The sequence below is a fragment of the Mustelus asterias genome, chromosome 12 (genome assembly GCF_964213995.1).
Source record: "Mustelus asterias chromosome 12, sMusAst1.hap1.1, whole genome shotgun sequence".
In the NCBI taxonomy this organism is placed as follows: domain Eukaryota; kingdom Metazoa; phylum Chordata; class Chondrichthyes; order Carcharhiniformes; family Triakidae; genus Mustelus; species Mustelus asterias.
Genome location: NC_135812.1, coordinates 109,838,292 through 109,910,380, shown reverse-complemented (window position 1 = coordinate 109,910,380; position 72,089 = coordinate 109,838,292). Strand labels below are relative to the sequence as shown.

Below are 72,089 nucleotides of genomic sequence, written 5' to 3'. Positions count from 1 at the left end.
GGGGATCCTATTGAAACTTACAGGATACTGCGAGGCCTGGAGAGAATGGACGTGGAGAGGATGTTCCCACTAGTAGGAAAAACTAGAACTAGAAGGCACAACCTCAGGCTAAAGGGGCGATTCTTTAAAACAGAGATGAGGAGGAATTTCTTCAGCCAGAGAGTGGTGAATCTGTGGAACTCTTTGCCGCAGAAGGCTGTGGAGGCCGGGTCATTGAGTGTATTTAAGACAGAGATAAATAGGTTCTTGATTAATAAGGAGATCAGGGGTTATGGGGAAAAAGCAAGAGAATGGGGATGAGAATATCAGCCATGATTGAATGGCGGAGCAAAACTGATGGGCCGAATGGCCTAATTCTGCTCCTATGTCTTATGGTCTTATGGCTAAATTACCTATTTCTGTTTCTATATTCACCTGACTTCTCAATGAAAACAAAAATAGTGAATATTAATCAAGATCTGCTGTCAGTCAGCACAGAAGGAATCAGCACAAGAACCTATCTGCTGTGTCTTTACCACCAGGATTTGCACCGTCTCTTTTCAAAGGCTTATTTCATAAGACACAGAACTCAAAGCAAAGCCAGAAACAGATGGATTATAACGCACTGACCACCGCTCTTTATAAACGATCGGTAAAAGGAAATAAAAGCAGCCTTCATTCAGGAAACATCTGTTTGATGCTCTCGTTTTCAAACAGGTCATTGGGTTGATTACAAGTCAATTAGTCAACAAAACAAAGTGTGGGAATATTTGGAGGGGGCAGAATGTAGAGCTATCAAACGGCGCTGAGCAACACCAAGCTCTGAGCTAACCTCCTCATATTCCCCAGCTCCCGGGGGAGACCAGGCTGCAGCAACTGGCCCACATTTCATTGTCTTGAGTGGAAATTTGAAGTCATTTCCAATCCTTAAACAGAGAAATGAAAGTGTCACTTTGAAAGAGGAAAGTAGCTGTACGTTCAGTGACTGGAAGGCTGAACATTCGGTTTTATTTCAGGGAAGAATGAAGATTGCGGCAGAGTTTTTCTGCTCTCATAAAAGGCAGAAGATGGACAAACATTTGTATTTCGCCAAATTCTCTTTGAGGACAGTTTGTAAATGACCAGGAAAGTTCCATCATTAATTTGTGCTGAGTTAGAGTTTCTGCTCAGTCAAAGTTACACTGGTCTCTACAATTAGTCCTAACAATACCTGGGTATGGAAGGATTAAAGCACCGCTGACCTGAGCCCTGATACTGTGCCTGCAGATAGTGGACAACAGTGCAGAGGTTTGGACTCAGCTGTGATCGTTCCCCTCTCCAGAATCCTGCCAAATTTCACCATCCAGTCTCTCAGATTAGGAACAGCTACCTTGATGTGTTAGCTGAAGGTAAACGGTGCCTTCAACTGTTGAGAGCGACATGTGACACAATGAAGCAAACTGGTTAAAAATGAGTGAGAGCCAAGTGCAAAGCTCCATGATATATTGAAGTAAATCCATCAGAATGTGGAAACGTGTAGGTGTGACTGCTGATGGTTTTAAAACTACTGAAATAATTCGACTGAGTACCTGAGTACGCCACAATAAATGAGAATTTATAAAGTGACTTCAGGTTACAGGAATTGATTTAGCTCCTCCTCCTTTTGGCTCCGTTTTAAATAAAGTTCTGACCTTCTCTCCCTCATTCTATTTTTTTCCTGTTCCTCTCTCTCTCTGTTTCATCTATTTTTAATTCTGATCATCTGCCTGGCTGGAGTTCCAATCTGGGGCTGGGCGTGTGGTGCAGGGACTGGAGGATAGAGAGCGAAGCTTTGGTACTTCCTCCAGGGAGGAAGGGAAGGAGCAAAGGGAAGATCTGAATTATTGCCCCTTTGACTTTCTCTTTCTCTCATACTCCACCGTTTCCGGACTGCGCACAATAATCATCTCGAACAGGAAACAGCTTCCATTTATATTCTGTCTTACATATCAAAGAAATTTTAAAATGTTAATAAAGCCTTGCATTTCTATAGCGCCATTTGTGACCTCAGCAAAGTGTCTCTCCGCCCAACGATTCAAATTGAAGTGTAGTCACTTTAGTAATATTGGAAATATGCGCAGAGCAAGATCACCCAAACAGCAATGTGATAATGACCAATCTGTTTGGTTGAGGGATAACGATTGATTAGGGGATAACTCCCCTACTAGTCTTTGAGAAATGTTGTAGGATCTTGTAGCCCTGACTGAGGGCAGATGGTAAACTCCTGCTCTTTCAGCCCCATCGGCATGTGTGTCGGTGTTTTGGTGTCGGTGTTATTTACCTATTGCCAAGCCAAGAGTGCCATCCCACCACCCCTAACTCCATAGTTAGCCATTGGGGGCCTGTGATTGGTAAAGTATCCAATTGTGTCTGAAACATATTATCAGATGTTACATATAATAAATCCCCACTTTAGGTTGCTCCACTTTAAATCATTTCACTCTAAAGTCACAAAGAACAAAGAACAGTACAGCACAGGAAACAGGCCCTTCGGCCCTCCAAGCCTGTGCCGCTCCTTGGTCCAACTAGACCAATCGTTTGTATCCCTCCATTCCCAGGCTGCTCATGTGACTATCCAGGTAAGTCTTAAACGATGTCAGCGTGCCTGCCTCCACCACCCTACTTGGCAGCGCATTCCAGGCCCCCACCACCCTCTGTGTAAAAAACATCCCTCTGATATCTGAGTTATACTTCGCCCCTCTCACCTTGAGCCCGTGACCCCTCGTGAACGTCACTTCTGATCTGGGAAAAAGCTTCCCACTGTTCACCCTATCTATCCCCTTCATAATCTTGTACACCTCTATTAGATCTCCCCTCATTCTCCGTCTTTCCAGGGAGAACAACCCCAGTTTACCAATCTCTCCTCATAGCTAAGACCCTCCATACCAGGCAACATCCTGGTAAACCTTCTCTGTACTCTCTCTAACGCCTCCACGTCCTTCTGGTAGTGCGGCGACCAGAACTGGATGCAGTACTCCAAATGTGGCCTAACCAGCGTTCTATACAGCTGCATCATCAGACTCCAGCTTTTATACTCTATACCCCGTCCTATAAAGGCAAGCATACCATATGCCTTCTTCACCACCTTCTCCACCTGTGTTGCCGCCTTCAGGGATTTGTGGACTTGCACACCTAGGTCCCTCTGTGTTTCTATACTCCTGATGACTCTGCCATTTATTGTATAACTCCTCCCTACATTATTTCTTCCAAAATGCATCACTTCGCATTTATCCGGATTAAACTCCATCTGCCACCTCTCCGCCCAATTTTCCAGCCTATCTATATCCTGCTGTATTGCCCGACAATGCTCTTCGCTATCCGCAAGTCCAGCCATCTTCGTGTCATCCGCAAACTTGCTGATTACACCAGTTACACCTTCTTCCAAATCATTTATATATATCACAAATAGCAGAGGTCCCAGTACAGAGCCCTGCGGAACACCACTGGTCACAGACCTCCAGCCGGAAAAAGACCCTTCACGCAGTGTTTAGGGTCGGTAGTCCTGCTTTGTATCTTCAATTTCAATTTAACACAATTTCACCTCGTTGCATGTCAGCTTACTTCGTTTTGTGCCCTTTCGCGCCAATGTGACGTTGGGTCTCTTAACCCAATGGGTACAATTCCAAAGCAAGTGTGATCTCAGGCATCCATTTGCAACCAAGGGAATCACAATTCCTTTTTTAAAATCTCTGAAGCAATGTTCTCAATGAAGAATATCCAAAACAACAGGAAGAAGTTGAAGCCTGGTCTTCTCATTTCTCTGTTGGAATCTATGAGCTGTTTTAGCTTTGGAGTTTTCATCTGTTGTGGAGCTTTACACCAGATGAAAGAGAGAGGTTATATTAAAGCTGAGTGAGAAGTCTCACAACATCAGGTTAAAGTCCAACAGGTTTATTTGGTATCACGAGCTTTCGCAGCGCTGCTCCTTCATCAGGTGAGTGTCATCACGCACGCCTTCAGACTCACCTGGTTAAGGAGCAGCGCTCTGAAAGCTCATGATACCAAATAAACCTGTTGGACTTTAACCTGGTGGTGTGAGACTTCTTACTGTGCTTACCCCAGTCCAACGCCGGCATCTCCACATCATATTAAAGCTGATGAGAGAGGCATTTGTTGAAGGTGGCTAACCAACATGAGCAGCATCGAGGAGTTAATGACTCACTTGGAATACTTTAGGGGTGTCCCTGGAGAGGCCGACATCACCACTGGCCCATAGTGACTGACCAAAGTGGGAGAAGGTTCATTCAGGAAGGCACCAAGCACCGAGAGATTTCATTGGGAAAAGGCAGAGGCAGCAACAAACTGGCAGCAAGATTGAAAAAGCTTCCCAACACATCTAACCAACCCTCCAAGCAGCACATATCCTACATATGACAGAGACTGCAGATCACACCTTGGATTTATCAGCCATCAGAACCCATCAAACTGAGTGGAAGCAAGTCATCCCCTAACCTGAGGGACTGCCCAAGAATGAGGGGAGATTGGTGAGTGTTATCTAATTTTATTTATACAATATGGGCGGGAGTTTCCAGCCGAGCTTGCCCCAAATCTGGAAAATCCCACCTCAGATCAACGGACCTTTGCATGGTCCCCCTCCCCGCTATGATTCCTGTGGCGGGCAGGACAGGAAAATTCCCCCCATATCTTTCATATTTAGTGATTTGTTTGATGATGCAAGTTATTTCAGCTGGGAATGCCCAACACTGCACACGTATGCACAGCAGTTCAACTTGTGCATGGATTTTCCAAGAGAGAAATGTCCAAAAGAACTTAATTCCAGCTTTAATATTGATTCCTACAGAAACTCATCATTTACATGCAGTTGTTTCACTTCAAAGTCATGACTTTCGGGGATACAACCACAACTTAAGTAAGGACTCTGTTAGGGACAGGAGCGGGTTAGTTTAAACAGCCCTGGTTTCTCCTCCCACCACCTGTGCGAAGGTGTTATGATTTACTTCCCCCTTTATAAATGGTGGTGTATTTGCCAACCCATCAGTTTTGATGTGACCCAATTTTACATTAATAATTCCACAGCCAGATAGGATGATCTTAGAGGGTTAGTTCATTTGCAAACTCAAGCAGGTTACTCCATAGCCTCTGCACACCTGTCGAGTAAAAAAAGGGACAAAGGCAAGACAGACTTACAGGGCAAAGACCACAGAGAAAAAAAAAATACTGATTCTAGACTCTGGACTCATGTGAAACAAAGTACAATGGTGCATTCCTTCACAGAGCTCAGCAGGGTGAGAACTGATGCTGGATAACTCATTTTCCCAGTGAAGTTGACTTCCACGGTGAGACAGGCTTGCAGAGGGGAGTCATTCTTGTAGCTGATGGTGCAGAAGTTCCATCTGAAACAGGATAGATGCTGCTTGAGGATGGTAAAAATGGCAGAGTACTTTTGCAGCTCCACAGGGCAATATTACTGGCTCCCCCAGCTGGGGTGCACATCACATCACTCCCACCTCTCCAGTCGAGCTTTGACAAAGAATGTGTATCCTTTCTTCTGTGTTGCTGAGATTGTTAATGTTCTAATCATTAAATCTTAAAGAGAGGTTGTGGGGTCCTTTGTCCTAGGAGACAGATTAGCTCTGGTTGGCTAGTTTGTTTTATGAAATTTGATTTGATTTATTATTGCTACATGTATTAGTATACAGTGAAAAGTATTGTTTCTTATGTGCTATACAGACAAAGCATACCGTTCATAGAAAAGGAAAGGGGAGGGTGCAGAATGTAGTGTTACCGTCACAGCTAGGGTGTAGAGAAAGATCAACTTAATGCAAGGTAAGTCCTTTCAAAGGTCTGATGGCAGCAGGGAAGAAGCTGTTCTTGAGTCGGTTGGTACATGACCTCAGACTTTTGTATCTTTTTCCCAATGGAAGAGGGTGGCAGAGAGTATGTCTGGGATGCGTGGGGTCCTTAATTATGCTGGCTACTTTTCCGAGGCAGTGGGAAGTGTAGACAGTGTCAATGATGGGAGGCTGGTTTGCGTGATGTACTGGTCTTCATTCACGACCATTTGTAGTTTCTTGCGGTCTTGAACAGAGAAGGAGCCATAGCAAGCTGTGATACAACCAGAAAGAATGCTTTCTATGGTGCATCTGTAAAAGCTTGTGAGAGTTATGGCAGACATATCAAATTTCCTTAGTTTCCTGAGAAGGTAGAGGCATTGGTGGGCTTTATTAACTATAGTGTCGGCATGAAGGGACCAGGACAGGTTGATGGTGATCTGGACACCTAAAAACCTGAGTATGTCCTGGGTGCTTGGGGTCCTTGATTACGCTAGCTGCTTTTCTGAGGCAGCTGGGAGTGTAGCGGAGTCAATGGATGGGAGGCTGGTTTGTGTGATGGACTGGGCTACATTCACAACCTTTTGTAGTTCCTTGCAGCCTTGGGCAGAGCAGGAGCCATACCAAGCTGTGATACAACCTGAAAGAATGCTTTCTATGGTGCATCTGTAAAAGGTGATGAGAGTCGTAGCTGACATGCCGAATTTTCTTAGTCTTCTGAGAAAGTAGAGGTTTTGTAGTTGGCCTTTGTATAGTTCCCTTTGAATTAGGTCTTTGCAGTCCACAGGGAATCACTGGGGTCTTTTCAGAGATAACAGGATATCAGTTTCTGCGAAATTGCCATATTAGCTAGTATTGTTTGACAGTCATAGACAGACCTAACTTCAACCATTTTAAAAAGAGTCTTTGTCCACTTTTTAAAATTTAAGAAATTAACTCAGAGGATATCCATATACATTTTATAAAAATATAGAGTGAGGTCTTAGCCCCCTGACAACTTACTGTAAAGGGAAAGACCAACATGAATTATAGAGTGGTGATATAGGGGGCCTTTAATTAGCCAAATATCAATTGGAATGATATTAGAATAAAGGATAAGGTGGGGAGGAATTTATGAACTATGTTCAGTAGAACCTCCCTGACCCAGTATGTTCTCATTCCGATGAGGAAGGAAGCATTGCTGAATCTGCTGCTGGGAAACACATTGGGTCAAGTGTCAATGGAGGAACACTCGGGTAATCATGGATTAGAATGGACAAGAGCAAGGACCAATCTTGAAGTAGAACTTCCAAATGGGAAAGGGTTAACTCCAATGGGATGAGAGAGGAATCGAGCCAAGTTAAAGTGAAACCAAAGATTAACAGGAAAACCTGGAACGGAACAATAGATGTTAATGTTTCAAATCTAATCACTTCTTCAGAACTGAAGAAGAGGTGAACAAGATTATGACAGGTTAAGATAAAGTAGAAAAAGAAAAGCTTAAAGTTTATTTATTAGTGTCACAAATAGGCTTACATTAACACTGCAATGAAGTTACTGTGAAAATCCCCTAGTCACCATACTCCGGCGCCTGTTCAGGTACATTAAGGGAGAATTTAGCATGCACCTAACCAGCACGTCTTTTGGACTGTGGGAGGAAACCGGAGCAAACCTACACAGACACGGAGAGAACGTGCAGACTCCACATAGTGACACAAGCTGGGAATCAAACCCAGGTCCCTGGTGCTATGAGGCAGCAATGCTAACCACTGTGCCACCATACAACCCAATCTTGCAGCTGTTCTTATTGGCAGATTATACGAAGGCTGAGGGCTGGCGGAAGCGGGGCGGGGGGGGGGGGGGGGGGGGGAGGCTGCAGATTTAACGTTTTAGGAAAGAAATACAGAGGGATTCTGAGGAGAGATCTTCTAATGCAGTGAATCATGGAATCATACAGCGTAGAAGAGGCCCTTCAGCCCACTGAGTCCACACTTACACATTAGAAACACCTGAACTCCCATTTAATCCCATAGCCTTAAAGGTTATGATGTGCCAAGTGCTCATCCAGGTACTTTTTAAAGGATGTGAGGCATCCCGTCTCCACCACCCTCCCAGGCAGCGCATTCCAGACCCTCACCACTCTCTGGGTAACCTCTCTTCATAACTTAGATGTTCCATCCCAGGCAGCATCCTGGTGAATCTCCTCTGCAACCCCTCCAGTGCAAAGTTTGCAGATGATACCAAGTTGGGTGGGAGGGTGAACTGTGACGAGGATGCAGAGATCCTTCAGAATGATCTGGACAGGTTGGGTGAGTGGGCTAATCAATGGCAGATGCAGTATAATTTGGATAAATGTGAGGTTATTCACTTTGAAAGCAGAAACAAGGTGGCAGATTACTGCCTGAATGGGTGTAAATTGGGAGAGGGGAGTGTGCAGCGGGACCTGGGTGTCCTTGTGCACCAGTCGCTGAAGGTAAGCATGCAGGTGCAGCAGGTGGTAAAGAAGGCAAATGGTATGTTGGTCTTCATTGCGAGAGGTTTCGAGTACAGGAGCAGGGATGTGTTGTTGCAATTATACAGGGCCTTGGTGAGGCCACACCGAGAGTATTGTGTGCAGTTTTAGTCTCCTTTTCTGTGGAAGGATGTTCTTGCTCTAGAGGGAGTGCAGCAAAGGTTTACCAGGCTGATTCCGGGGATGGTGGGACTGATGTATGAGGAGATATTGACTAGGTTAGGATTGTTTTCACTAGAGTTCAGACGAATGAGGGGGGAATCTCATAGAGACTTATAAAATTCCAATAGGTCTAGACAGGGTAGATGCAGGGAGGATGTTCCCGAGGGTGGGGGGAGTCCAGAACCAGGGGTCACAGTCTGAGGATTCAGGGTAGACCATTTAGGATGGAGGTGAGGAGATATTTCTTCACCCAAAGAGTGGTGAGCCTGTGGAATTCATTACCACAGGAAGTAGTTGATGCCAAAACATTGAAAGTATTCAAGAGGCGGCTGGATGTAGCACTTGGGGTGAATGGGAAAAAAGGTTATGGGGAGAAAGCAGGATTAGGCTATTGAGTTGGATGATCAGCCATGATCGTAATGAATGGTGGAGCAGGCTTGAAGGGCCGAATGGCCTCCTCCTGCTCCTATGTTTCTACGTAATCATAAGACCATAAGACCATAAGACATAGGAGCGGAAGTAAGGCCATTCGGCCCATCGAGTCCACTCCACCATTCAATCATGGTTGATTTCAACTCCATTTACCCGCTCTCTCCCCATAGCCCTTAATTCCTCGAGAAATCAAGAATTTATCAATTTCTGTCTTGAAGACGCTCAACGTCTCGGCCTCCACAGCCCTCTGTGGCAATGAATTCCACAGACCCACCACTCTCTGGCTGAAGAAATTTCTCCTCATCTCTGTTCTAAAGTGACTCCCTTTTATTCTAAGGCTGTGCCCCCGCGTCCTAGTCTCCCCTGTTAATGGAAACAACTTCCCTACGTCCATCCTATCTAAGCCGTTCATTATCTTGTAAGTTTCTATCAGATCTCCCCTCAACCTCCTAAACTCCAATGAATATAATCCCACGATCCTCAGACGTTCATCGTATGTCAGGCCTACCATTCCTGGGATCATCCGTGTGAATCTCCGCTGGACCCGCTCCAGTGCCAGTATGTCCTTCCTGAGGTGTGGGGCCCAAAATTGCTCACAGTACTCCAAATGGGGCCTAACCAGTGCTTTATAAAGCCTCAGAAGTACATCCCTGCTTTTGTATTCCAAGCCTCTTGAGATAAATGACAACATTACATTTGCTTTCTTAATTACGGACTCAACCTGCAAGTTTATCATAGAATCATAGAAACTCTACAGTCCAGAAGGAGGCTATTCGGCCCATCGAGTCTGCACTGACCATACTCCCACCCAGGCCCTATCCCCATAACCCCATGCATTTACCCTAGCTAGGCCCCCTGACACTAAGCAGCAACTTAGTATAGCCAATCCACCTAACCCGCACATCTTTGGAGTGTGGGAGAAAACCGGAGCACCCGGAGAAAACTCACGCAGACACGGGAAGAATGTGCAAACTCCACACAGACAGTGACCCAAGCCGGGAACCAAACCTGGGTCTCTGACGCAGTGCCACCGTGCCGCCCATAATCATATCATCCAAACAACCTATCTGCAAGCTTCCATCGATTCCACTCTCAGCTCACATTTAAAATTGCAGGAATATTTCAGAAATATTGGGAGCTGTGCAGATAACCCAGCAGAGGTGGGTTATCTGCACAGGGCCCTGGAGGGCCCTGTGCTCTCCCTCTTTGCGGGCCCCCCCATGACATCATGTCCCCCCTCCACCGCCAGTGGCATGACTGCCCACCCAGCAGTGAGGGTGTCGCTCTCGCCTGTCCAGCCTCCTCAGTGAGGGCGTCGCTCTCGCCTGTCCAGCCTCCTCAGTGAGGGCGTCGCTCTCGCCTGTCCAGCCTCCTCAGTGAGGGTGTCGCTCTCGCCTGTCCAGCCTCCTCAGTGAGGGTCTGGCTCTCGCCTGTCCAGCCTCCTCAGTGAGGGCGTCGCTCTCACCTGTCCAGCCTCCTCAGTGAGGGTGTCGCTCTCGCCTGTCCAGCCTCCTCAGTGAGGGCGTCGCTCTCGCCTGTCCAGCCTCCTCAGTGAGGGCGTCGCTCTCGCCTGTCCAGCCTCCTCAGTGAGGGCGTCGCTCTCGCCTGTCCAGCCTCCTCAGTGAGGGTCTGGCTCTCGCCTGTCCAGCCTCCTCAGCGAGGGTCTGGCTCTCGCCTGTCCAGCCTCCTCAGTGAGAGTCTGGCTCTCGCCTGTCCAGCCTCCTCAGTGAGGGCGTCGCTCTCACCTGTCCAGCCTCCTCAGTGAGGGCGTCGCTCTCACCTGTCCAGCCTCCTCAGCGAGGGTCTGGCTCTCGCCTGTCCAGCCTCCTCAGCGAGGGTCTGGCTCTCGCCTGTCCAGCCTCCTCAGTGAGGGCGTCGCTCTCGCCTGTCCAGCCTCCTCAGTGAGGGTCTGGCTCTCGCCTGTCCAGCCTCCTCAGTGAGGGCGTCGCTCTCGCCTGTCCAGCCTCCTCAGTGAGGGCGTCGCTCTCGCCTGTCCAGCCTCCTCAGTGAGGGCGTCGCTCTCGCCTGTCCAGCCTCTTCAGTGAGGGCCTGGCTCTCGCCTGTCCAGCCTCCTCAGTGAGGGCCTGGCTCTCGCCTGTCCAGCCTCCTCAGTGAGGGTCTGGCTCTCGCCTGTCCAGCCTCCTCAGTGAGGGTGTCGCTCTCGCCTGTCGAGCCTCCTCAGTGAGGGCGTCGCTCTCGCCTGTCCAGCCTCCTCAGTGAGGGCGTCGCTCTCGCCTGTCCAGCCTCTTCAGTGAGGGCCTGGCTCTCGCCTGTCCAGCCTCCTCAGTGAGGGTCTGGCTCTTGCCTGTCCAACCTCCTCAGCGAGGGTCTGGCTCTCGCCTGTCCAGCCTCCTCAGCGAGGGTCTGGCTCTTGCCTGTCCAGCCTCCTCAGCGAGGGTCTGGCTCTCGCCTGTCCAGCCTCCTCAGCGAGGGTCTGGCTCTCGCCTGTCCAGCCTCCTCAGCCTTGGCCTTTGGTCGGGCTGCCCACCGCTCCCCCAAAAACATGCAAATTCAGAGATTCCAGTCTCTGATTGGTGATCTTATAACAACCTCTCAGTATCTCCCCCCGCCCCCTCAATTGACCGGGGCCACACACTACAGAGCTCTGTGTTTCATTGCAAGTCCACCTCGGTAACACGATCCAAACAATTGCCTCTACACTGTCCCCCATCAAACACTCCCAGGACAGGTACAGCACGGGGTTAGATACAGAGTAAAGCTCCCTCTACACTGTCTCCCATCAAACACTCCCAGGACAGGTACAGCACGGGGTTAGATACAGAGTAAAGCTCCCTCTACACTGTCCCCCATCAAACACTCCCAGGACAGGTACAGCACGGGGTTAGATACAGAGTAAAGCTCCCTCTACACTGTCCCCCATCAAACACTCCCAGGACAGGTACAGCACGGGGTTAGATACAGAGTAAAGCTCCCTCTACACTGTCCCCCATCAAACACTCCCAGGACAGGTACAGCACGGGGTTAGATACAGAGTAAAGCTCCCTCTACACTGTCCCCATCAAACACTCCCAGGACAGGTACAGCACGGGGTTATTTAAAGAGTAAAATCTCTACACTGTCCCCCATCAAAGGGACAGCAGGATCAGACACCATAAAGGTAATTTGGACTGGTCTTTAATGAATAATTTTGTCTGTTTTCACAAATGAGAAGAAGTTGTTGGGCTGCAGCAATATCCAGAAACTGGCTTCCAATAACCAGAACCATCTTCCTTTGGAAAGACTCCCCAGTCCCATTTTACAATGGCTCTTTGTTGCAACACTGACTCAAATTTTGCCTTGCTGTCAAGGACAAATATTTGTTTTCAGAATAAAGCTCCCTCTACACCGTTTGCACCATCAGAATCTCCCGGCTTAAGGATACTTTTATATTCTAACTCTTTTACTGAAGGTGCTAATGGAACCCAAACCAACTGACCAATTTTCATCCATAGAATGAAGGTCACTGACCTATTCGATTACAGAAGCATCACCAACAATTCCAACAATTCCCTGCAGAGTTTTAACCAAGGAGGAGAAAGCTAAATGAATGTGATGCAGATTGGAATACGTATAGAAGTTGTCAACATTGGGGAAGTGAGGTTAATGGAACAGTGTGGGGCAAAATGGGGAAGCCAGGTGACTAAGTCTTAATGTAGGATCTACAAAGATTTACATGAATTGAAGTGAATATCAAGAATTATCTTGCAGAACTGGGGGAAAAATTGGGATTAACGAAAGTAGTATTTGTGGAGCTTCTTGGGCTAGAAAGAGCCCCGTGTAACAAATGTAACTCCATTAAACTTCCAAACTTCCTCACCGCTATTCCTCTCATTAACAAGTACTTTCACGTCAGCCTTTTCTAAATACCTCAATCATTTTCTCATTAATTACAAATTCTTGCTTTTCACCCTTGGGATCGCATCTGACTCACAACAATCACATACCTGTAAAATATTTATCAGGTTCTGACAGATTTGCCCACAACCCGTCCTGGTATTTCCTTATGTTGTTCTTCATCTCTTTTTTCTCATTCTACTATTTTTTTGATTCTTATAAACTTCTTTCTTTCACTTTCAATCATCTCTAAGTTTCCTTTCCTAAATTTAAAAAAAACTTAAACACTGACTTTTTAAAAAAACTCCTTCACTGTTGTTCCATAGTCCTGAAAATAAACTCTTTCTTCCAACTCACCTCTGCTGGATTACCTGCCGGTCTCAGGTAAATCCACGACTTTACTGGTAGTTCCTCTTGCTCACTTTATTCGCTCAGATCTTCCTTCAGTTAATGTAACACATTGCACCTTTGTACATTCTGGTCTTGAGTCCTTCCAGGTCTTGCCTCTTCCATCTCTATAACCTTCCCCACCTCTCACAATCCTTTGAGATCGGTACACTCTTTCCAAGCTGGTCCTTACCCATCCCCCAGACCCGAAACGTTGGCTCTGTTCTCTTTCCACAGAGGTTGTCAGACCTGCTGAGATTTTCCAGCATTTTCTGTTTTTGTTTCACATTCCAGCATTCGCAGTAATCTGCTTTGACCCAAATTTCTTTGCTCCCCCATTGGCAGCTGTCTGGGCCCTACTTTCTGGCATTCCATCCCTGTGTGTTCCTTTAAGTTACTCCTCAAAACATGTTAATTTGGTGAATCTTCTAGACACCTTCTTAACATCCGATAAGATGTGTCAAATTTCATAATGCTCATAACCCATGCATTTTGGAACATGTTTACTCTAATGTTGCTATACAGTTGGAACTTATTGTTAAAACAGAAACTTGCATCGTGTTTAAAGCTCCAACTAATTCAAAGGTTACAGTGCCGGATACCAGCTTCCTGGTCTCATCTCATCCAGTTGGCACTCTGCTGTTAACTGCTGAAACTAGGGAGATACCCCTCTTACCGTCCAGCATTAGCTCATTCAGAACAGCACTCAAACCCACAGCAAACAAGGGATACTAAATTTTTATTTAACTATTTCAAGTTTCAGGAATACAAATACAATGCATCGAAACAAATGAACAAACCCAGCACCAAATACCAGCGATGTAAAAGTATCATGAGGAAGTTGGTAATTAATGGAGAAAAGTGCTGGAGACAAGGAAAGGAACTGTCCCTCTTGGCTGGGTGATGAAGGTGTTTAAATGGAAAGAAATTAGGTCAAAGAAATCAACAGGGTCACAGTTTTTTGCCAGGGTTCAAGGTTCACTCTGCCAAAGGAAAGCGCAAGAGGGCTTTACAAAGGCTAAAATCAAGGTGGTGGTGGGGACAGAGGTGGGGACAGAGGTGGGGGGGGGGGGGGGGGCTGGTAGACAGAAGGGTAAGAAAAAGGTGAAGAGGAATGGATGGGATTGCTAAAGCTCAAGGAGGTAGGAGTTGGGATTAAAAAGATGTAGAAAGGTTAGCAAAACATTCTTTTTGCCTTAAAAAAGCTATACCCAATGTGGAATGTGAACTGGGTTCACTGAGGGACAATGACACTCTTCCATTCCTAGCCAAGCAGTCAAGAATACTAACAACCAAGGGTTCGATTATCAATGCATGGCAGTAGAGGGTAATGCACAGCTTTGGTGCATGGTTTTCAACAATCCAGAGAATGCAGGCAACACCTTTTGATCACAGAAGTATCAAAATGTAAACATCTGCCTTCAAAGCCAGTGTTCCACACCCACTTTCAGGAAGAAGCATTCAGGGAGGGCAGAATATTGTGTACAGGCCTTGTACACTGATAAGAGGCCAATCAGAGACGTGCCTATTTCATAGGTGAATACTTAGATCATTCAGATGGACAGCGAGAAACATGGCAAAGATTTACATTCATCATTTCACAAAATAAAATGTGCAATAGTCCATCCAGATATACACAAAGTGCACGGCCGCATTTCCCCATATTCATTCGTAAAGCTAGATGCTGTAGTTTGAAACTAAAGAGGGCATGGCCCAATAGTTAGCACTGCTGCCTCACAGCGCCAGGGACCCGGGTTCAATTCCCGGCTTAGGTCACTGTCTGTGTGGAGTTTGCACGTTCTCCCCGTGTCTGCGTGGGTTTCCTCCAGTTTCCTCCCACAGTCCAAAGATGTGCAGGTTAGATAGATTGGCTATGCTAAATTGCCCCTTAGTGTCAGGAGAACTAGCTAGAATAAATGGGGATAGGGCCTGGATGGGTGCAGACTTGATGGGCCGAATGGCTTCCTTCTGCACTGTAGGATTCTGTCTATGTCTACTACCTCTGATACTTTCCACTGCTCCGGGTGATGAGGGATTCATGGAAGACAAATAAAGAATTGTTGCTGAAGGCATGGGTGCACGTTATCACAACTTGTGGGGAAGTAAAAAAGGTTCTCAGAGTTTAGTGCCATTCCATCGTGTGTGTTAAACTGGGCAGCAGCCGATGCTGCCACGAGTCAGAGCCTGGGATTCTCAATATTAGACTGTTTCCCAGAGAACAGAATCTGCAGAGACAGAACAGAAACCTCATCCGAGGAGCTGATATTTTACAGTCAATCATTGTCTCATTAAGCACAGTTAAAGTTCCTCCAACCAGTGAGCCACTCTTGACCACATTGTCCTTCACAGGTAGGCTTCAAATGTACAATCGGCCAAACTCAATCCCTGAGAGATATACTGGGGGCAGGGCAGTGACAAAAACAACAGATGGAGAATCTTCAGACATAGTTCCAGGAGAGGGTCAGCAATATTTACTAATGTATCGTGCCCTTCCCCTTCATTTAAGGTCTCCATACAATGCACAGCACAACCACGAGGAGAGATGGATAGCTGCTTCTCAGATTTGGCTAGTGCCAAACCCATTCAAACACCAGAAGATAGGATAGAGAATTCCAAATGAGATTAAAGGAACTTCCTGCTCCATTCAAGGAAACTTTCTTCCCCATTAAGACCACCGTGTGAGCAATGTTGAGGTTGCTTACAAAAATGCAGTCTCTGCCCTCTAACAGGGCAGCCATTTTATAATATTCACCAACACTTATTCAATGATGGTGGTGCCAAGAACTGGTTAGATAGGGATTCCAACAGCGTGATCTCTTGTGGTGTAATACTCTATGGTACGACAGACAGTGCCAGTGAGTACAGACAGTGTTTATTGATGAGATCATGATTCTCCACTTTACCAAAACAGTGCAATCCAGTCACAATCAAATAGAAAAGCAAAAGGAAATAAAAAAGGGACGCAAGATGGAACAAGTCTCCTCATCATCTCAGAGGGCTAACTCTGAATCAGTAGCTTGGTGATTATCTCCCAGATTTCTTGCAGTATTCAGGGTAGTTAGCACAAGCTTTCTGCATATCTTTCAGAAAGGAAGGCACTCCGCTCTGTGGAAAACAGAATTGTGTTCATGACATTATTAATATTGTTACAACGCACGGTAGACCATAAGACATAGGAGCAGAATTAGGCCACTTGGCCCATAGAGTCTGCTGCACCAATCGCTGATATTTTTCTCATCTCCATTCTCCTGCCTTTTCCCCATAACTCCTGATCTCATTAATTAATCAAGAACCTATCCATCTCTGTCTTAAAGACACTCAATGACCTGGCCTCCACAGCCTTCTGCGGCAAAGAGTTCCACAGATTCATCACTCTCTGGCTGAAGATATTCTTCCTCATCTCTGTTTTAAAGAATTGTCCCCTCAGCCTGAGGTTGTGCCCTCTGGTTCTAGTTTTTCCTACTAGTGGAAACATCCTCTCCACGTTCACTCTATCCAGGCCTCGCAGTATCTTGCAAGTTTCAATAAGATCCCCCTCATCCTTCTAAACTCCAACAAGTATAGACCCAGAGTCCTCAACCGTTCCTCATACGACAAGCTCTTCATTCCAGGGATCATTCTTGTGAACCTCCTCTGGACCCTTTCCAAGGCCGGCACATCCTTCCTTAGATACAAGGTCCAAAACTGCTCACAATACTCCAAATGGGGTCTGACCAAAGCCTTATACAGCCTCAGAAGTACATCCCTGCTCTTGTATTCTAGCCCTCTCGACATGAATGCTAACATTGCATTTGCCTTCCTAACTGCCAACTGAACCTGCATGTTAACCTTGAGTGAATCTTGAACAAGGACTCCCCAGTCCATGTTTCTGATTTCCCATTTAGAAAATAGTCTTTGCCTCCATTACTCCTTCCAAAGTGCATAACCTCATACTTTTCCACATTCTATTCCTTCTGCCATTTTTTTGCCCACTCTCCCAACCTGTCCAAGTCCTTCTGCAGCCTCCCTGCTTCCTCAATACTACCTGTCCCTCTACATATCTTTGTATCATCTGCGAACTTAGTAACAGTGCCTTCAGTTCCTTCCTCCAAATCATTAATGTATATTGTGAAAAGTTGTGGTCCCAGCACCGATCCCTGAGGCACACCACTAGTCACCGGCTGCCATCCTGAAAAAGACTCCTTTATCCCCACTCTCTGCCTTCTGCCAGTCAGCCAATCCTCTATCCATGCCAGGATCTTACCCTTAACACCATGGGCACTTAACTTATTTAAGTGTCCTATGCAGCACCTTGTCAAATGCCTTCTGGAAATCTAAATAAATCACGTCCACTGGTTCTCCTTTAGCTAACTTCCTTGTTACCTCCTCAAAGAACTCTAACAGATTTATCAGACATGACCTCCACTTGACGAAGCCGTGCTGACTCAGTCCTATTTTATCATGCACTTCCAAGTACTCTGCGATCTCATCTTTAATAATGGACTCTAAAATCTTGCCGGTATTACAACCGATTTTAGAGAAATAGTTCTGAAGGTCACATTGTTAAAAAAAAACCTTGGACAGGGTTTAAAGACTGTTCTCAACATGGTTCCAGGCTCCCAGACCAAAGTGTGCATTTCAATCATTTCTTTCTCTTAGCTCCTGAGGACACCAGGATGCATTTCTCAGACATATACATTTTGTTCCAACATAGTAAACACAAACTCATTGACTTGATAACTTTCCTTCCAAACACAACTGAAAAGCCACTGTAAGGTGCGAATAAGCTTGACCCTTGTGATCAGCACAGGTCACAATCATCGCAACTCCTCACATGCTGAAGCAGTCTGCACCCATGTGCAGAAAGACCTGGACAACATCTTGCCTTATCTGCAAAAAGGCATTTACAGGGCAGGGAAATGGCAAATCCACAGAGGAGCATCAGGAAAAAAAAGCTTCAACCCAGGGAGAGACAAAGAAAGGCATCTAAAAACAACTATCAGTCTGCTGTAAAGTAACACATTAGCTAAGAATACCCATGCTGCAGAAGTAAGGAACCTTCTCCCTGTAAACCTGATCCCACCCACCACGCTTACCTGTTAATGCCAGACGGTGCTTTTCAACAGTAGAAGCTATCACAGCTGCAGAGAAAACTCTGCAACCTCAAGACAAAGCAACTTGAACACATATCAGGCCTGCACCGAATATGGGCTAATCTTCATTTACATTTATAAGTACTGTATAGTTTTAATCTTAATTTGCAACTAATTTTTGTACGTTAGTAACTTTATCTCTTATTCAATAACTTCCAGAGCAATAGTGAAGTAAGCTAACCTTTGCATGCACACACACAAACACATGCACACCACCATTCCACGTGCAGCGTAGGGCAGAGTGTTGCATTGGCCATTATACAGTCCTTCAGTCTAGATCCACTTCTTCCCATGGAATGGGAAGACTAATATCAGATCATCTCCTTCCTCTGTAAGCACATGCTAAACATAGAATGGAAATGCAGAGCTGCAGAGATGGTTTGTATGATTTATAAACAGATCCATCTCTGGCAAAAGCGAGAGATATTGAGGGTCTCCCAGTCTGAGTGCTTATTTCACTCCTTCCTGAACAAAACATGTTAAACACAAACTGTCTCCGGATTTCTCTCTTTTTATTCATTTACAGGGTATTGGCGTTTCTGGCTAGGTCAGCATTTATTGTACATCCTAATTGCCCTGGAGAAGGTGGTGGTGAGCTGCTTCCTTAAACTGCTGCAGTCCATATCGTGTAGGTAAACTCACAATGCTGTTCGGGAGGGAGACCCAGGATTTTGGCCCAGCGAGTGTGAAGGAACAGCAATATATTTCCCCATCAAGATGGTGATTTAGAGGGGAACCTACAGGTGGTGGTGTTCCCAGGTACCTGCTGCTCTTGTCCTTTTAGATGATAGTGGTCATGGATTGCCAAGGTGCTGCCTCAGGAACTCTGGTGACTTGCTGCAGTGCATCTTGTAGATGGTACACACGGCTGCTACTTGTTCATTGATGGTGGGGTGAGTGGATGTTTGTGGAAGGGGTAGCGATTAAGTGGGCAACGAGGTCAAGTATGTTTTCCCCTCTTGTGGTTCCTTCACCACCTGACACATTTGTGAACGAAGAACAATTGATGGTTTTGGTTAGACTTCTAATTGCAGATTTTTGTTGAATTCAAATTCCACCATCTGCCATGGTGGGGTTCAAACCCAAGTCCCCAGAGATTACTAGTCGTGTGATGATATTACTATCCCATCACCATCCTCTCATGGAAGTACAGACTCTTCATCAATATCGCCAAGTCGCCCCCTCATCTGTCAGGTCTAACCCTGGATAGTGAATCCTAAGATATTGCAGGATTTGGGCAACAACAGCCAGGTCGGGCCCACATCAGTTGTGTCAGGATAGTAATCAGGAGACTGATCTTCAGCTTCTCTGACCTCCTCTCACTCTGCTGGTACCGAGCTATTTCAGTGAAAGAATGAACCTTGATTCTCTTTATCCATTTGACTGATGATTCCAAAACTCCAGCCACTACTTCTTGGCACAACTAGGAGTTGTAAATGTTCATTCTTTGTACAGTAACACACATTACCTCCCAGAAATAAAGCTACCACATCACCAAAATACTCACTTACCTTTGCTGCCCAGTTAACAAGGAAAGTTGGGATCATACCCCCAGGGTTATCGAAGTAATGCATAAACACTGAAAGAATAAAACGGCAGCTGTAAAACAGACTACACATCAATTCTCTGACAATCTAAATTTTTGGTAACTACAGTATTCCAAAATGTGAAAGGGGCTGACAGAATTTGACTGGGAAAGATGCCGAGTGAAGCCAAGGAATGTCTGTGATCATCTCCAAAGCTCTCCTTCCATCAGACTTTCAATTCTATCCTTGCTGTAAGATACTGACCAGCCTGGGATTATGGTCCCATAGGTGACACCTGTCCACTGCACCTCACCTGATAAAGGATCAAAACTGAGATTACTGCTCACTTGGCCTCTCACTGGGCCTTTTCCAACTAAACCATCAGACACCGTGCAATATTACACCTCTGTTTCCACCAAAGCATGATGTGGAGATGCCGGCGTTGGACTGGGGTAAACACAGTAAGAAGTTTAACAACACCAGGTTAAAGTCCAACAGGTTTATTTGGTAGCAAAAGCCACACAAGCTTTCGGAGCTGCAAGCCCCTTCTTCAGGTGAGTCACCTGAAGAAGGGGCTTGTAGCTCCGAAAGCTTGTGTGGTTTTTGCTACCAAATAAACCTGTTGGACTTTAACCTGGTGTTGTTAAACTTCTCCACCAAAGCAACCAGTTCCCACCAGTCCAGTATCCCAGTGTTACACCGTGACAACAGGCCCCGTATCCCAGTGTAGACCTCTGATATCTGTCCTATATCTATCACCCCTCAATTTAAAGCTATGTCCCCTCGTGCTAGCTATCACCATCTGAGGAAAAATGCTCTCACTATCCACCCTATCTAATCCTCTGATCATCTATGCCTCTATTAAGTCACCTCTTAACCTTCTTCTCTCTAACGAAAACAACCTCAAGCCCCTCAGCCTTTCCTCATAAGACCTTCCCACCATACCAGGTAACATCCTGGTAAATCTCCTCTGCACCCTTTCCAATGCATCCACATCCTTCCTATATTGCGGCGACCAGAACTGTACGCAATACTCCAAGTGCGGCCACACCAGAGTTTTGTACAGCTGCAACATGACCTCCTGGCTCCGAAACTCAATCCCTCTACCAATAAAAGCCAACACTCCGTATGCATTCTTAACAACCCTATCAACCTGGGTGCCAACTTTCAGGGATCTATGCACATGGACACCGAGATCTCTCTGTTCATCCACACTACCAAGTACCTTACCATTAGCCCAGTACTCTGTAATCCTGTCACTCCTTCCAAACCTCACACCTTTCCGCATTGAACTCCATTTGCCACCTCTCAGCCCAGCACTGCAGCTTATCTATGTCCCTCTGTAACCTGCAACAACCTTCCGCACTGTCCACAACTCCACCGATCCAGTGTTACACCGTGACAACCAAAAAACAGTACAACAGAGCAAGAGGCCCTTCGGCCCTCCAAGCCTGCGTTGATCATGATGATGTCCTATCCAGACCAACCGCTTATGTCCCTCTATTCCCCATCTGTTCATGTGTCTATCCAAATAAGTCTTAAATGTTACTAATGTGTCTGCCTCAACTACCTCACTCAGCAGTGCACTCCAGGCCCCCACCACTCTAAAAAAACTTCCCCCGCACATCTCCACTGAACCTTTCCCCCCCTTATCTTGAACTTGGTTTCAGATAAAGCTCGGCACAACATCGTGGGCCGAAGGGCCTGTTCTGTGCTGTACTGTTCTATGTTTGTGCCCCCTTATAATTGTCAATTCTGCCCTGGGAAAAAGCTTCCAACTGTTCACCCTATCCACACCCCTCATAATTTTATAAACTTCTATCAGGTCGCCCCCTCAGCCTCCGTCTTTTCAGGGAGAACAATCCCAGTTTATTCAATCTCTCCTCATAGCTAATACCCTCCATACCAGGCAACATCCTGGTAAACCTTCCCTGTATTCTCTCCAAAGCCTCCACATCCTGGTAGTGTGATGACCAGAATTGGACACAGCATTCCAAATGTGGCCGAAGCAACATTTTATACAACTGTAACATAATTTACCAACTTTTATACTCGATGCCCCGTCCGATGAAGGCGAGCGTGCCATATTTCAGTAAGGCGTTTGATAAGGTTCTCCACGGTGAGCTATAGAAGATACGGAGGCATGGGATTGAGGGTGATTTAGTGGTTTGGATCAGGAATTGGCTAGCTGTAAGAAGACAGAGGGTGGTGGTTGATGGGAAATGTTCATCCTGGAGTTCAGTTACTAGTGGTGTACCGCAAGGATCTGTTTTGGGGCCACTGCTGTTTGTCATTTTTATAAATGACCTGGATGAGGGCGTAGAAGGATGGGTTAGTACATTTGCGGATGACAATAAAGTCGGTGGAGTTGTGGACAGTGCGGAAGGTTGTTGCAGGTTACAGAGGGACATAGATAAGCTGCAGAGCTGGGCTGAGAGGTGGCAAATGGAGTTTAATGCGGAAAAGTGTGAGGTTTGGAAGGAGTAACAGGATTACAGAGTACTGGACTAATGGTAAGATACTTGGTAGTGTGGATGAAGAGAGAGATCTCGGTGTCCATGTGCATAGATCCCTGAAAGTTGGCACCCAGGTTGATAGGGTTGTTAAGAAGGCATACGGAGTGTTAGCTTTTATTGGTAGAGGGATTAAGTTTCGGAGCCATGAGGTCATGTTGCAGCTGTACAAAACTCTGGTGCGGCCGCACTTGGAGTATTGCGTACAGTTCTGGTCGCCGCATTATAGGAAGGATGTGGATGCATTGGAAAGGGTGCAGAGGAGGTTTACCAGGATGTTGCCTGGTATGGTGGGAAGGTCTTATGAGGAAAGGCTGAGGGACTTGAAGTTGTTTTCGTTAGGGAGAAGGTTAAGAGGTGACTTAATAGAGGCATACAAGATGATCAGAGGATTAGATAGAGTGGATAGTGAGAGCATTATTCCTCAGATGGTGATAGCTAGCACGAGGGGACATAGCTTTAAATTGAGGGGTGATAGATATAGGACAGATGTCAGAGGTAGGTTCTTCACTCAGAGTGGTAAGGGCGTGGAATGCCCTGCCTGCAGCAGTAGTGGACTCGCCAACATTAAGGGCATTTAAATTGTCATTGGATAAACATATGGATGATATTGGAATAGTGTAGGTTAGATGGGCTTTAGATTGGTTTCACTGGTCAGCGCAACATCGAGGGCCGAAGTGCCTGTACTGCGCTGGAATGTTCTATGTTCTATGCTTTCTTCACCACCTTTTCCACCTGTGCTGCCATTTCTAGGGATCTGTGGACCTGTACGCTGGGATCTCTGTGTATACGCTCCTGATTGTTCTGCCATTTATTTTATAGCTCCCACCCGAACTGGATCTACCAAAATGCATCACTTCACATTTGTCCGGATTAAATTCCATCTGCCATTTCTCTGCCCAATTTTCCAGCCTATATCCTGCTGTATTCTCTGACAATCTTCAGCACTACCCACAACTCCAGCAATCTTAGTATCATCCGCAAACTTGCTAATCAGACCAGCTACATTTTCTTCCAAGTCTTTTATACATATTACAAACAGCAGAGGTCCCATCACTGATCCTTGCGGAACACCATTAGTTACAGACCTCCATTCAGAAAAACACCCCTCCACTGCTACCCCGTCTTCTCTGGCCAAGCCAGTTCTGAATCCATCTAGCTAGTTCACCCCTGATCCCATGAGATTTAATCTTTTGTACCAGCCTGCCATGAATATAAAAGCAGGGATGTCTTGATGCACCTGTACAGGGCATTGGTGAGGCCGCAGCTGGAATACTGTGTGCAGTATTGGTCCCCTTATATGAGGAAGGATATATTGGCATTGGAGGGAGTGCAGAGAAGGTTCACCAGGTTGATACCGGAGATGAGGGGTTTGGATTATGAGGAGAGGCTGAGGAGATTGGGTTTGTACTCGTTGGAGTTTAGAAGGATGAGGGGGGATCTTATGGAGACTTATAAGATAATGCGGGGGCTGGATAGGGTGGAGGCGGAGAGATTCTTTCCACTTAGTAAGGAAGTTAAAACTAGAGGACACAGCCTCAAAATAAAGGGGGGTCGGTTTAAGACAGAGTTGAGGAGGAACTTCTTCTCCCAGAGGGTGGTGAATCTCTGGAATTCTCTGCCCACTGAGGTGGTGGAGGCTACCTCGCTGAATATGTTTAAAGCGCGGATGGATGGATTCCTGAGCGGTAAGGGAATTAAGGGTTATGGGGATCAGGCGGGTAAGTGGTACTGATCCACGTCAGATCAGCCATGATCTTATTGAATGGCGGGGCAGGCTCGAGGGGCTAGATGGCCTACTCCTGCTCCTATTTCTTATGTTCTTATGTTCTTATGAGGGACCTTGTCAAATACTTTACTAAAGTCCATGTAGACAACATCCACGGCCCTTCCCTCAATCATTTTTGTCACCTCCTCAAAAAACTCAATCAAATTAGTGAGACATGACCTTCCACGTACAAAATCATACTGTCAGTCACTAATAAGACCATTCAGTTCCCAATGTGTATAGATCCTATCTCTAAGAATATTCTCCAACAATTTCACTATCACTGATATCAAGCTCACTGGCCTATAATTACCCGGGTTATCCTTGCTACCCTTCTTAAATAATGGAACAACATTGGCTATCCTCCAATCCTCTTGGACTTCACTTGTGGCCAACGAGGAAACCAAGATTTCCGTTAGGGGCCCAGCAATTTCATCTAGTCTCCCTCAATAATTTGGAATAGATGCCATCTGGTCCTGGGGATTTATCTACCTTACTGCTTGTTAATACACCTAACACTTCCTCCCTCGTAATAATGACTTGTTCTAAAGAGTTTACATATCCCTCTGAGGCACCGCCAATCAACGTGTCCCACTCCTTTGTGAATACCAATGCAAAGTATTCATTAAGGATCTCACCCATTTCCTTTGGTTCGACACATAATTTCCCCTCTTTGTCCTTGAGTGGACCAACTCCTTCTCTAGCTACCTCTTGTTCTTAATATATGTATAAAATGCCTTGGGATTCTCCTTAATCCTGTCTGCCAAGGACATTTCGTTACCCTCCTAACTCCCTGTTTGAGCTCTTTTCTACTTTCCTTGTATTCTTCAAATGCTTCATCTGTTTTTAGTTGCCTGGACCTTACATATGCATCCTTTTTCTTTTTGATTAGTCTCGCAATTTCCCTGGTCATCCATGGTTCCTGAATCCTGCCTTTCCTTTTCACAGGCTGTCAGAGTGCCTGTCCTGCACTCTGATCAACGGCTCCTTAAAAGACTCTCACATGCCAGATGTGGATTTACCCTCAAACAGCCTCTCCCAAACAACAGCCTCCAAATCCTGCCTAATCCAGTTGTAGTTAGCCTTCCCCAATTTAGCATCTTAACTCGAGAACAACACTCGTCCTTTTCCACGAGTGTATGAAAGTTTACAGAATTGTGGTCACTGTTCGCCACATGTTCCCCCACTGCAACTATGACGACTTGGCCAGACTCATTCCTTAGTACTAGGTCCAGTATAGTCCCCTCTCTAGTCGGACTACCTACGTATTGTTCCAAAAAACATTCCTGGACACACTTAAATTCCTCACCATCCGGACCCTTCGCCCCAAGGGATTTCCAGTCAAAATGAGGAAAATTAAAGTCTCCCACTACAACAACCCTATTATTTCTACACCTGTCCAGAATCTGCTTACATATCCGTTCCTCAACTTCCCATGGGCTGTTGGGGAGGCCTGTAGTACACCCCCAACATAGCGACTGCCCCCTTCCCGTTTCTGAGTTCTACTCACAGTGTCTCATTATATGATTCCTCCAAGGTGTCCTCCCTCTGTACAGCTGTAATATGTTCCCTAACCAGTATTCTAACTCCCCCACCTAAGACCATAAGACCATAAGACATAGGAGCGGAAGTAAGGCCATTCGGCCCATCGAGTCCACTCCACCATTCAATCATGGTTGATTTCAACTCCATTTACCCGCTCTCTCCCCATAGCCCTTAATTCCTCGAGAAATCAAGAATTTATCAATTTCTGTCTTGAAGACGCTCAACGTCTCGGCCTCCACAGCCCTCTGTGGCAATGAATTCCACAGACCCACCACTCTCTGGCTGAAGAAATTTCTCCTCATCTCTGTTCTAAAGTGACTCCCTTTTATTCTAAGGCTGTGCCCCCGCGTCCTAGTCTCCCCTGTTAATGGAAACAACTTCCCTACGTCCATCCTATCTAAGCCGTTCATTATCTTGTAAGTTTCTATCAGATCTCCCCTCAACCTCCTAAACTCCAATGAATATAATCCCACGATCCTCAGACGTTCATCGTATGTCAGGCCTACCATTCCTGGGATCATCCGTGTGAATCTCCGCTGGACCCGCTCCAGTGCCAGTATGTCCTTCCTGAGGTGTGGGGCCCAAAATTGCTCACAGTACTCCAAATGGGGCCTAACCAGTGCTTTATAAAGCCTCAGAAGTACATCCCTGCTTTTGTATTCCAAGCCTCTTGAGATAAAGCCTCTTCTACCTTCCCCTCTGTCTCACCTAAAATACTTATATCCCGGAATATTTAGCTGCCAGTCCTGTCCCTCTTTTAACCAAGTCTCCGGTACCACAACCACATCCAAGTTCTGCGCATGAATCAAGGCTAAGTTCATCTGTCTTATTTGTTATACTCCTTGCATTGAAGCAGATGCACTCCAGACCTCAAGGCCCAAAGAGTTCGACCTCTCCCAGCCTGCTCTTCCTCTTAGCCAGCCTGGCCTTGGTCCCATACTCATCTCCAGTCTCTACACTTGCTGAATTATTGTTCTGATTCCCACCCCCCTGCCAGTCCCCACCAGTGCTGTATCCCAGTATTACACCATGTCAACCAGTTCTGTATCCAGCGTTGCACTGTGACAACCAGTCCCCACCAGTTTTAAAGTTTATTTATTAGTATCACAAGTAGGCTTACATTAACACTGTAATGAAGTTACTGTGAAAATCCCCTAGTCGCCACACTCCGGCACCTGTTCGGGTACACTGATGGAGAATTTAGCCTGGCCAATGCACCTAACCAGCACATCTTTCAGACTTTGGGAGGAAACAGGAGCACCCAAAGGAAACCCACGCAGACACGGGGAGAACATGCAGACTCCACACAGACAATGACCCAAGCTGGGAATCGAACCCAGGTCCCAGGCACTGTGAGGCAGCAGTGCTAACCACTGTACCACCATCCTGTCCAACCAATCACCAGTTCTGTATCCCAGTGTTACATCATGACAACCAGTCCTGTATCACAGTTTTACACCCTGACGACTAGTTTCCACCAGTCCTGTACCCAGATGTTAGATAGTCTTCCACTCTAATGATGACTAAGTCCAAAGATGTGTGGGTTAGGTGGATTGGCCATGCTAAATTGCCCCTCAGTGTCAGGGGGACTAGCTAGTGTAAATACATGGGATTATGAGGATAGGTCCTGGTGAGATTGTAGTCGGTGCAGACTCGATTGCAGAAGGAGGCCATTCAGTCTATGTAGGATTCTATGATTCGATGACTAGTTTTCACCAGTCCTGTATCCCAATGTTACACCTGTACCTACCAGCATTAACCTATTGGCTCAAATGCCTTTTTCGGTAAGGACGATAGAGTCCCTGTACTTTACCTGCACTCACCACATGTGCCAGTACTTATCTAGTGCTGCTACATCGCTCAAAATGCTCTCTCCATATACAAACTAACTTGGATGGCTAGAGTCACAACCTACAGTATTGATGTTAATTCCCATTTATCATTAAACATTGAAGAAATCTTTCAGGAGACAATACAGAGTTGAGTATCTGGTACTGGTACCTTTGGTGCCTTGTTTGCCATCACTTTCCAGTGCCAAGGTTTGGTGATAGTCTTCCACTCTAATGATACCGGATTTCTCTGGTAATCCCGGCACAGATTTTGCCACAATCACCCAAATCTTTCGTCCATCAACATCCAAGTCATGCCGCTCACGAATGTAAACATACTGGAGGGTGAGGTTAGGGAAAGAACAATTTGGTCACAAAATAAGGACACATTTTGTTCATTCAGACTGTGGGAGTCACTCGAGAGGTGCATTTATGAGGTAACTTCATTACTATGATATGATCAGGATAGTAGAAAACAAAATAGATGGACTTGACATAGAAACATAGAACTTAGGAGCAGGAGGAGGCCATTTGGCCCTTCGAGCCTGCTCCGCCATAATAGGGTGACCAGAACTGTACACAGTATTCCAAGTGTAGCCTTACTAATGTCTTGCATAACTTCAACAAGATGTCCCAACTCCTGTATTCAATGTTCTGTTAGAGTTTTAACAACACCAGGTTAAAGTCCAACAGGCATATTTGGTAGCAAATGCCATTAGCTTTCGGAGCACTGCTCCTTCGTCAGATGGAGTGGAAATCTGCTCTCAAACAGGGCACAGAGACACAAAATCAAGTTACAGAATACTGATTAGAATGTGAATCTCGACAGCCAACCAGGTCTTAAAGATACAGACAACGAGTGTGGAGGGAGCATTAAGCACAGGTTAAAGAGATGTGTATTGTCTCCAGACAGGACAGCCACCGAGATTCTGCAAGTCCAGGAGGCAAGCTGTGGGGGTTACTGATAATGTGACATAAACCCAACATCCCGGTTGAGGCCGTCCTCATGTGTGCGGAACTTGGCTATCAGTTTCTGCTCAGCGACTCTGCGCTGTCGTGTGTCATGAAGGCCGCCTTGGAGAACGCTTACCCGAAGATCAGAGGCTGAACGCCCATGACCGCTGAAGTGGTCCCCCACAGGAAGAGAACAGTCTTGCCTGGTGATTGTCGAGCGGTGTTCATTCATCCATTGTCGTAGCGTCTGCATGGTCTCCCCAATGTACCATGCCTCTGGACATCCTTTCCTGCAGCGTATCAGGTAGACAATGTTGGCCGAGTTGCAAGAGTAGGTACCGTGTACCTGGTAGATGGTGTTCTCACGCGAGATGATGGCATCCGTGTTCTGACCAATGAAACCACGCATGCTGAATGCCTTCTTCACCACTCTTGTCCAGAGACATTACTGAAGTACAGAAAATGCAGGATGGAGCTTAAGAAAGCAATGAGGAGAGCAAAAAGAGAATATGAGGAAGCTCTGGCTGGTAAAAAGAGAAAATTCCAAGATATTCTACAAGTATATCAATGGGAAGAGAATAACCAGGGTAAGAGTATGGCCCCAAGGAGGCAATCTATGGGTGGTGCGTTGAATGAATACTTCACATCCGTCTTCATCCTAAAGAATGAGAATGAAGGGATGGAACTCAGGGAGAGAGTCTGTGAGATACTTGAGCAAATTGACATAGGGAAGGACAAGGAATTAACAAGCTTAAAAGTGGACAAATCTCTAGGGCTGGATGAATTGTGCCCCAGGGTGCTGTGGGAGGCAAGGGAGCATATTGCAGGGGCTCTGACCCAAATTTTCAATTCCTCTGCCGGACGACTGGAAAACAGCTAATGTGGTACCACTATTTAAGAAGAGTTGTAGCAATAAGTCAGGGAACTACAGAGCAGTGAGTCCCATGTCAGTGGTAGGGAAACTATTGGGAGAAAATTCTGAAGGACAGCATCCATCTCCACTTGGAAATACAAGATTTGATCAGGGATACTCAGCATGGCTTCGTCAGAGGGAGGTCATGCCTAACGAATTTGATTGAATTTTTTGAGCAGGTGACCAGGTGTGTAGAGGAGGGGAGTGCAGTCGATGTAGTTTATATGGATTTCAGCAAAGTCTTTGACAAGGTCCCACATGGGAGACTTGTAAAGAAGGTAAATTCACATGGGATACAGGGTAATTTGATAAAGTAGATTCAAAATTGACTTAATTGTAGGCGACAGAGGGTGATGACAGAAGCTGCTTCAGTGACTGGAAGCCAGAGTCTGGTGGCATACCACAGGGATCTGTGTTGGGCCCAATATTGTTCGTCATTTATATAAATGACATAGATGACTATTTGGCGGTGAGGGGGTGGGGGAGGTGGTCAGTAAGTTTACAGATGACACAAAGATTGGCCAGGTGCTTAACAGTGAGTATCTTGGGCTATAGGAAGATATAGACGGAATGGTCAAATGGACAGATAAGTGGCAGATGGAATTTAACCCTGAAGTGTGAGGTGATGCACTTTGGAAGGAATAATTTGACAAGGAAATATTCAATGAATGGTAGGACACTAGGAAGTTCTGTGGAACAAAGGGACCTTGGCATGTTTGTCCACAGATCTCTGAAAGCGGAAGGGAATGTTAGTAGGGTGGTGAAAAAGGCATATGGGACACTCGCCTTTATCAAATCGAGGCATAAATTATAAAAGCAGGGAGGTCATGTTGCAGTTCTATAGAACTTTGGTGACGCCATGGCTGGAGCACTGTGTGCAGTTCTGGTCACCAGAATAGCAAGCATTGATTGCACTGGAGCAGGTGCAGAGGAGATTCACCAGGATGCTGCCTGGGTGGAACATTTAAGTTATGAAGAGGGGTTGGATAGGCTTGGGTTGTTTCATTGGAGCAGAGAAGACTGAGGGGTGATCTGATCGAGGTGTTCAAGACTATGAGGGGCATGGACAGGGTGGATAAGGAGTAGCTGTTCCCTTTAGTTGAAGGGTCAGTCACGAGGGAACACAAGTTGAAGGTGAGGGGCAGGAGGTTCAGGGGGGAATGAGGGGAAAAACGTTTTTACCCGGAGGGTGGTGATGGTCTGGAATGTGCTGCCTGGGAGGGTAGTAGAGGCGGGATGCCTCACATCCTTTAAAAAGTAGCTAAAAGCAAATTACTGCGGGTGCTGGAATCTGAAACCAAAAGAGAAAATGCTGGAAAATCTCAGCAGGTCTGGCAGCATCTGTCAGGAGAGAAAGGAGCTGACGTTCTGAGTCCAGATGATCCTTTGTCAAAGCTAAAAGGCATAAGAAGTGGTAGATATTTATACTGCAGGGTGAAGAATGAAAGAGGAGTCATAGCCACAGAAACCAGGGGAAAAGGTTGCTAATGGCTGTCTATTCCCCTGGTTTCTGTGGCTATGACTCATCTTTCATTCCTTCACCCTGCAGTATAAATATCTCCCACTTCTTATGCCTTTTAGCTTTGACAAAGGATCATCTGGACTCGAAACGTCAGTTCTTTTCTCTCCTGACAGATGCTGCCAGACCTGCTGAGATTTTCCAGCATTTTCTCTTTTGGTTCCTTTAAAAAGTACCTGGATGAGCACTTGGCACATCATAACATTCAAGGCTATGGGCCAAGTGCTGGTAAATGATTTAGGTGAGAAGGTTGGGTGTTTCTCATGTGCAGATGCAGGCTTGATGAGCCAAAGGGCATCTTTTGCACTTTGTGATTCTGTGAAGGTGGTAGTGAGCTGCCTTCTAGAACGGATGCAGTCCACGTGGTATCGATACACCCAGAGTACATTAGAGGAGGAGTTCCAAGAATTTTACTCAGCAAAGGTAAAGGAACGGGTGATATATTTCCACGTCAGGATGGTGTACAACATGCAGGGGAACTTGCCGGTTGTGGTGTTCCCGTGCCTTTGTCCCTCCAGGTGTTAGAGGATGCAGGTTTGGGCTGCGGAAGGAGTCTTGGTGAGCTGCTGTAGTGTATCCTGTCGATTGTGCATCAGTGATGAAGGGAGTGAATGTTTAAGTGGTGGATGGAGTGCCAATCAAGCAGGCAACTTGGATGGTGTCGAGCTTCTTGAGAGTTGTTGGAGCTGCACTCGTGCAGGCAAATGGAGAGTTTCCATCACATTCCTTACTTGTTGATGGTGGAAAGTTTTGAAGAATCAGGCAGAAAGAGTTACTCCCTGTAGAATTCCCAGCCTCTGACCTGCTCTGGTAGCTGCAGTATGTACATGGCTGGTCCTGTTTAGTTTCTGGTCAATGGTAACCCTCAGGATGTTAACAGTGGGGAATTCAACAATGCCAAATACTAGTGAATGTCAATGGGAGATGGTCATATTCTTCCTTGTTGGAGATGGTCGTTGCCCAGCATTTATCAGTCCAAGCCTTGGTATTGTCCAGGTCTTACTACATTTGGACACAGACTGCTTTAGTATCTGAGGAGTCACAAATGGTGCTGAACACAATCATCAGCAAACATTCCCAGTTCCAACCTTATGATGGAAGGTAATTGATGAAGCAGCTGAACATGGTTGGGCCTCGGAACTCCCGCAGCGATGACCTGGGACTGAGATAATTGACCTCCAAAAACCAGAAAATATTAAGTTGGGCTCCACCACATTGAAAACATTTCCCCAAATCCCCAATTCTCATCGACTCCAATTTTGCTAGGATCTCTCGATGTCACATTCTGCCTAAACGTCAGGGTTACATTGTTGGTAATCGTGAGAGAACAGGCTGGGGTAGAGTTTTGTTCACTCTGATTGAAGGCTGGTGCTCTGAGCAATGTGACTGGCATGGTAAGGAAAACCACAAACAAATAGGCAACGACCTCTCATGATATTGTGGCATCACTGTCCCATTCTGGAGCAGAGAAGACTGAGGAGCAATCTGATTGAGGTGTACAAGATTATAAGGGGCATGGACAGAATGGACGGGGAGCAACTTTCCCCTTAGTTCAAGGGTCAGTCATAAGGGGGCACAGGTTCAAGGGGAGGGGCAGGAGGTTTAGGGAGGATGTGAGGAAAACCTGTTTCACCCAGAGGGTGGTGACGATCTCGAATGCGTTGCCTGGGAGGGTGGTGGAGGTGGGTTGCCTCACATATTTTAAAAAATGTACCTGGATGAACACTTGGCACATCATAAAATTCAGGTTTATGGTCCAAGTGCTGGGAAATGGGATTAAGTGGGAGGGGAGATGTTTCTTGTGTGTCAGTGCAGACTCAACAGGCCAAAGGGCCTCTTCTGTATTGTATGATACTTCCACATTCCCACAATAGATTAATTTTGTACCATGTTGTGGAAAACACAGGCTCTGAGACTTCCAATTGTAGCAAGGCCAGAGTCCACAGGTCAGAAATCTGGAAGCAAGATAATGAGATGAGCAACAAGAAGAATGCTAATTAGAAGGCCCAAACATTTGTTTTGAGCACTTCAGTATCTCCACACTGACACCAAAGCAACTGCATCGACTATCGTTGAAAATGACCAGAAATTGAATTGTACAAAACAGAGAAAGACTATTTGGCCCATTGTACCGGTGTCAACTTTTCAAAAGATCAATACAATTAGCCCCACTCTCCTGGTCAGTTTCCACAGCTCAACAAGTCCTTTCTCAAGTAATCATCCAATTTCCTGCGGAGAATGCATTCCAGATCATAACCAAAACAAACATTTACTTTGCTTTTTCCGCAATGCACTTAAACTGATGGCTGAGAGATATCAATTACTTTACATCGCCTGAAGACTGATGCACATCAGTGCTCAGCAGTAAATCACAGTGCATTAATGCACAGGGATATAATGGATCCCAATACCTCAGTGCATTAGGCATTTATCACAGGAATTCAGAAGGGCACGGAGGTCACATTCAAACAGTGTTCAACGTTTCACTGGCAACAAACCACTTTCTCAAAACAACTGAGAAAACAATAACTCTCTTATTCCTAGGAAGTCTGAATTCCCCATGCAGTCCCCCCTCCACCCCACTGGGCTCCTCTGCACTGCAGTTCGAAGAGCAAACAGGACACTCCAACACTGGAAAGGATACATCGCGGTTGGCCAAAAGAAACGGGTATTTGACTTCCCAGTAAATCACTTTCTGCCCATCACAGTCCCGCTCGTAAAGCTCTGCAGAGTAAAAAGGAGACAATTTAATGTTAACCAGTGATAGATCAGTTCCCCGAGCTACATCAGTATGTAGTTCCTTCATTGTGATGTGCCTCTATCCATTAAACTTTACCCTCCACCTCCTACACCTACTGCCAATTCTCCAGAAAGGGATCACATTCCAGGCTATGGGAGCACAGGCCCCAGCTGCCCTCCCAGAGCATAATACACAGCAGACCACTCGACAAGAGCTATTACAGGGCAGTCCCATTCCGCCCTCACAAAACATCTATACTGAACAACAAATGTTGACTGATTTTTCCCCTCCTGAACTTGACTGATTCATGACACAAACTAATCCCAGTACCCTACCCCCTGAATTTAGTTACCGCACTGTAGGATGGAACCTTGGAGCTCCCTGGCCTGAAGAGGAACAGGCTACAACTTAATATCCAACTCTTTTCCTAACATTCCCAATATAACAGCAGCTCTGCAATATACTGTATTAAAAGTAGATAATTTCAAATCAACAAGGTGATACTATCAGGAAAAACAAAAGAAAGCAGTGAGAAAGCATTCTCCTTCTAAAATACATTGACAAAGCCATCCCAATCCCTTTAAAATGAAGATCACACCTAGTCAGTGAAGGACAACAATATTCGGATCAAAATGATTAGACTGTCAGTCAACCATTCCCAAGGCAGATAAAGCACAGATTAGATATACAGTAACAAAGATTCTTCTACTCTTTCAGAGGGAGATAGAAACAAGAGGAGGTCACATCACTCCTTCAGCCTGTTCTGCCTTCAAATAGGTCATGGTTGATTTGATTTGTTTCAATCATATACTTTAATCCTAAACGTAAAAGAACACCCCCATTGCATAATGGAGTGCCCTTTAGCAACTAACTTAGTGAGACATTAGGAGCAGTTTTGACCTTGAGCCTTTAGGAAGTGATCAGAGTACGCACTGACTTCAAACTTTTAAAACCAAACAGTTAAAGTTGGATTCAAACCTATCGGAAATGAATGTGCTGATTTAACCTTAGCAAATTTTACTGATGTTCTTTAAAATGCTGTAGGGTTTTTATGTCCAACAGGTTTATTTGGTAGCAAATACCATAAGCTTTCGGAGCAATGCTCCTTCGTCAGAGCATTGCTCCGAAAGCTTATGGTATTTGCTACCAAATAAACCTGTTGGACTTTAACCTGGTGTTGTGAGACTTCTTACTGGGTTTTTAAATGGCAGATGTAGAGATGTTCGCAATTGTGGGGAATGCAAACTAGTGGCTCTTATATTTATAGCCCCTATGAAGTCCAATAGGATATTCCAGAGAGTGTGAGAATGTGAAACTCTACCACAGGAGTAGTTGAGGTGATTGGCATAGATACATTAAGGAGAAGCTGGATAAACACAAAGGAGAAGTATTGACTGATAGATAAAGTAAAGGAGGAGTCTCATGTGGAATATTAACATGAGCACTGATCTGTTGGGTAATGGCTTGGTTCCTGTGCTGTACATTCAATGTAAAAACATTGTTTAGCAAGTTTGCACATTATACATGACCCATCTACATAAAACTACACAAAATATCTCAGCTACTCTAGTGACAAGCAGACAAAAGGCTAGGCAGACGTGAACAGTACCTGAAGGAGGTGTTCCGAATGAGAGCACACTGTAAACAGCCCACACAAAGAAATTAAACATGGAAAACAAATACAGAAACTGTACAGTAAGCAGTTTTTTTCTGATCCAAGAAATACTGTTATAATAATATAGTTTGTTTTTAGAATCCTCAGATGTAACATTTGATCATGGAATGGGAGTGTTGCTAAGAAGGTCTTGTCCCTGTGTTATTTGATGTAGAGATGTCTCAATAAGCTGCCTATAACTGCAGCAGCATGTGTGACTGTATACACACGAACAAATGGATTCACAGCCATACTCCGCCAGATTGTTTCAGCAATATTTCTGATTCTAACCAAATTCACTTCAAAAGGCCAGGTGAGTGGAGAGCTAAGATGAAGGCTGATAATGCAACAACTTTACTCCAGAAACCACTTCTCCCCGTACAACAAGCCAAGCAGTCAGGCTAACAAAGACCAGAATATCCCAAAAAAAAGTTAGCAGGCAGATGATATCAGATCTGTCTGACACAGAATGCACAGGGTGGAACTTCCCAGCAGCTTCCTGGGCTGGTTGTTTTAAAACACAAATAGACCATCATGTAAAAAAAGACATGTTACCACCCACCACCTCACCACACACCAGAGGAGTCTTTAACATCACACAGAGCAAGTGGAAAGAAAACGATTGTATAAAGACTACCTGACCTGTAGTTCAGCAAAGCTCACAGATGTAGGGCAGCTGTTTAAACAAAGAATTACATCAAAACATCTCAGTCGGGAATATCCTCGGAGCTACTCCCACTTTGTCGCATTTCCAACAAACTTACAGTTGGGAAGTGATACCAGCTCCAAGAAAATTGCCTGCCTTTGAAAATACAGAGCGATACACACAGTAATTAATAACTGACAAACTGAATAACCATTTACCATTTCAGTAATTAAGGTCAGCGATTTTACAACGACCAGTGACATAATCTACTTTGCTTCACATCGAACTGCAGGGAAAGAAATGGATCAGGTGACCACAAACTTGGTCAAAGAGGTAGATTTTCAGGAACATCTTAGAATAGGAAAGAGAGGTCAAGGAGCCATGGTTTAGAGAGGAAATTCCAGAGTTTGGAGCATTGGTAGCAGAAGACACATAGGTGATATAGTTGGGTGACGGTTTCACCAGATAAACTGAAGTGAGGGCAGAATCCGCAATATTATGGAAGCGGAAATGGTCGTGGATGTGGAAAGTGTCAGGATATGTTTCACCAGCCCATCACCAGGCCTTTTATTCCCTGCACGCACTCTCCCACCCAATCCCCCCCGCCCCCCAATCCCTGTGTCCACTGCCCAATTCCCCCCCTCCCGTGTTGACTCCCCAATCCCTCACCTCCCTGCATCCACTGCCCAAACCCCACCACCCTGCACCGTCTCCTTCCCCCCAGCCCCCCACCGTAAACTAATTTGAAAGATTCTGCTTGTTCAGCTCTCATCATTAACTTTCTTGAAGGTGGTGACTTCTCTCTTGGGTATCGATCCACAGACACTAGCAGCTGTTTTACTTGATCACATCCAAAATGAGAAGATTGTTGATCCAGTTCTCACTTTATTTCCATATATTCCAGCAGAGGTTAGTGGAAACCGATCAGGAGCAGGAACATTGCTTTAGTTACTCCCTTTCACGGTCCAGAAACATGCAGGTGAAGAAAGGTAGAAGTTTGCAGGTAGGTTCAGTATCAGAGGAGGTAGCGAATGTTTTGAAGAGGATCTGTCAAGTCTCTGGACTTTTGTACTTCACAGCAACCGTTTCACATGAACAAATAAAACAAGCTGTTATCAATAAAGAGTGAACCAACCTTTCACGTAACTATCCCATTGCTTCCTATACTCCAGATCCATGTACATGTCCACATAGAGCTCTGGACTATACTCAGGAAATGTTCCATAGATCTTATATTCATAAAGGCACGATTCCTGAAAAATACAAAGTCAGAGTTGGAAAGGGTTGTGCAGTCCTCACTGGAATAGAAACCAGCTCTGCTGAACCCTCACTACACCAATTTTGGATGAGATCTGGATACATCATAGACAACAACAGTCAACAAGATGAAAGAGCTTTTCATTAACAGTGAGTAAACCAGCCCTTTATTTCCTGGAGTTTAGAAGAATGGGTCATGATTGAATTGAAACCTATAAAATTCTTAAGGGGCTTAACAAGATAGATAGTGAGAAACTGTCTTTCCTGGCTGGAGAATCCAAAACACAGAATCACTGTCTCAGAGTAAAAGATTAGCCATTTAGGACTGAAATGAGGAGAAATATCTTCACTCAAAATGGTGAATCTTTGGAATTTTCTGTCCCAGACGGCCAAAAATGCCCCATCATTGAGTCTGTTCAAGACAGAGATCGGTAGATTTTTTGGAGCCAAGTGACTTAAAGAGTTATGGGTATATTTCAGAAAGCCAATTGATACAGTATATAACTGTAGCCAATGCTTCCTCATTACCCCAGCCACTAGTTTCAGTCTATGTCTATTTACAGAGGCTCCTGAATCACCAGTTAATGCCGACCTCCTGCATAAATGTAATTAAATAGGTTTATTTGGCATCGAGTTTTCAGAGCGCTGCTTCTTCATCAAGTGAGACTCACCTGATGAAGGTGCAGCGCTTCAGAAGTTCGTGATATCAAATAAACCTGTTGGACTTTAACCTGGTGTTGTGAGACTTCTCAAATGCAAGTAACAATGAGGATAGTGGAGGAGGGTGGAGCTCATGGAGCTCAGCCATGATCTCCGATGACCAAATGGATTACTGAAGCTTCTCATGTTTCTTATATATTTCCCCGTCTCACTGGACACCAAACGAACTGTCCAACCCACAATGACAAATCCGAGCAAAATCAACTCATTAGTGATATCTGGTATCCATGACCTTGCTGTTAAACATCCCGGTAGCTTATCCCTGGCAGAACCTGCCAGCTCGTCTGTAGACAAAGTGACTATTCAGTGATCTTTGCATTTGCCGCGATCTGATCCAAAATGGTTAAACAATTGTATATTTAATTTGATTTATTGTCACATGTATTAGCATACAGTAAAAAGTATTGTTCCTTGCGCGCTATACAGATAAAGCATTCATAAGAACATAAGAACATAAGAAATAGGAGCAGGAGTAGGCCATCTAGCCCCTCGAGCCTGCCCCGCCATTCAATAAGATCATGGCTGATCTGACGTGGATCAGTACCACTTACCCGCCTGATCCCCATAACCCTTAATTCCCTTACCGATCAGGAATCCATCCATCCGCGCTTTAAACATATTCAGCGAGGTAGCCTCCACCACCTCAGTGGGCAGAGAATTCCAGAGATTCACCACCCTCTGGGAGAAGAAGTTCCTCCTCAACTCTGTCTTAAACCGACCCCCCTTTATTTTGAGGCTGTGTCCTCTAGTTTTAACTTCCTTACTAAGTGGAAAGAATCTCTCCGCCTCCACCCTATCCAGCCCCCGCATTATCTTATAAGTCTCCATAAGATCCCCCCTCATCCTTCTAAACTCCAACGAGTACAAACCCAATCTCCTCAGCCTCTCCTCATAATCCAAACCCCTCATCTCCGGTATCAACCTGGTGAACCTTCTCTGCACTCCCTCCAATGCCAATATATCCTTCCTCATATAAGGGGACCAATACTGCACACAGTATTCCAGCTGCGGCCTCACCAATGCCCTGTACAGGTGCATCAAGACATCCCTGCTTTTATATTCTATCCCCTTCGCAATATAGGCCAACATCCCATTTGCCTTCTTGATCACCTGTTGTACCTGCAGACTGGGCTTTTGCGTCTCATGCACAAGGACCCCCAGGTCCCTTTGCACGGTAGCATGTTTCAATTTGTTTCCATTGAGATAGTAATCCCATTTGTTATTATTTCCTCCAAAGTGTATAACCTCGCATTTCTCAACGTTATACTCCATTTGCCATATCCTCGCCCACTCACTCAGCCTGTCCAAATCTCTCTGCAGATCTTCTCCGTCCTCCACACGATTCACTTTTCCACTTATCTTTGTGTCGTCTGCAAACTTCGTTACCCTACACTCCGTCCCCTCCTCCAGATCATCTATATAAATGGTAAATAGTTGCGGCCCGAGTACCGATCCCTGCGGCACGCCACTAGTTACCTTCCTCCAACCGGAAAAACACCCATTTATTCCAACTCTTTGCTTCCTGTCGGATAGCCAGTCCCCAATCCACTTTAACACACTACCCCCAACTCCGTGTGCCCTAATCTTCTTCAGTAGCCTTTTATGGGGCACCTTATCAAACGCCTTTTGGAAATCCAAAAACACCGCATCCACCGGTTCTCCTCCATCAACCGCCCTAGTCACATCTTCATAAAAATCCAACATGTTCGTCAAGCACGACTTTCCCCTCATGAATCCATGCTGCGTCTGATTGATCGAACCATTTCTATCCAGATGCCCTGCTATCTCCTCTTTAATAATGGATTCCAGCATTTTCCCTATTACAGACGTTAAGCTGACCGGCCTATAGTTACCCGCCTTTTGTCTCCTTCCTTTTTTAAACAGCGGCGTAACATTAGCCGTTTTCCAATCAACCGGCACTACCCCAGAATGCAACGAGTTTTGATAAATAATCACTAACGCATCCACTATTACTTCTGACATTTCTTTCAATACCCTGGGATGCATTCCATCCGGACCCGGGGACTTATCCACCTTCAGTCCCATTAGTCTACCCAGCACTGCCTCTCTGGTAACATTAATTGTATTAAGTATTTCTCCTGCTGCCAACCCTCTATCGTTAATATTTGGCAAACTATTTGTGTCCTCCACCGTGAAGACCGACACAAAAAACTTATTTAAAGACTCAGCCATATCCTCATTTCCCACTATTAACTCCCCCCTCTCGTCCTCCAAGGGTCCAACATTCACTCTAGCCACTCTATTCCTTTTTATATATTTATAAAAACTTTTACTATCATTTTTTATATTAATTGCTAGCCGAGCTTCATAGTCTATCCTTCCTTTCTTTATCGCTTTCTTAGTCTCACTTTGTTGTTTCTTAAATTTTTCCCAATCACTTGTTTCTCCACTATTTTTGGCCACTCTGTACGCAGCTGTTTTTATTTTAATACTCTCCTTTATTTCCTTCGTTATCCACGGCTGGTTCTCCCTTTTCTTACAATCCTTGTTTTTTGCTGGAATATATTTTTGCTGAGAACTGAAAAGGATCTCCTTAAAAATCCTCCACTGTTCCTCAGCTATCCTACCTGCCAGCCTGCTCTCCCAGTCTACCTTAGCCAATTCATCCCTCATCCTATCATATTTCCCTCTGTTCAAACAGAGGACACTGGTTTGGGACCAAACTTTCTCCTCTTCCATCTGAATCAGAAATTCGACCATATTGTGGTCACTAGACCCAAGAGGGTCCTTCACAATAAGATCCTTAATTCTACCTACCTCGTTACACAATACCAGATCCAAAATAGCTCGTTCCCTCGTCGGTTCCGTAACATGCTGTTCAAGGAAACTATCCCGACAGCATTCTAAGAACTCTTCCTCCATTCCACCCTTACCGACTTGAGTCTGCCAGTCAATGTGCATGTTGAAGTCCCCCATGATTATTGCCGTTCCGTTTTTACACGCATCCCTTATCTGCTTGTTTATAGCCCTCCCTACCTCAACATTATTATTTGGGGGCCTATATACCACACCTACTAGTGTCTTTCTCCCTCTACTATTCCTCATCTCTACCCATAATGATTCCACGTTTTGTTCCTCAGAGCCTATGTCATCCCTCAGTACTACCCTGATATTATCTCTTATTAATAGCGCGACCCCACCACCTTTTCCTTCCTGTCTATTCTTCCTAAACGCCTGATACCCCTGGATATTCATCTCCCAGTCCTGGTCACCTTTCAGCCACGTTTCTGTAATGGCCACTAGATCGTACCCACTCGTGCTGATTTGCACCATCAACTCATTCACCTTGTTCCGAATGCTTCGTGCATTCAGGCAAAGTGTCCTTATTCCAGCTTTTATCTGGACCCGCTTTGATGAGTCGCGAACACCCTCTCCCTCTACTCCCTTATCTAAATTACCGCCTTCATTCACTTGCACCCTCTCCTCTACCATTAATTTTGTAATTCCCCTTACACCTGCATCCTCCACCCCATCAATTAGTTCCTTGATCCTAGTCAACTCTTCTAGCTCCCCTCCCCCCAACCTATCTAGTTTAAATTCTCCCCAGTAACCTTAGCCAACCTACCGGCCAGGATATTGGTCCCCGTGTGATTCAAGTTCCACCCGTTTTTTGTATACAGATCACCCCTGCCCCTAAAGAGGTCCCAATGGTCCAGGAACCTGAATCCCTGCCCCCTGCACCAGTCCCTCAGCCACACATTCATCTTCCACCTCACTCCATTCCTGCCCTCACCTTCCCGTGGCACAGGCAGTAATCCTGAGATTACTACCTTTGCTTTCCTCTTTCTCAGCTGTCTCCCTAATTCCCTGTACTCCCTTTTCATGACCCCTTCTCCCTTCCTACCCACATCAGCGGTACCAATATGTACCGCTACCTCAGGCTCCTCTCCCTCCCACCTCAGGATTTCCGGGACGCGACTAGCGACATCCTGGATCCCGGCCCCAGGGAGGCAGACCACCATGCGAGAATCCCGCCTACCTCTGCAGAAACGCCTGTCTGTCCCCTTCACCATCGAGTCCCCGATTAATACCGCCTTCCTCCTCTTTTCCTTAGCCCTCTGAGTTACAGGGCTGGACTCCACTGCGGAGACACGGCCACTGCTGCTTCCCCCAGGCGGGCTGTCCCCCCCAGCAGTACTCAAGCAGGAGTACTTGTTGTGCAGGGGCAAATCCACCGGGGTGCTCTCAACCACCCTAGCCTTACCCTTCCTGGCCGTCACCCACTTGGCCTCCTCCCATTGCCCTGGTGTGACCACCTGATGATAGCTCTTGTCTATCACCTCCTCATTCTCCCTCATCAGCCTAAGATCCTCGAGCTGCAGTTCCAGCTCCCTAACACGGTCCCTCAGGAACCGCAGCTCGACACACCCCTCACAGATGTGGATGTCCGGGAGGCCAGATGCCTCCAGGGCCTCCCACATCCTACACTGGGAACAACACACTGGTTTCACACTCATACTGGACACTTTATGTCAAGTAAGACAGTGAAAAGTTAATAAGAGTGTAAGGAAACAAAAACTCACCCCTGCTCGTCCAAGCCCTGTGAGCCAAAGCCCTGACAGCTCACTCAACTTCCCACTCACTCTGCTGCCCGCTACGATGCTGCCCGCTGTATACTTTGGTGCGCTTTTAAACCCTCCAAAAACTTCCATAGAGAAAGAAACGAGAGAGCGCAGAATGTAGTGTTACAGTCATAGCTAGGGTGTAGAGAAAGATCAACTTAATCCAAGGTAGGTTCATTCACAAGTCTCACAGCAGCAGGGAAGAAGCTGTTCTTGTGTCGGTTGGTATGTGACCTCAGACTTTTGTATCTTTTTCCTGACAGAAGGTGGTGGAAGAGAGAATGTCCAGGGTGCATGGGGTTCTTGATTATGCTGGCTGCTTTTCCGGAGGCAGCGGGAAGTATAGACAGTGTCAATGGATGGGAGGCTGGTTTGCGTGATGGACTGGGCTACATTCACGACCATTTGTAGTTGCTTGCGGTCTTGGGCAGAGCAGGAACCATACCAAGCTGTGATACAACCAGAAAGAATGCTTTCACTGGTGCATCTGTGAAAGTTGGTGAGAGTCATCGCGGGCATGACAAATTTGCATGCATGGGAAATTACTGATTGACTTCCTGTAGGGCTCGTAGAATACGAGCTCCCTAGTAATTAACTTACCAGGTGGAGCTCATAAACGGAGACCTTTATAAAGCAGGCCCCCGAGTGGGTCCATATTGTATGGTCCCAATTGGGACCTGTTTGTGTTCACCACAGGCTTGTGGTTTTGTGTTACTTTATTTTGTACAATAAAGCACTGTTCATAGAATCATAGAATCCCTACAGTGCAGAAGGAGGCCATTCGGCCCATCGAGTCTGCACCAACCACAATCCCACCCAGGCCCTACCCCCACATATTTTACCCGCTAATCCCTCTAACCTACGCATCTCAGGACTCTAAGGGGCAATTTTTAACCTGGCCAATCAACCTAACCCGCACATCTTTGGCCTGTGGGAGGAAACCAGAGCACCCGGAGGAAACCCACGCAGACACGAGGAGAATGTGCAAACTCCACACAGACAGTGACCCGAGCCGGGAATCGAACCCAGGACCCTGGAGCTGTGAAGCAGCAGTGCTAACCACTGTGCTACCGTGCCGCCCTGTTCCTTTGTAGTTGACTCCTGGAATTATTATACTGGCAACGAGGTAAAAGGAACGTTTAGGTAACCCTGCTCAGATCCTGATAAGCCTGTATCCTGCAGTTTTTACAATGCTACTTTTCGGGAAATTGGAGCCATATGAAACGAGTGTTGAAGACTGGCTACAATATGCTGAGAGAATGAGGTACTTCCTTTAGGCTAATTAAATAGAGGGAGATAACCGGCAAAAGGCCACCCTAATGATGACTGCGTGTGGGGCTGCAACATTCAGTATTATTGATAGTGGTACAAGGACCAGGGACCAGCCTTTTGGGAAGGGACTGGTTGCAAAAAATCCACTTCGATTGGTAGCAAATTTTCAAAATGGGCACTGGTAACATATGAGGAAATAGGAAAGCACCCAGAAGTTTTCCAGACAGGCCTTGGAAAAATAAAAGGGGCCAAGGCAAAACTTTATATAGACCCGGATGCTCAACCAGGATTTGTTAAAGCAGGACTAATGCCACACAGGCTACGAGTGAAAGTAGAGACCGAACTGAAGCAATTAAAAGAGCTGGGGATTATTTAACTCGTGCAATTTTCCAAGTGGGCCACAACAGCAGTTCCGGTTTTAAAGCCAGACAACACAATCTGCCTTTGTGGTAATTATAAAATGACAGTAAACAGAGCGTCTCATTTAGACAAATATCTGATGCTGCGAATAGAAGCCCTTTATGCAAAATTATCCACAGGCCAGATCTTCACAAAGTTGGATATGAGTCACATGTACCTCCAATTAGAATTAGAAGCATAATCAAGAAAATATGACAGTAAACACGCACAAGGGTTTGTACAAATATACTCGTCTACCTTTTGGGGTATCATTGGCATGCGCCATATTCCAAAGAGTAATGGAAAGCAGGAAATACCCAGAGTAGCAGTTTACCCAGACGATGTTCTAGCCACAGGAGCAACTGTCAAGGAACACTACAAACAGGAAATCTAGTGATGGTTTTCAGAAGCTGGGGTCAGACTAAAAAGAGAAAAATCTGTTTTCCCAGAAGCTGAAGTAACATACCTCGGATACAGGGTTAACAAAGATGAACTACACCAGTCGAGAAAAAGGTAAGAGCCATAAAAGAGGTTCCAACACCAAGGAAAACGACGGAATGCAAATTGTTTCTTGGCCTCGTAAATTCTTATGGAAAGTTCATTCCAAACTTGGCAACCTTACTGGCACCCCGACGTACTTTGTTGAAAAAAAGCATCAGAAGTGGGTGTGAAAAGAACCACCGGAGGACAAGCATCAATTACCATCCAATAAGATACTGACCCATTTCAACCCGGAAAAGCCACTGGTCATAACAAGCGACACTTCTCCCTATGGAATAGGTGCAGTACTATCACGCTGGTGGAGTGTCCGATTGTGTACGCTTCACGGACATTAACCGACACGGAATGAGGGTACACACAGATTGAAAAGGAGGGTTTGGCAATAGTGCTCACAGTGAAGAAATTTCATCAATATGTTAATGGTCGACAATTTACCATCATAAACCTCTGAGCACAAAACAATTCCTCCCATAGCGTCAGCCTGAATACAGTGATGGGCACTGTTGTTAAGTGCCTAATGAGTATACCCTGGAGCATAGACCATAAACACAGATAGCAGACGCCCCAGGTTGCCTACCTTTGCTCAGAAGCTTACCCTCACCACCAAAAATGGTCAAAGTCATCATGGCATCAAACTTTATGGATTCCTTACCAATTTCAGCAAACTTGGAACATAGAACATAGAACAGTACAGCACAGAACAGGCCCTTCGGCCCACGATGTTGTGCCGAGCTTTATCTGAAACCAAGATCAAGCTATCCCACTCCCTATCATCCTGGTGTGCTCCATGTGCCTATCCAATAACTGCTTAAATGTTTCTAAAGTGTCTGACTCCACTATCACTGCAGGCAGTCCATTCCACACCCCAACCACTCTCTGCGTAAAGAACCTACCTCTGATATCCGTCCTGTATCTCCCACCACGAACCCTATAGTTATGCCCCCTTGTAATAGCTCCATCCACCCGAGGAAATAGTCTTTGAACGTTCACTCTATCTATCCCCTTCATCATTTTATACACCTCTATTAAGTCTCCCCTCAGCCTCCTCCGCTCCAGAGAGAACAGCCCTTGCTCCCTCAACCTTTCCTCATATGACCTACCCTCCAAACCAGGCAGCATCCTGGTAAATCTCCTCTGCACTCTTTCCAGCGCTTCCACATCCTTCTTATAGTGAGGTGACCAGAACTGCACACAATATTCCAAATGTGGTCTCACCAAGGTCCTGTACAGTTGCAGCATAACCCCACGGCTCTTAAACTCCAACCCCCTGTTAATAAAAGCTAACACACTATAGGCCTTCTTCACAGCTCTATCCACTTGACTGGCAACCTTTAGAGATCTGTGGATATGGACCCCAAGATCTCTCTGTTCCTCCACAGTCTTCAGAACCCTACCTTTGACCCTGTAATCCAAACTGGCAAAATTCGGCCACATGTTAAATGGAGGAATGCAAGAATGTCCGGCACAAGACAAAGCCGTACGCAACAAAGTACCCAGAATTAAAGATGGCATTTTCTTGTGGGGAGCCTGGGTAGTTATCCCACATCCCGCTCAAAGACCTATCCTTCAAGAACTTCATAACAGCCATCCAAAAATGAAGATGTTAGCAAGAAGCTACATCTGGTGGTCTGGCAGAGATGGGACACAAGAGAAGATGGTAAAAACATGCAGAATGTGCCAAGAAAACCAGTAGACCCCCACCAGCAGCTTCCCTACACTCCTGGGAATGGCCAACCCCATCAACACTCCCAGGATAGGTACAGCACAGGGTTAGATACAGAGTAAAGCTCCCTCTGCTCTATCCCAAACACTGCATCAAACACTCCCAGGTCAGGAACATTTGATTAGAGTAAATCAGATTGAGGAGATATTTTCACTTTGGTCTCTGAACAAAGGTGCCGTCAATCTGTTGCTAAATCATAGTGTGGGCTGTTGCTCTGTTGATCGCACTCTCATGTCTGACCCACAGGGTTCCAGGTCCAAGTTCCTCTTGAGGCTTGAGCACAAAGTTCTGGGCTGACATTCCAATGCAGATCCTGAAGGAGCACTGCACCATTGGTGGTGCCATCTGTTGGATGTCATAGAGCTTTACAGCATGGGAAGAGGCCCTTCAGCCCATCCTGTGTGCACTGGCCAACAAGCAGTTATCTATTCTAATCCCATTTTTCAGCACTTGCCCCAAAGCCTTGTATGCTATGGCATCTCAAACGCCAATACTATGTGACATTAAGCTAATGTCCCATCTCTTCAGGTGGATGTACAAGATAGCAGTGTTATTTTGACGAGAACCAGGATTTTATCCATCCCTAAACCAACATCAGCTCACACATGATGCTGGCAGAATACAGACGTTAATCTGTGATTCCAATAGAACCAAAACAGAATAATTGCTGGCAGGGCACTGGGTAAACCCCTGCAAGATCCGAAATACAATCCTTTAAACTGGGAGGGTATTGTCAACCTGGCAGCCCCGAGACTGACATGTCCCCAATGGGTAAATGACCCACGATCTGGGGGGGGGGGGGGGAAGGGAGCTGGGGGGGGCGGGGGGTGTCAGGGGGAGCTGGGGGTCAGGTTATGGGGGGGGGGGGGGGGAGCTGGGGGTCAGGGGGGTATCGGGTGAGCTAGGGGTCAGGGGGTGTCGGGGGAGCTGGGGGTTGGGGTCAGGTTATCAAGGGGAGCTGGGGGTCGGGGGGTGTGTGTCGGGGGAGCTGGGGGTCGGGGGGAGCTGGGGTCGGGGGGAGCTGGGGTCGGGGGGAGCTGGGGGTCGGGGGGAGCTGGGGGTCGGGGGGAGCTGGGGGTCGGGGGGAGCTGGGGGTCGGGGGGAGCTGGGGGTCGGGGGGAGCTGGGGGTCGGGGGGAGCTGGGGGTCGGGGGGAGCTGGGGGTCGGGGGGAGCTGGGGGTCGGGGGGAGCTGGGGGTCGGGGGGAGCTGGGGGTCGGGGGGAGCTGGGGGTCGGGGGGAGCTGGGGGTCGGGGAGCAGGTTATCGAGGGGAGCTGGGGGTCGGGGGGAGCTGGGGGTCGGGGTCACTGCCTGAAGCGCTGCTCGGGCTCACGCTGCGAACCGGGCCCAGGGCCGAGTCTCTGGTTTAAAGTCCATTCAGTGCCTGACGCTGAACACCCGGGAATCGCCCCGGCCCCAAACCCCGGATCCCTGTCTCCTTCCCCTGGGCTCGGGGCCTTCCGTCCCCGGGCTGTGGGCCTGCTCCCCGGGCTGGATCCCCGGGCTGTGGGCCTGCTCCCCGGGCTGGATCCCCGGGCTGGATCCCCGGGCTGTGGGCCTGCTCCCCGGGCTGGATCCCCGGGCTGGATCCCCGGGCTGGATCCCCGGGCTGTGGGCCTGCTCCCCGGGCTGGATCCCCGGGCTGTGGGCCTGCTCCCCGGGCTCTCCCTCACCGGGCGCAGCAGGCGGTGGATGCGAATGCCGCCGGTCTCCAGGAACCTTTCCCAGTCTCCGCTCCCCGGGGCCCCCGGCTCCAGCTCCCGGCACACCCCCTCCAGCTCCATGGCAACGCCCTCCGGACAGCCCAGCGCCATGGCAACGCCCTCCGGACAGCCCAGCGCCATGGCAACACCCTCCGGACAGCCCAGCTCCATGGCAACACCCTCCGGACAGCCCAGCGCCATGGCAACACCCTCCGGACAGCCCAGCTCCATGGCAACGCAGCCCCGCCCCTAAATACCCGTCACACCCAGTGTACACGTGACACCCACCAGGTGGCTGGGAGGTCAGTGTAGCCCAGAGTGGCCAGGGGTATGGCCACCAGTCACCCTGGCACTGCCCACCTGGCACTGCCCACCTGGCACTGCCCACTGGACAACCCGGCAGTGCCCAGGGTGTGGGGTCCAAGTAGGGGCCTCTGTGGCAGCTATGATGGGGGAGGGCCAATGCACGGTGGGCTGGGTAGGGGGGGGGCGGGGGTCGTGCAGGTGTGGAGCATGAGGGGCATCAGAATAGGGGCACGTCAGGGATCAGGCAGGGGGACCCATCAGGAGGACCCCAATGCCTCGATTCAGGTGGACCCATGTCAGGGAGGGAGTGGGGGAACCTGCTATCAATAAGGGGAGTGGATCCCAATGTCTGTGGGGGAAGGCAAGAGGTCTTCCAGTGCAGTGTAGGAGCGGGAAACCCTTGCAAAATGGTGCCCAAGAGCTCTGAGGCTGGGCTCACTGAGGCTTAGACCCCAACCCCCCCCCCCCCTTCCCCCAGTACCAGCGCGCAACTCAGCACTCCTTTGGGGAAAATGCTGCCCACTGTATACACACACTGAATGTGCACCATATACACTGTATACGTATTGCACACACACTGTATAAACATCGTACACACACTGCGCACCATACACACTGTAGACACATTGCATACACACTATATAAACATCGCACACACAGTATACACATCACACACTATACACATTGCATACACACACTGTATATGCACCATATACTGTATACACATTGCACACACACTATATAAACATCGCACACATACACTGTATACGCACCATACACTGTATACACATCGCACACACACTGTATACACATCACATTGTATACACATTGCACACACACTGTATACACATTGCACACGCACACTAGCATTACACATACACTGTATACACACTGCACACACAATACACATCACACGCACTGTATACACATCATACACACTGTATACACATTGCACACATGCTGTATACACATTATGCACACTATACACTTCCTACACACATACTGTATACAGGTCGCACACACGTACTGTATACACATTGCACATACACTGTATACACATCGCACACACTGTATACACACCATACATATTGTATACACATTGCACACACACAATACACATCACACACTGTATACACATTGCACACACACTATGCATATTATACACACATCGCACACATGTACTATATACACATCACCCATACACTATGCACATCGCACACACACTTTATACACATCATACACACTGTACACACACACTGTATACACAATGTACACACTGATTTGATTTGATTTATTATTGTCACCTGTATTAGTATACAGTGAAAAGTATTGTTTCTGGTGCACTATACAGACAAAGCATACCGTTCATAGAGAGGGAAAGAAGAGAGTGAGAATGTAGTGTTTCATTCACAACCCTTTGTAGTTTCTTGTGGTCTTGGACAGAGCAGGAGCCATATCAAACTGTGATACAACCAGAAAGAATGCTTTCTGTGCTGCATCTGTAGAAATTGGTGAGAGTATTAGCGGACATGCCAAATTTCCTTAGTCTCCTGAGAAAGTAGAGGCGTTAGTGAGCTTTCATAACTATAGTGTTCATGTGGAAGAACCAGGACAGGTTGTTGGTGATCTAGACGCCTAAAAACTGAAGCTCTCGACTATTTCTACTTTGTCCCTATTGATGTAGACAGGGGCATGTTCTCCACTACACTTCCTGAAGTCGATGACAATCTCCTTTGTTTTGTTGACATTGAGAGAGAGATTATTGTCATTGCACCAGTTCACCAGATTCTCTATCTCATTCCTGTACTCTGTCTTGTCATTGTTTGAGACCCGATCCACTACGGTGTGTCATCAGCAAACTTGAAAATTGAATTGGAGGGGAATTTGGCCGCACAGTCATAGCTGTAAACACATTTCACACACACAGTATACACATCATACACACTGTATACACATCGCACACAGTGTATACACATCACACACATAGGAACATAGGAATTAGGAGCAGAAGTCCGCAAATTCAGCCCTTTGAGCAGGCTCTTCAATCAGATCACGGCTGATCTCTCCCTGGTCTCAAATCCACCTCCCCACCTCTTCCCCATGTCCCTCTTTCCCTTTTTCATTAGAAATATATCTCTCTCCCTCTTGAATCCATTCAATGATTCAGACTCCATCGCGCTCTGGAGCAGCGAGTTCCACAAATTCACCACCCTCTGCGAGAAGTAGTTCCTCCTCATCTCAGTTTTAAATCTACCGCCTCTCAACCTATACCTGTGACCTCTTGTTCGAGATTGCCCCAAGAGGAAACATTTGGTCTACACTTACTCTTTAATTATTTGTAATTATATCTCTGCCTTAAATTATCAGCTCTTAGGTCATCCCTTCACTTGTCATAGAGCCTGTCGATACTTTCCACATACTGATTATACTTAACTGCTTGCATTTGTCTATTAGCACTCGTGATTATCTGTAAAGACTTGTTATTCAGCCGGCCTACACTGCACTACACTGTCTGTACTTATTGCTGACACTCTTGATTACCTGTGAGTATCGGGCTATCATCACTCTGCCTGTATATTCTGTGCCTGTGAGCCTCTCTCCACTTCACCTGATGAAGGAACACCGCTCCAAAAGCTTGTGATTTCAAATAAAGCTGTTGTATAACCTGGTGTCGTGTGACCTATCATATTTTCTATGTATGTTTCTATGTAAATCTATTTGTCAATGTGAGTATGAATTTTTTCCTTTATTTTAAATTGCCACTCCTCATTCTATCCACCAGTGTATCTATGTCCTCTTGAAGTCTTGATGTGGAGATGCCGGCGTTGGACTGGGGTAAACACAGTAAGAAGTTTAACAACACCAGGTTAAAGTCCAACAGGTTTATTTGGTAGCAAAAGCCACACAAGCTTTCGAGGCTCTGAGCCCCTTCTTCAGGTGAGTGGGAATTCTGTTCACAAACAGAACTTATAAGACACAGACTCAATTTACATGAATAATGGTTGGAATGCGAATACTTACAACTAATCCAGTCTTTAAGAAACAAAACAATGGGAGTGGAGAGAGCATCAAGACAGGCTAAAAAGATGTGTATTGTCTCCAGACAAGACAGCCAGTGAAACTCTGCAGGTCCACGCAACTGTGGGAGTTACAAATAGTGTGACATAAATTCTGATTCTAGGATCGCATGATAAAGACTCAGGAGGAAAAAAGCAGAAATATTTATGTGAAATAGTGTGACATAAACCCAATATCCCGGTTGAGGCCGTCCTTGTGTGTGCGGAAGCTGGCTATCAGTTTCTGCTCCGCGACTCTGCGCTGTCGTGTGTCGCGAAGGCCGCCTTGGAGAACGCTTACCCGAATATCAGAGGCCGAATGCCCGTGACCGCTGAAGTGCTCCCCAACAGGAAGAGAACAGTCTTGCCTGGTGATTGTCGAGCGGTGTTCATTCATCCGTTGTCGCAGCGTCTGCATAGTTTCCCCAATGTACCATGCCTCGGGACATCCTTTCTTGCAGCGTATCAGGTAGACAACGTTGGCCGAGTTGCAAGAGTATGTACCGTGTACCTGGTGGATGGTGTTCTCACGTGAGATGATGGCATCTGTGTCGATGATCCGGCACGTCTTGCAGAGGTTGCTGTGGCAGGGTTGTGTGGTGTCTTGGTCACTGTTCTCCTGAAGGCTGGGTAGTTTGCTGCGGACAATGGTCTGTTTGAGGTTGTGCGGTTGTTTGAAGGCAAGAAGTGGGGGTGTGGGGATGGCCTTGGCGAGATGTTCGTCTTCATCAATGACATGTTGAAGGCTCCGGAGGAGATGCCGTAGCTTCTCCGCTCCGGGGAAGTACTGGACAACGAAGGGTACTCTGTCCACTGTGTCCCGTGTTTGTCTTCTGAGGAGGTCGGTGCGGTTTTTCGCTGTGGCGCGTTGGAACTGTTGATCAATGAGTCTAGCGCCATATCCTGTTCTTATGAGGGCATCTTTCAGCGTCTGGAGGTGTCTGTTGCAATCCTCCTCATCTGAGCAGATCCTGTGTATACGGAGGGCTTGTCCGTAGGGGATGGCTTCGTTAACGTGTTTAGGGTGGAAGCTGGAGAAGTGGAGCATCGTGAGGTTATCCGTGGGCTTGCGGTACAGTGAGGTGCTGAGGTGACCGTCCTTAATGGAGATGCGCGTGTCCAAGAATGCAACCGATTCCGGAGAGTAGTCTATGGTGAGCCTGATGGTGGGATGGAACTTGTTGATGTCATCATAGAGTTGTTTCAGTGATTGTTCACCATGAGTCCAAAGGAAGAAAATGTCATCGATGTATCTAGTGTATAGCACCGGTTGAAGGTCCCGTGCGGTGAAGAAGTCTTGTTCGAACCTGTGCATGAAGATGTTGGCATATTGAGGTGCAAATTTGGTCCCCATGGCTGTTCCGTGTGTCTGGATGAAGAACTGGTTGTTGAAGGTGAAGATATTGTGGTCCAGGATGAAGCGGATGAGATGTAAAATTGCATCTGGAAACTGGCAGTTGTTGGCGCTGAGCACTGAGGCCGTTGCAGCAATGCCATCGTCATGGGGGATGCTGGTGTAGAGTGCTGAGACATCCATTGTGACGAGGAGCGCTCCTGGTTCAACTGCTCCATGTGTGCCGAGTTTCTGTAGGAAGTCCGTCGTGTCGCGACAAAAGCTGGGGGTTCTTTGAACAATGGGTTTCAGGATGCCCTCGACATAGCCGGAGAGGTTCTCGCACAGGGTCCCATTGCCCGATACGATGGGACGGCCAGGTGTGTTTGCCTTGTGTATCTTCGGGAGGCAGTAGAGATCTCCAACGCGGGGAGTACGTGGGATGAGAGCACGGAGGGTGTTCTGAAGGTCCGGATCAAAGGTCTTGATCAGAGTGTTGAGTTGACGGGTGTGTTCTTTGGTCGGATCTGCAGGTAACTGTCTGTAGTGTTCCTCGTTGTTGAGTTGTCGGTACACTTCTTTGCAGTAATCCGTTCTGTTCAGTATGACGATGGCCCCTCCTTTGTCTGCTGGTTTGATGACAATGTTGCGGTTGGTCTTGAGAGCGTGGATGGCGTTACGTTGTGCTTGGGTGATGTTCGGGGCTGTCTTGTGAGTGCGGCTGATGAATTTGGTGTTGACGCACCTCCTGACGGCTTGGGCATACATGTCAAGTCGAGGGCAGCGGCCTTCCGGAGGAGTCCAATTCGACTCTTTCCTCTTCGGATGCACTGCGGATCTCTCTGTCGGCTGTTCCAGTTCATTGGCTGTCTCATTGTGTTCGTTGTTGGCCTCTTGGGGTTTGTGGAAGAACTCCCTCAGCCTCATTCGCCTGATGAATTCCTCTGTGTCTGCTGCGAGACTGATGGGGTCTATTTTGGTGGTGGGGCAAAAATTAAGCCCTCGGCTGAGAACTTCGATTTCATCTGGTTGAAGTGTGTAGTCGGACAAGTTGACAATGGACTTCCCTGCAGTGGGACTGTTTCCTACTGTGGTACCGGGGGAGGCTTGGTTGCTGCTGGTGGTGATGCCGAGTTTCTCAAGTTTCCTGTTCTTGGTGTGCATGTAGATGGTGTAGTTCCTTTGTCTCGTCTGCTTGGCAGAGTTTCGCAGCTGGTCTGCGTCCTGAGCGCAAGTTGAGAATATGGATTCGATCTTGGTTTCCAGGCTGCGGCGTTTGCTGTAGAGTTGGTGTATGAGGTGGTTGAGGAGGGTGAGAGAGGTGCGACGGCAAAGTCTCTCAGCGTAGTCTGTGTTATAGGTTGACCTGAGTGGGTTCGTGATCTGTAGTCCTTTCGGTATCTTGTCTGCTTTCTTGCATCTTTGTAGAAATTCAGGTGTGATTCATCTCTTGAAGTCTACCACTATACTTCTCACAGTCCACAGTGCTTCCTGGTTTTATGTCGTCTACCAGTTTTGAAACCGTGCCCTCCTAGATCATCTATAAAAATCGAGCAAAAAGAAAGAGACCCTGCCCAACTTCACCATCTACATTCCCACAGTCTGGAAAACAATCATTCGCTCCAACACTTGGTTTTCTGTCATTCAATCAACTTTGTCTCCATTTTAACCCGTTATTCTAATGGGCTTCAGCTTCATGGGCAAGTCTACTGTTGTATATTTTATATCTTGGAGCTATGCAGAGATTATACGCCAGCTGTTCTGTGCATAGGAAATTTCTCCATGATTTTTTTTTTAATGTCTGCCTAATGCTCATAGCTCTGTGCTCCCAGCAATTCCTGCAGTTTGTTTTCTATTCTCTGAGTCCACACCCCGGCTTAACTAATCAAGCAAAGTGGGAATCAACAGTAAACATTAGGTGTAGTAGTATCGTCCTTCACTGTGGCTAGGTCAAAATTCTGGACCGTGTGTGAGGTTGGGAGTGTGACTGTTGTTATGGTTCAGGTTAGAAACTCCAAAGTGTTTTATGGATCCCGCCTGAATCATAAGTTTTGCATCTTGAATTTGGCTCAGATAAGATGAGATATTCCACTTCAGGTGTGATTCAAAAGACCCACTAGGGAGCTTTTATCAAACAAAGTTTATTTAAGAATTTAGCGTCATAGAGTCATAAAGGTTTACCTTGTCCATGCCGCCCCTTTTTTAACCATTAAGCTAGTCCCAATTGCTCGTGTTTGGCTCATATCCTTCTATGTAGCCATCTTACCCATGTAACCGTCTGAACGCTTTTTAAAAGACAAAATTGTACCCGCCTCTACTGCTACCTCTGGCAGCTTGCGTGTGTCCTCCTAACAATGCAGGATTGTAAAACTAATCCCAGAGTAAACACAAACAACTCCATTTAAACCACTTCAGTAGTAAGAAAAGGACATTTCCAGTCAAGCCAGCAACAATGACATCACTGAAGCTGTGAGCTGCAAGATCATGATGTTTAAAAAAACCCTTGTTTAACAGTAAACAACACATTGTGTGAGACTGTCAGCCGCACACAGTCACGCACTCAGTCATACACTCACTCTCACACAGTCACATACTCGGGGCGGAATTTTCCCGTCCTGTCCGCCATAGGAATTGTAGCCGGCTGGACGGAAAATGCGGTGGACCGTGCAAAGGTCCATTGACCTCGGGTGGGAATTTCCAGTCCTGGGGCAAGAGCAGCTGGAAAATCACACACTCGGTCTCACACAGTCACACATACAGTCTCACTCAGTCTCTCACAGTCTCACACAGTCACACATACAGTCTCACTCAGTCTCTCACAGTCTCACACAGTCACACATACAGTCTCACTCAGTCTCTCACAGTCTCACACAGTCACACACTCAGTCTCATACAGTCACACACTCAGTCTCACACAGTCACACATACAGTCTCACTCAGTCTCACACAGTCACACACTCAGTCTCACACAGTCACACACTCAGTCTCACACAGTCACACACTCAGTCTCACACAGTCACACACTCAGTCTCTCACAGTCTCACACAGTCACACACTCAGTCTCACACAGTCACACATACAGTCTCACTCAGTCTCTCACAGTCTCATACAGTCACACACTCAGTCTCACACAGTCACACACTCAGTCTCATACAGTCACACATACAGTCTCACTCAGTCTCTCACAGTCTCATACAGTCACACACTCAGTCTCTCACAGTCTCATACAGTCACACACTCAGTCTCACACAGTCACACACTCAGTCTCTCACAGTCTCACACAGTCACACACTCAGTCTCACACAGTCACACATACAGTCTCACTCAGTCTCTCACAGTCTCATACAGTCACACACTCAGTCTCACACAGTCACACACTCAGTCTCATACAGTCACACATACAGTCTCACTCAGTCTCTCACAGTCTCATACAGTCACACACTCAGTCTCTCACAATCTCACACAGTCACACACTCAGTCTCACACAGTCACACATACAGTCTCACTCAGTCTCTCACAGTCTCATACAGTCACACACTCAGTCTCACACAGTCACACACTCAGTCTCATACAGTCACACACTCAGTCTCACACAGTCACACATACAGTCTCACTCAGTCTCTCACAGTCTCACACAGTCACACACTCAGTCTCACACAGTCACACACTCAGTCTCACACAGTCACACATACAGTCTCACTCAGTCTCTCACAGTCTCACACAGTCACACACTCAGTCTCACACAGTCACACATACAGTCTCACTCAGTCTCTCACAGTCTCACACAGTCACACACTCAGTCTCATACAGTCACACACTCGGTCTCACACAGTCACACATACAGTCTCACTCAGTCTCTCACAGTCTCACACAGTCACACACTCAGTCTCATACAGTCACACACTCAGTCTCACACAGTCACACATACAGTCTCACTCAGTCTCACACAGTCACACACTCAGTCTCACACAGTCACACACTCAGTCTCACACAGTCACACACTCAGTCTCACACAGTCACACACTCAGTCTCTCACAGTCTCACACAGTCACACACTCAGTCTCACACAGTCACACATACAGTCTCACTCAGTCTCTCACAGTCTCATACAGTCACACACTCAGTCTCACACAGTCACACACTCAGTCTCATACAGTCACACATACAGTCTCACTCAGTCTCTCACAGTCTCATACAGTCACACACTCAGTCTCTCACAGTCTCATACAGTCACACACTCAGTCTCACACAGTCACACACTCAGTCTCTCACAGTCTCACACAGTCACACACTCAGTCTCACACAGTCACACATACAGTCTCACTCAGTCTCTCACAGTCTCATACAGTCACACACTCAGTCTCACACAGTCACACACTCAGTCTCATACAGTCACACATACAGTCTCACTCAGTCTCTCACAGTCTCATACAGTCACACACTCAGTCTCTCACAATCTCACACAGTCACACACTCAGTCTCACACAGTCACACATACAGTCTCACTCAGTCTCTCACAGTCTCATACAGTCACACACTCAGTCTCACACAGTCACACATACAGTCTCACTCAGTCTCTCACAGTCTCACACAGTCACACACTCAGTCTCATACAGTCACACACTCGGTCTCACACAGTCACACATACAGTCTCACTCAGTCTCTCACAGTCTCACACAGTCACACACTCAGTCTCATACAATCACACACTCAGTCTCACACAGTCACACACTCAGTCTCACACAGTCACACATACAGTCTCACTCAGTCTCTCACAGTCTCACACAGTCACACACTCAGTCTCATACAGTCACACACTCAGCCTCACACAGTCGCACACAATCACACACAGTCACACATTCTGTTTCACTCAGTCACACACAGTCACACACTCAGTCTCACTCAGTCTCACACTCAGGGCCTGATTTCACCATTTTGAGTCTAAGTGCCGAATCTGGGCGTCAAATAGATCCGCGCCTGGAATCCTCTTTCCAGCGCGCCCATATGCGTTTTGCCGGCTCCGGTCCGATCCGCGCTGTGGGCGGGGCTTAGCGCTGCTGGAACGATCGGACCTCTGAACTGCGCATGCACAGTTCCAAAGAAATCTGACAGAGCGCGCCCAGGCGTGAAAGAAAAAAAAAGCAGAAAGCAGAGAGAGCGGCTCTCTGACGGTCATCCTCAGGTCGGGGGCTGGTGGGGGGGGGGGCGGCGGGGGGGGGGGGGGGTCCGCTGCCAGTCTGTGGCCGATCGGTGGGGAGGGAGGGGGCAAGGGGGCCTGCCGCCACTCTGCGGGCGATCCCTCCTCCCCACCGGAGGAACGAATCCCTCCTGCCGGAGTGGGCGTGCGGCCATGCCATCCCACAAAACCTTCAGGTTGAAGCGATTCCTCACTAAGAAGATGAAGCAGAACCGGCCGATTCCACACTGGATCCGCATGAAAACCGGCTACAAGATCAGTACAAGTCCAAGAGGAGACACTGGAGAAGGACCAAGCTGGGCCTGTAAAGGGATACACCATCACTGGTACACTACCAGCCACAGATTACTCTTTCCTGCAGGGGCAAGAGAGCGGGAGAGATGGCTGTGTCGGTAATGCCACGATCTGCTCGGAATCGGGTGCAGATCGCGGTATTGGCCCGACACCCAACGTTACCGCGGTTTCAGGCGCGAAGCTTTGGTAAAATCGGGCCCTTAGTCTCACACTCAGTCTCACTCACTCTCACTCAGTCTCACTCACTCTCACTCAGTCTCACACTCAGTCTCACTCACTCTCACTCAGTCTCACACTCAGTCTCACTCAGTCACACTCAGTCTCATTCAGTCACACACACAGTCACACACACAGTCTGACACAGTCACACACTCAGTCACACTCAGTCTCACAGTCTCACTCCGTCTCACACACAGTCACACACTCAGTCTCACTCTCAGTCTCACACTCAGTCTCACTCAGTCTGACACAGTCACACACTCAGTCACACTCAGTCTCACAGTCTCACTCCGTCTCACACACAGTCACACACTCAGTCTCACTCAGTCTCACACAGTCACACACTCAGTCTCACACTCAGTCTCACTCAGTCTCACTCCGTCTCACACTCAGTCTCACTCAGTCTCACTCAGTCTCACACACAGTCTCACACACAGTCTGACCCAGTCACACATTCGGTCTCACTCAGTCTCGCACAGTCACAAACCCAGTCTCACACAGTCTCACACACACAGTCACTCACACAGTCTCACACAGTCACACACTTAGTCTCACTCAGTCTCATTCAGTCACACACACAGTCACACACACAGTCTGACACAGTCACACATTCAGCCTCACTCAGTCTCACACAGTCACAGAGTCACACACTCAGTCACACTCAGTCTCACACAGTCTCACTCAGTCTCACAGTCACACACTCAGTCTCACACTCAGTCTCACTCAGTCTCACTCAGTCTCTCACACAGTCACACACTTAGTCTCACTCAGTCTCATTCAGTCACACACACAGTCACACACACAGTCTGACACAGTCACACATTCAGCCTCACTCAGTCTCACACAGTCACAGAGTCACACACTCAGTCACACTCAGTCTCACACAGTCTCACTCAGTCTCACAGTCACACACTCAGTCTCACACTCAGTCTCACTCCGTCACACACTCAGTCTCACTCAGTCTCACACAGTCACCCACTCAGTCTCACACTCAGTCTCACTCAGTCTCACTCAGTCTCACACTCAGTCTCACACTCAGTCTCACACTCAGTCACACACTCAGGGCCCGATTTTACCAAAGATTCGCACCCGAAAATCGCGGTAAAGTCGGGTGTCGGGTCTTTAACGCGATCTGCACCAGATTCCGAGCAGATCGCGGCTTTTCCGACACCCGATTCGGGTGTGGGTCTGACCCGTGCCCGAATCGGGCGGCCCAACGATTTAAATGCATTTGCATGCATTTAAATCAACTTAATGAACCGCGCACCCAACCCTACCGCCAAATCCCACTTTACCACCACGCGGCCCAATCCGGATCCGCACTTCTAGCGACCTGCAGAATAAAGGTACGAAGCGGATTTTTATTCTGCTGGGGAATCTCCGAAGCCCACCCTCCCCGACCATCCTTCGCGGACCCCCCCCCCCCCCCCGCTAACCACCCCAGCAGACCCCCCGTGGGATTGGACACCCCTGGGAGAATATTTCAAAATATATATCCCCCCATCCATATTTTGAAATATTTTCCCAAATTTTTGGCTGTCAGGTTTTTAGTTCCTGCGATGATAATTTTGACATTATCTTTCAAAGGGAATTCCTCTAATTCTGTACAATGTTCAGATGAAAACAAGATTTAGTAATCTCCTTGAATCTTATTTCCAACCAAGTTCCACCACGGGGACAATTCTTCCAAGTTCACCACAGGACTCTGAACATTTGAGCATCAACAATCCAGTTACAGATCACAAATGTACCAGGTTTTTAGTTCCTGCGATTATAATTTTGACATTAGGTGCAGATCACGGTATAGGCCCGACGCCCAACTTTACCGCGATTCAGTTTTGGTAAAATCGGGCCCACAGTCTCACACTGTCACACACTCAGTCTCACTCAGACACACACTCAGTCTCACTCAGTCTCACACAGTCACACACACAGTCTCACACACAGTCACACAGTCAGTCTCACTCAGTCACACACTCAGTCTCACTCAGTCTCACACTCAGTCTCACTCAGTCACACACAGTCACACACACAGTCTCACTCACAGTCAGTCTCACTCAGTCTCACACTCAGTCTCACTCAGTCTCACACAGTCACACACACAGTCTCACACACAGTCTCACACTCAGTCTCATACAGTCACACACACAGTCTCACTCAGTCACACACTCAGTCTCACTCAGTCTCACACTCAGTCTCACTCAGTCACACACAGTCACACACTCAGTCTCACACTCAGTCACACACTCAGTCTCACTCAGTCTCACACTCAGTCTCACTCAGTCACACACAGTCACACACTCAGTCTCACACTCAGTCACACACTCAGTCTCACACTCAGTCACACACAGTCACACACTTAGTCTCACACAGTCACACACAGTCACACACTCAGTCACACACTCAGACTCAAACAGTCACACACTCAGTCTCACACTCAGTCACACACTCAGGCTCACACAATCACATACTCAGTCTCACACTCAGTCTCACGCAGCCACACTCAGTCTCACTCAGTCTCACTCAGTCACACACTCAGTCTCACACTCAGTCACACACTCAGGCTCACACAATCACATACTCAGTCTCACACTCAGTCTCACGCAGCCACACTCAGTCTCACTCAGTCTCACTCAGTCACACACTCAGTCTCACATAGTCACACACAGTCACACACTTAGTCTCACACAGTCACACACTCTGTCACACACACAGTCTCACACAGTCACACACTCAATCTCATTCAGTCTCAGTCAGTCTCATTCAGTCACACACACAGTCACACACACAGTCACACACTCAGTCACACACAGTCACACACTCAGTCTCACACAGTCACACACTCAGTCTCACACAGTCACACACTCAGTCACACACTCAGTCTCACACAGTCACACACTCAGTCTCACACAGTCACACACACAGTCTCACACAGTCTCACACAGTCACACACTCAATCTCATTCAGTCTCACTCAGTCCCATTGAGTCACACACAGTCACACACACAGTCACACACTCAGTCACACACACAGTCACACACTCAGTCTCACATAGTCACACACAGTCACACACTTAGTCTCACACAGTCACACACTCTGTCACACACACAGTCTCACACAGTCACACACTCAATCTCATTCAGTCTCAGTCAGTCTCATTCAGTCACACACACAGTCACACACACAGTCACACACACAGTCACACACAGTCACACACTCAATCTCACACAGTCACACACTCAGTCTCACACAGTCACACACTCAGTCACACACTCAGTCTCACACAGTCACACACTCAGTCTCACACAGTCACACACACAGTCTCACACAGTCTCACACAGTCACACACTCAATCTCATTCAGTCTCACTCAGTCTCATTGAGTCACACACAGTCACACACACAGTCACACACTCAGTCACACACACAGTCACACACTCAGTCTCACACAGTCACACACTCAGTCTCACACAGTCACACACTCAGTCTCATTCAGTCTCACTCAGTCTCACACAGTCACACACAGTCACACACACAGTCTCATTCAGTCTCACTCAGTCACACTCAGTCTCACATTCAGTCTCACACTCAGTCTCAGACTCAGTCTCACTCAGCCTCACTCAGTCACACACACAGTCACACACACAGTCACACATTCAGTCTCACACTCAGTCACACACTCAGTCTCACTCAGTCTCACTCAGTCACACACACAGTCACACACACAGTCACACATTCAGTCTCACACTCAGTCTCACACTCAGTCTCACACACAGTCTCACACAGTCACACACTCAGTCTCACACAGTAACACACTCAGTCTCATTCAGTCTCACTCGGTCTCATTCAGTCACACACACAGTCACACACTCAGTCACACTCAGTCACACACTCAGTCTCAGACTCAGTCTCACTCAGTCTCACACAGTAACACACTCAGTCTCATTCAGTCTCATTCAGTCACACACACAGTCACACACACAGTCACAAACAGTCACACACTCAGTCACACATTCAGTCTCACACAGTCACACACTCAGTCACAAACAGTCACACACTCAGTCACACATTCAGTCTCACACTCAGTCTCACTCAGTCTCACACAGTCACACACACAGTCACACACTCAATCTTGCACTCTGTCTCACTGAGTCACACACAGTCACACACAGTCACACACACAGTCACACACTCAGTCACACAGTCACACACTCAGTCTCAGACTCAGTCTCACTCAGTCACACACTCAGTCGCACACACAGTCACACACTCAGTCTCACTCAGTCTCACTCAGTCTCATTCAGTCACACACACAGTCACACACTCAGTCTCACTCAGTCTCACTCAGTCTCATTCAGTCACACACACAGTCACACACTCAGTCACACACACAGTCACACACAGTCACACTCTCAGTCACACACTCAGTCTCACACAGTCACACACTCAGTCTCACACAGTCACACACTCAGTCTCAGACTCAGTCTCACTCAGTCTCATTCAGTCACACACACAGTCACACACTCAGTCACACACACAGTCACACACAGTCACACTCTCAGTCACACACTCAGTCTCACACAGTCACACACTCAGTCTCAGTCTCACTCAGTCTCACACAGTCACACACTCAGTCACACACAATCACACACTCAGTCTCAGACACAGTCTCACTCAGTCTCACTCAGTCGCACACTCAGTCTCACTCAGTCTCATTCAGTCACACACAGTCACACACACAGTCACACACAGTCACACACACAGTCACACACAGTCATACACACAGTCACAAACTCAGTCACAAACTCAGTCACACACACAGTCACACACACAGTCACACACACAGTCTCACTCAGTCTCATTCAGTCACACACACAGTCACACACACAGTCACACACTCAGTCACAAACTCAGTCACACACTCAGTCACACACTCAGTCTCACTCAGTCTCACTCAGTCTCACACTCAGTCACACATTCAGTCTCACTCAGTCTCAGACTCAGTCTCAGACTCAGTCTCACTCAGTCACACACTCAGTCACACACAGTCACACACTCAGTCTCACTCAGTCTCACACACAGTCACACACACAGTCTCACTCAGTCACACACTCAGTCTCACTCAGTCTTACTCAGCCACACTCAGTTTCACACTGTCACACACTCAGTCACACACTCAGCCTCACACTGAGACTCACTCAGTAACACACTCAGTCTCATTCAGTCTCACTCAGCCACATTCAGTCACACACTCAGTCTCACACTCAGTCTCACACTCAGTCTCACTCAGTCACACACTCAGTCTCACACTCAGTCTCACTCAGCCACACTCAGTCTCACTCAGCCACATTCACAGAAATCACAGAAACCCTACAGTGCAGAAGGAGGCCATTCGGCCCATCGAGTCTGCACCGACCACAATCCCACCCAGGCCCTACCCCCACATATTTACCCACTAATCCCTCTAACCTACACATCCAAGGACACTAAGGGGCAATTTTTAACCTGGCCAATCAACCTAACCCGCACATCTTTGGACTCAGTCTCACTCAGTCTCACACAGTCACACACTCAGTCTCACACTCAGTCACACACACACTCAGTCTCAGACTCAGTCTCACTCAGTCTCACTCAGTCCCACACTCAGTCTTGGAGTTCTTACAGTTGAAACAGAAGAGTGTGTGACAGATGTCAGGTTGATAGTACAAGTCTGAATATTGAAACTTCAGATGGGCAGACAGAGAGGAAGTTAGACATGTAAAGAGAGACATAAGGGACTGGCAGCTAACAAGGACAGGTCAGGCAGCATCTGAGGAGACACAGAATTCATCCTTCAGGCAGATAACATTTTGTCAGAATTGGAGAAACCTCAGATGTAACAGGTTTTAGCAAGTACTGGGACAGAGAAAGGGCAGAGAGTGGAGAAGAGAGTGAGATTGGATGGAGTATGGAAAGATGAAATGAGAAAAGGGACAGTGGTGCAAGTCAATAGGAGAGGGTGGTGGGAGCAGCCAGGGGTCCACAGCTCCACAGAGGTGTAAAGGGGAAATTTAATGATAAATATGTTTGTGTGTGCGAGAGAGACACTTCTATTATCAATGTGTGGTCTGGCAGTGATTCTATAGAGCAGGAGACTGAAAGGCTGATGTGACCCCTCCTAATATCACTCTCTCACACACACACACATTCCTTTTTCCCTCTATTTACACAGCGATTTCATGGAAAGAAAACAGAAGAAAAGAATGTTTGAAGACAACCCTTTAACAGGCAGCACCAGACCCAATCCACCCTCGAGCCTTACATCTGGAGTGGGAGGAATATCTGTTTGCAGAGACCCGCAATAATTTGTCGTGAATAGTCTGATATATTACAATCTATTCAGTGATCACATATACTCGCTGAGATGTTGCTCTTTGATGTGGCTGGGATGTTTTTGTTTGTTTAATATTTTAATTAAGTAACAATAACAGCCAGATAAGAACAGGCTGGTGTGTGCCAAGACTGAACGCCAGGGACTGAGGTCAGTGCAAGCCGAGAGAGAGGGAGAATCCGATCTGTAGGCAGTCTCCTTCGGGAAGCATCGCTCCCACTGTCACTGAGCTGGGATCATGTACAGGAGGAGCTGAGACTCAGCGCACCGGGGCCACGGAACAGAGCCGGGTTTCCAGGACAGCCTGGCTTCTGCTTTCCCCCATTCCTCATCCCGAAAGCAGTCTCCTCACTGCTGGATGTACCTGAGCAGCCAGTCCGGAGCCCAGTGTCAGAGAGCGGCTGAGTGTGAGCAGCTGGAGGACTGGGAGCAGCGCCTGGGAACAGCATTGAAGGTGGGTGAGTGAATGGCCTGACCCTGGGCACTGTGGATGTCCCATTCCGAGCAGAGGACTGTCACCGCAGCCAGCTGTCCTGCAATAATGACTTTCCAAAGCAATGGGAGATTTCCCGAACGGGAATATTTTGCAAGGCTCAGGGCAAAGAGCAGGAAAATGAAACTAACTGGATAACGCTTTCAAATAGGCGGCTAGCACGGACACAATGGGCCGAATAATCAATCTCCTGCCACAGTTTGAAAATAAATTAGTTTAATTGTGAATAACCTTCATGCAAAAATTGTAGCTGAGGTTATGGCTTTTTAATGTTAATATAAATGTATAAATTGAGAATTCTTAATGTGATTATTAATATGCGCTGTTCTTAGTGATTTTTTAAATATTAGGTATTGTCCCAGGTGTCATTGTGCTTAATAATTCAGGAGTTGGTATTGACTCTCTCTCTCAGATCCCAGGATGTGCTGACTGGGTGTTATGAAGGAGGAGTGAGAGGAGAGGAACACATCTGCAAGAAGAGCACAGTGCTGGAAAGTGCAGGATGATAGAGGAACCAGTGAAGGAGATCCCAGCACTCCCGATTCTTCCCACTATCCCAGAAAAGGGCTCTGAGTGCCCAGCTCCATCAGTTGCTCAGCTCCTGAGCAGCCAGGGCCAGCTGACAGCGGCTACAGGTGGGGCAGACCTCTCTTGCTCTCGTTGTACTGTGCCCTTTGGCCTGGTCATCCTGATTGCTGGCACAGTGGTCACCGCTGTCGCCTACAGCTTCAACTCTCACGGCTCAATTATCTCAGTCTTCGGGCTGGTCCTGCTGACTTCGGGTCTTCTCCTGGTCATCTCCAGTGCCCTGTGCTGGAAAGTGAAGAAGTGTCGAAAGGGAGCCAAGCGGAGAGAGAGCCAGACTGCACTGATGGCTAACAGAGGACTGGTGGTCTAAGAACCACTTTATATCCAGACAAGGAGACCAAATACTTCATCTGGGACCTAGAAAGCCAGTGTATCAACTCATGGAGACTTGCAAGGATGATACTGGGTGGATTATCCTGCAGCTTTGATGGGACTGGTTTACAATATCACTTCAAACCATTAACAATTCATCTACTCATCTCCTTAATTAACACAAGACAAAATTTCCATGATCTTTTTATCTGGAGCCATTCATTTGACCTGCTGAAGACGACTTGTCAAAGGAGTGATATGGAGATACTCTCTGAACTGATGACTGAGTGGCACAAGTAACTCTTTGGATCTAACTGTGTGAGTTGCAGCATGCCAAAGACAGCAGCTAGTTCCAAATCGAAGACTGCACTAACTGTGGTATTAAAAATCATTTTAGTACTAATTTATTGAAACTCCTATTGTTGGCTGGAAGTCAGATCCTGTCATACAGTTATCTGGGTTGCTCCTTGTGGAGAAATGTTTAAAGAAGGAAATGTTCTTCTACCTCTCAGTTTGCACAGTCTGCTATCTCTCCAGCTCTCCCATCTGTGCTCACTCATTCTTCCCTGAATCTTTTCTCCGACTCTCTCTTCCCAGCCTTGCTGCTGTTCTATATGCTTGGCCATGGCCCTTCACATTCTGAAAGCTTTGTGTTCTATCCCTCAACAGTTGGGTCTGTCCATGACCTGCATTGACTAAATGAGCCTGTGTTGGTTATGTCTTTATAACAATTTAATTTAATGAAATATAGGCTATACTTGGAATGAGGAAATATGTAATGGGTTGGTAATATCACACACTGCCTTGCTATCTAATCTGAAACATACTGAGCTTTGATGAACTCTCACTCCCTGCAGCTTATTTTAATATTCAGTGCAAAGGTGGCAATGAGGATGGTGTTTATGACAATACGGGAAAATCGGGGTGGGGGAGATTCAATAAAAATAATTAATTTTAAAGTTACCAAGAAATTACTAGGAATGGAGGCTTTTAACTTGTCAATTTAACTGCGTTCCTGTTCTCCAACCCCCCCCCCTTCCTTGCTCATCCCAACCCGCCTTCTTTCCCTGCCACCCCTCCTCACCCCTCCCCACCTCCTCTCCCCACTTCCTCTCCCCTTCCCACCTCCTCCCCCCTCACCACCTCTTCACCCCCTCACTTCCCCTCCCCACTTCTCCTCTCCCCTCCCCAATTCCTCTCTCTTTGTTACCTCCTCTCCACTATCTTCCCTTCAGCCTCTCTGTCCTCTCCTCCCCACTCCTCCTTTCCCAAGTTCTCATTGCCAGCTACTTGGGTTGATTTTGGTCAACTTTAGATGGCATGTGCAAACTAGAATATTAATCAATGTCTTTCTGGCTTTCACACTGTGTCTCTCTGGCACTTTTTATTTGTCTATGGCTTCCATTTGAACGGTACATGATATCATCAAATAAAACTCCTGGTTCACTGCCATCAGTACTGGCCTCGGACTTAATTTTTTGGATAAATAATTCTGAATTTTTTTAGATAAAAGTAAAGGGAATCAACCTCGCAATGGCAAAACATGAATAATACCGGACATGTGAGATAGAAAATTCAGGAGGGTGCTAAACAACTGCAGGAGAATAAAAGGCAATCAGAAGAGAAAATAGGACAAATAGAGAAGAGTTCAGGACAGATATAAAGAAGGAGCAGAACTGATTGTGAAGCATACATGTCACATACAGGCAGATACAATTAGTAAAGTTCAGAAAAGGGAAGATACAGAATAAATAGTGTAATGTAGAGGAGAGCACAAGACAGATACAGGAATATAAAGGGCAGATATAGGAGAATATGACATCATTACATACTGATACCAGCACATACATCAAAACAGAGAAGATACAGAATTGTAAAGGGATTACAAAGAACAAAGAAAATTACAGCACAGGGACAGGCCCTTCAGCCCTCCAAGCCTGCACTGACCATGCTGCCTGACTGAACTAAAACCCCTGACCCTTCCGGGGACCATATCCCTCTATTCCCATCCTATTCATGTACTTGTCAAGATGCCCCTTAAAAGTCACTACCGTATCCACTTCCACTACCTCCCCCGGCAAGAAGTTCCAGGCACCCACTGCTCTCTGTGTAAAAAATCTGCCTCGTACATCTCCTTTAAACCTTGCCCCTCGCACCTTAAACCTATGTCCCCTAGTAATTGACTCTTCCATCCTGGGAAAAGGCTTCTGGCTATCCACTCTGTCCATGCCTCTCATAATCTTGTAGACTTCAATCAGGTCTCCCCTCAACCTCTGTCGTTCCAGTGAGAACAAACCAAGTTTCTCCAAACTCTCCTCATAGCTAATGCCCTCCATACAAGGCAACATCCTGGTAAATCTTTTCTGTACCCTCTCCAAAGCCTCCACATCCTTCTGGTAGTGTGGCGACCAGAATTGAACATTATATTCCAAGTGCAGCCTAACTAAGGTTCTATAAAGCTGCAACATGACTTGCCAATTTTTAAACTCAATTCCCCGGCCAATGAAGGCAAGCATGCCGTATGCCTTCTTGACTACCTTCTCCACCTGCATTGCCACTTTCAGTGACCTGTGTACTGTACACCCAGATCCCTTTGCCTATCAATACTCTTAAGGGTTCTGCCATTTACTGTATATTTCCTATCTGTATTAGACCTTCCAAAATGCATTACCTCACATTTGTCCAGATTAAGCTCCATCTGCCATCTCTCCGCCCAAGTCTCCAACTGAGCTATATCCTGCTGTATCCTCTGATGGTCCTCATTGCTATTCGCAAATCCACCAACTTCTGTGTCGTCCGCAAACTTACTAATCAATCCAGTTACATTTTCCTCCAAATCATTTATATATATTACAAACAGCAAAGGTCCCAGCACTGATCCCTGAGGAACACCACTTGTCACAGCCCTCCATTCAGAAACGCACCCTTCCACTGCTACCCTCTGTCTTCTTTGACCGAGCCAGTTTTGTATCCACCTTGCCAGCTCACCTCTGATCCCATGCAACTTCACCTTCTGCACCAGTCTGCCATGAGGGACCTTGTCAAAGGCCTTACTGAAGTCCATGTGGACAATATCCACTGCCCTACCCTCATCAATCATCTTCGTCACTTCCTCGTAAAACTCGATCAAGTTCGTGAGACACGACCTCCCCTTCACAAAACCATGTTGCCTCTCACTCATACGTCCACTTATTTCTAAGTGGGAATAAATCCTGTCTCGAAGAATCCGCTCCAATAATTTCCCGACCACTGACGTAAGGCTCACAGGCCTGTAATTATCTAGATTATTCTTGTTACCCATCTTAAATAAAGGAACAACATTGGCTATTCTCCAATCCTCTGGGACCTCCCCTGTAAGAAGTCTCACAACACCAGGTCCCCTAGTAACTGGGAAAAAGCTTCTGGCTATCCACTCTGTCCATGCCTCTCATAATCTTGTAGACTTCTATCAGGTCTCCCCTCAACCTCTGTTGTTCCAGTGAGAACAAACCAAGTTTCTCCAACCTCTCCTCATAGCTAATGCCCTCCATACAAGGCAACATCCTGGTAAATCTTTTCTGTACTCTCTCCAAAGCCTCCACATCCTTCTGGTAGTGTGGCGACCAGAATTGAACACTATATTCCAAGTGCAGCCTAACTAAGGTTCTATAAAGCTGCAACATGACTTGCCAATTTTTAAACTCAATGCCCTGGCCGATGAAGGCAAGCATGCCGTATGCCTTCTTGACTACCTTCTCCACCTGCATTGTCACTTTCAGTGACCTGTGTACCTGTACACCCAGATCACTTTGCCTATCAATACTCTTAAGGGTTCTGCCATTTACTGTATATTTCCTATCTGTATTAGACCTTCCAAAATGCATTACCTCACATTCATCAAGTCTTTAACCTGGTGTTGTGAGACTTCTTACTGTGCTTACCCCAGTCCAACGCCAGCATCTCCACCTCCCCTGTAGCCAGTGAGGATACAAAGATTTCTCTCAGGGCCCCAGCAATTTCCTCCCTTGCCTCAGTATTCTGGGGTATATCCCATCAGGCCCTGAGGACTTGTCTATCCTAATGTTTCTCAAGAATCCCAACATCGCCTCCTTTTTGATCTCAATATGGCTCAAACTATCTACACATCCTTTCCCAGACTCATCGTCCACCAAGTCCTTCTCTTTGGTGAATACTGACGCAAAGTACTTATTTAATACCTCGCCCATTTCATCTGGCTCCACTCATAGATTCCCTCCTTTGTTCTTGAGTGGGCCAACCCTCTCCCTGGCTACCCTCTTGCTCTTTACATATGTATAAAAAGTCTTGGGATTTTCCTTAATCCTGCTGGCCAATGCTTTTTCATGGCCTCTTTTAGCCCTCCTTACTCCTTGCTTAAGTTTCTTTCTACTTTCCTTGTATTCCACACTTGCTTCGTGTGTTCCCAGCCTCCTAGCTTTGACAAATGCTTCCTTTTTCTCTTTGACTAGGCTCACAATATCTCTCGTTATCCAAGGTTCCCAAAACTTGCCAAACTTATCCTTCATCCTTACAGGAATGTGTCAGTCCTGAATTCCTATCAACTTACACTTGAAAGCCTCCCACATGCCAGAAGTTGATTTGCCCTCAAACATCTGCCCCCAATCTACATTCTTCAGTTCCTGCCTAATATTGTTGTAATTAGCCTTCCCCCAATTTAGCACCTTCACTTGAGGACTACACTTATCTTTATCCATCAGTACCTTAAAGCTTACTGAGTTGTGGTCAGTACAAATTCCCTCCTCTCCCCTCTCCCCACCTCCAAACTCCCTCCTCCCCATCCTCACCTCCAAACCCCCTCCACTCCCCTCACTCCACCTCCAAACTCCCTCCTCTCCTCCTCTCCCCACCTCCAAACTCCCTCCAGTCCCCTCACTACACCTCCAAACTCCCTACTCTCCCCTCTCCCCACCTCCAAACTCCCTACTCTCCCCTCTCCCCACCTCCAAACTCCCTACTCTCCACTCTCCCCACCTCCAAAACCCCTCCTCTCCCCTCTCTCCATCTCTAAACTCCCTCCTCTCTTCTCTCTCTACTTCCAAACCCCCTCCTCTTCCCTCTCTCTCCCTCCAAACTCTTTCCTTCCCTCTCCCCACCTCCAAACTCTCTCCTCTTCCCTCTCTCTACCTCCAAACTCCCTCCTCTCCCCACCTCTCCCCGCCTCCATACTTCCTCCTGTCCTCTCCCTCTTCCTCCAAATGTACTCAATTACCTCTCTTTCTAGCTAACAACCCAGTTCACTAACTTTCTTCTTACTTTGCAAAGCTCTTTAAAATATTATTTTTGATTGTGCCTTCATAAGGAAAGACATATGCAGTTTCTGTCTGGAAAATAGCATCAACCTGCAGCATGTTGGATCATTCCTTGTGAACTTTCGGAAATGTTTAATTTCAGACAGCTTATGCTGTGATGGAGACAGAATGATACTTAGCCGGGTTGGGCAGCTCCAGACACTCAATATGTCACAGGTGCACTGGGTACAGACTCCCAAACACCCACTGGGTCAGAGTTGCAGTTTCGAGATGAGATAGACAGAGTTTTCCCACAATTGTAAAGTGGAGATGCGAGGCTTTGCTGATATGGTCATTTATATCAGAAACCCAACATTGTCATCCACCCATACATCAAGTCTGACGTCAAGTGCAAATTAAACTTTCATCCCTTGAGTTGCAATGGTTTATGTTGTGGTGTCTTGGAATATTATTGGCTGACTCTGTGCAGTTTGTTGCTGCTGTAAGACCACGCTATAGAACCATAGAACCATAGAAAATTACAGCTCAGAAACAGGCCTTTTGGCCCTTCTTGTCTGTGCCGAACCATTTTATGCCTAGTCCCACTGACCTGCACCTGGACCATATCCCTCCACACCCCTCTCATCCATGAACCCGTCCAAGTTTTTCTTAAAAGCTATCTGTG

General features: G+C 46.8%; 2 protein-coding genes across 2 annotated transcripts; one reads left to right on the top strand and one right to left on the bottom strand.

Annotated features, from left to right (window-relative positions):
* Positions 1-13,817: 13,817 nt before the first annotated feature.
* On the bottom strand, positions 13,818-48,219 carry pctp (phosphatidylcholine transfer protein). Its single transcript, XM_078225880.1, has 6 exons — positions 47,962-48,219; positions 36,970-37,087; positions 33,439-33,518; positions 27,581-27,746; positions 19,739-19,806; positions 13,818-16,200 (listed from the first exon to the last, which is right to left on the bottom strand). Exons 1-6 carry the CDS (start codon positions 48,190-48,192, stop codon positions 16,120-16,122), a joined length of 744 nt encoding a protein of 247 aa, XP_078082006.1. The 5' UTR covers positions 48,193-48,219; the 3' UTR covers positions 13,818-16,119.
* A 16,802-nt stretch (positions 48,220-65,021) lies between these two features.
* Positions 65,022-66,608, top strand: LOC144501993 (transmembrane protein 100-like). Its single transcript, XM_078226013.1, has 2 exons — positions 65,022-65,219; positions 65,671-66,608. Exon 2 carries the CDS (start codon positions 65,761-65,763, stop codon positions 66,154-66,156), a length of 396 nt encoding a protein of 131 aa, XP_078082139.1. The 5' UTR covers positions 65,022-65,219; positions 65,671-65,760; the 3' UTR covers positions 66,157-66,608.
* Positions 66,609-72,089: the final 5,481 nt, after the last annotated feature.

Coding starts and splice junctions, on each gene's coding strand:
- pctp (XM_078225880.1), bottom strand. CDS start 48,192: ATGGCGCTGGGCTGTCCGGAGGGTGTTGCCATGGAGCTGGGCTGTCCG. Junction 27,747..33,438: donor TTCTTTTGGCCAACCGCGAT/GTATCCTTTCCA, acceptor CTCACCCTCCAG/TATGTTTACATTCGTGAGCG. Junction 19,807..27,580: donor TGGCAAACAAGGCACCAAAG/GTACCAGTACCA, acceptor TTATTCTTTCAG/TGTTTATGCATTACTTCGAT.
- LOC144501993 (XM_078226013.1), top strand. CDS start 65,761: ATGATAGAGGAACCAGTGAAGGAGATCCCAGCACTCCCGATTCTTCCC.